Source organism: Pinus tabuliformis, chromosome Q (genome assembly GCF_031772625.1).
Source record: "Pinus tabuliformis cultivar Carrire ecotype Pingquan chromosome Q, CPIR1, whole genome shotgun sequence".
Classification (NCBI taxonomy): domain Eukaryota; kingdom Viridiplantae; phylum Streptophyta; class Pinopsida; order Pinales; family Pinaceae; genus Pinus; species Pinus tabuliformis.
In genome coordinates, this window is record NC_142296.1 from 550,019,890 (window position 1) to 550,091,978 (window position 72,089).

The following is a 72,089-nucleotide window of genomic DNA, read 5'->3' on the forward strand; positions in this document are numbered from 1 at the left end:
TCAAGGGCATACAAGAAATATTGAAGTTAAGGGATGCAGACATGGCAGCCTTAAGGAAAAGGTTCAAGATCCCAGCCACTATTCATCCTCAAACAGATGAAGTTGCCCAGCAGAGACATGATCAAGAGGCCACACAATTACTGGTGTCTCTATATAAACAATTGACCCAGACTCAAGAAAAATTGGGAGAGTCAGAGGCTGCACAGGCAGCATTACAAGCATCATTGCAGCAAAGGGAAGAAGGTCAGACATCTCAGCCTCCTCCAGAAATAATCAATCTGGAAGAAGCTCCTAAGACCACTGCCCCTCCTTTACAACAGACAGAGCCAACAGCACCATCTACATCAACAGCTGCACCAACAACAGAGCAGGCTCATAGTCTGGATATGCAGAAACTTCAAAATGAGATTCAGGTCCTGGAAGCTCAAATGTCAGAGCTGAATCAAGCCAAAGAGACTTTGGCTAAGATAAATGAAAAATATGATAAATCCAAACAGAACGTAGCTGAGAAGGAAAGAGAGATAAAGGCTCTCAAAAAGAGGATAAATGAGCTAGAGAAAGAGCTCACACTTGATAAAGTAACAGCTGAGCTCAAGGCAGTCCTATGGGCAAATATTGGCCAGTCCATTACTGACCAGTGGCATTACATTGAGACCATACATGAGCAGTCAGAGCTCATTGCAAAGGCACATAGGGAGATCCAAAGAGCAAGGGCAAATCTTGGCAATATGCCGAATGCTGCCAACAGAATGATCAATGTGCTAAATCACAGGACAAGCTCTCAGCTGGCTACCATTGGAATTACCAACAGAACTGAGACTATCTCAGTAGTCAAAAGGGTCCTGACCTTAAGAACCCTGATTCAAACATTGGAAAGGAGAAGCCAAGATATGCAGACAGAAACCAATAGATTCATGGACAGGTTCTTGGCATTGCAGAACAGAGGTCTCCCCAGCATACTAAGCAGTGCAGGAAAGCTGCTTACCCACGAAAATTATGCAAAGAGAGTCAATGCCTTTGCTGCAAGTCAAATTGCAGAAAAGCCTAGCACTTCAGCAGAATCAGGGCCAGCAACAGGGCAAATTCTCTACAACAGGGTGGAAAACCTGTTTTTCATCATGAATGAAATCAATCATCTGTTCGATGTGCCTCCAAACTTTTATAAATACACAGAGGCAGATGAGACCATGGAGGCAATTTTGAGGCATCAATTGCCCACACTGGAAGTCTGGACCAGGTTGATACAAATAATACTGTCAAACCAAAGCCAATAAATCAAGTTTTTCATTGAAATATGCAAAGCTGTCATATACAAGGAAATTTTGACATATCAGCATACATGGAGAAAGGGGCTGGGCCAACTCAGCGAGCTATTCGGCCACTACAGCAGCAAGTACAGTCACAGGTGGCAGGGCCGAAAACTACAGCACGACAGCCACAAAGCGCACATGTTCCAGAGTGAAAGCAGAACTTTCAGACCGACTCAATGGCCTCCAAAGGTCAAAATATCTTCTGACATACATAAAGAGCATTTATGTTATATTCAATGATGTAATAACTTTCTTATCTATTATCTGGAAAAGTTGGTGAACGCATTCATTTCTCAGATGACTCAATGCCTGAGATATTTTGTATGTAACACTTGTATAAATTCCCCCTCGCATGAGTTTGCAGGGGTTGTTGTTGATTTCTCTTGAAGAAGTTCTTATGCTGTAATCTTTTCAGAGTTTAATAAACAAAGTGATGGAATTTCTCAAAGTTCTGAAGCGTTGAATGTGTTCTGGTGTCTGTTGAAAAACTGCAAGATTCCTGTGTACTTCACAATACAATAAGTTTTCTGTAACTCTCTTTGTTATGTGTTTCAATCTTTTACAATCCATATATGTTTCTAATTTCTGAGTATTTAGCAACAAAGAAAAAGAATAGCCTTCAGGATTTATTCATGCAATACCCTGAGCTCAATCTATGTTGTTAATGAATGTTTTCTTCAGCTGTAATCTTGATAAGTGTAATTCTTAATTGCTGCACTATCAGAATATATCTTTCACAGTGACCTTTGTTTCAGGAATTCAAGTTTGCTCCTGTGCAGCATGTTTCACTTTCACATCACCAGCTTAATGGAGAATTCTTAATTGCTTTCTGTTGGCTGACCATTCATCACCACTTAAGTTTAAAGTTTGTTTGCTTGAGATACCCAATAGGCCCTGCAGTCTGAACATCATCACTCCAGCATTTCAAAACATTTCATAGCTCTAGACTCCATTGCCCAATGTTATACTACTATCTGAACACTACAACTTAAGCACTGAAAGAAGTCCTTCAACCAAAATATAAACCAAAAAACCCTCACTTCATAACTAGCCTAAAATATTCACAGAACAGAGACAAATTATAAAGAGAGAGCCCTCTCTGATTACAGTTTGGCTAGAAACTGTAATCCAAAGATTGGTTAGTGGTTACCCCGGCCGTATTCCCTTGGGAGTCATAGGGAACAACTTGGGTGTTAACATAATTGGCGACTCCACTGGGGACTATTTAGGATTTTCCAACTACTATCTATCTCCCAAAGCTATAGATCAAGCCTGTATATCAGTCAGGAAGCCTTCAAAACTGTTTCTGTGTTACATTAACAGCTTTAGGGAAGAGCTGCTTCAGTCAATCTTCTTAGCTTTGAAACATATATAGCCTTTCCAAAATTTTATCCAGTCCTTGCAGATATAAAAAGTTCCTGCAAAAACCAAAAACAATTAGAAGCTGGCTCCCAAGAAAAATCCACGGCATACTAGGGCAAATCCTGACCCTAATCCACCCATTATTTCTAATAACCCCAACATAATCCCTAAGAACATCAGGAAACAGCAAAGACAGCAAACCCTTGCTGATTCAACTCCTGAAACAGGTCACCCGAACCTTGTTCCAACTCCAATCAAGGTTCTGTTTCGATCTACCCTTGATTCCCCCAGTTCCCCTTCTACATCTCAAAGTCCTCCTTTCACACCTTCATCCACTGCACATACTCCTTTAACCAACATCCTAGTTTCTACCCCTCCCATTAACCCTGTTATACCAGTCATCCCAGTGCCATTCATCCCTGTCAACCCCTTAAATCCTGTGAATATGGCTAACAGATATGCACCCTTGCAAATACCAGCTAATGCTGCAGCTCTACCCCAAGACTACCAAACCAAAATCTCATATTTTGACTCCACTGGCCCTTTGACAGCTGTTCAGCATGCCAAAAGGATGCAAGACCATTTTGAGACCTATGAAATAGATGATGACAGTGTGAGAATGAGGATGTTTGTTCAAAGCCTAACTGGGGATGTAAGAACTTGGTTTAGATCCCTAAATGCAAATTCCATCACAACCCCTGATGAGCTGTATCAAGCCTTTACTAACAGATGGGAGAAAAAGAAGGATCCTCTGCACATACTTGGCGAATATGACACTATCAAAAGAGGTCCTCAAGAGACTGTTTTGGAGTATTGTGCAAGATTCAACAATGTATATAATGCAATACCACAAAATTTAAGACCCCCTCCTGATTTAGCTTTGTACAAATTCCCTGATGGTTTTGACCCTGACATGGCCTATCAGTTAAAGGAAAGAGACCCTCAAACCCTTGCAGAGGCCCAAAGGGTTGCTGTCACAGTGGAAGCTAACCTGATTGCCAAAAGAAACAGAGCAAGGTTGGAAAAGAGAACAGCCTTCAAAGAAGAACCCTCTGCTTTTGATCAAAAGCTGGATGCAATACTCACTGGAATGAAAAGATTGGGTGATAGAGTGGAATCGGTTGAGAGAAAATCATCATGGGAAGCACCACAAAACAACCCTCCTAGGAATCCAAATTTTAGGAGAACTCAAAACCCAAACGTTGGCAAGGCCAGTGCTGACCAAGACATAAGACCTCCTTTCCAAGAAAACTATGCTGAAACTTCCACATCAACTGAACCCAATGAAGATCCTCAGATTAATTTAATGGGTCTAGATGGTGAAAGTCAAGTTTTCTTAACACAAGAAGATCATGAGGATGATGAAATCAAACTATTCCAAACTAAATCAGGTGAATCCTTTGACTTTAAACAAGGCTATGACACTGCTGTTTATGAAGTCCATAAACAATACAAGCTAAGGAGCAGAACTGTGAATGTAAACCAGCCTGAAAGGATAAAGGATAATCAGCAGCCTAAAAGAGTCATAGTCACAGAGCCTAATGACAAAACAAATTCACCTACAGAAGAAGTAATTATTGAAGAGATCACTGAACCATTGTCCTTAAAACAGCAGCCTCTGGCTACTTCATCCTCTCACCCTGATTTAAATGTTATTCCTCAAGAGATGAGTAAAAAAGACAAGCCTCAAAATCAGGACAAGAATCAAGAAGAAGAGTTAGTGAACAAGGAAAGAAATGTTATCCACAGCCAAAAGACCCAATCCGAAAAACCCTTTGACCTAGAAACTGAAATTAGTAAATTGAAGATAGCAATTCCTCTCTCGGAATTGGCCAAACACAGCATCTACAAACAACAAATCAGGAAATCCCTCCAACTTACTAGCAACAAAGATGATGTTAATGTGTTGGATGATACCCCAGAGCTACTTTTTGGCCCAGAGGTGGATGGAAAGACAACAGGTGTAGGCATTTTACCTTTTTATGTCAGTGTACATATTCATGACAAGATATTACACAATGCAATGTTTGACTCAGGTGCCTCTCACAATCTCATGCCAAAAGCAGTCATGGAGAGATTGAATCTAGATATAACAAGACCCTATAAGGACCTGTTTTCCTTTGACTCTAGCCAAGTCAAGTGTTTAGGTCTCATAAAAGATTTATGTGTGTCTCTGGTTCAATACCCAAACAAAACAATTCTAATGGATGTTGTAGTTGCTGATATCCCACCCAAGTATGGTATGCTGTTATCAAGGTCATGGGGGGCTAAACTTCAAGGTTCCCTACAATTAGACATGTCATATGCCACCATCTCTGTTTTTGGGCAACCAAAAAGACTATACAGAGAAACACTAATGAAATACATGGTCAGCAGTGAAGAAAAGCCTCAAAACTTTCCCATATATGCTGTCCATTCAGACATAGACTCATACATTCTCTTCAATGATAGTGCAACTCTCTCAAATAATGATGTTGAAACCAAGATATTCATAAAAGAGGAAGACACTAATGAAAGAACTACCACCCATGAAACAACAGTCAATCAATCACTAGACACTGCTGCTGCTCTAGTTGTCAAGCATATTCAATCAAATGATGAGACTGTCCTAGAAGACAAGCCAGATGAAAAACCAGAACTTCGACTTACATTGCCAGCCCATGAACAGATCACTAAGTCTCCCCTACAACAAAATATTCTATGGTTTCTTGAATTTGATGGCTCAGTTAACAAATTAGGGGCAGGAGCTGGAGTTTGGGTACATAATAAAGAAAACAGTCATGCAGAAGGCAGAGCCTATAGATTAAACTTCAGATGTACTAATAACATGGCAGAATATGAAGCTCTTTTACTAGGCCTCAAGTTAGTAAAGTTCTTGCAAGCTGCCAGGGTTTCAATCATGGGAGATTCAGATTTAGTTATCCAACAAGTGAAGGGAAATTTTGTCACCAATGATAAAAGATTGAGGTCTTATAGGTCTGTTGTTGCTGAAATACTAAACTCCTTCTCTGAATTCCAAATCACCAAAATTTCTAGGACCCATAATCTGCATGCTCATAGTTTGGCCACATTTGCAAGTACTTGCAAATTACCATTGGATCCTAACAATTGTTTCACAGCTGAGATAAAACACAGACCCTCCATTCCAAACAATGTTAAAGATTGGCAAGTATTTGAGGATGATATACAAATAAACAATTTTTTAACTTTGCAACAAGAATTTGCAGGACTAAATATTGACACTGAAAGAGCAAGTCAATCACAAATACTTGATGAAGCAAGTCAATCACAAATACTTGATGGAGCAAGTCAATCACAAATACAGTTTGAACAAACTAACCACCCAATATCACCTAAAACAGCAAAACAAATGCTAAATCCAACCATTTTCAACAAGGAGAACATTCAGCAAATTCAACAAATCAGTTGTGAAGAAGTGGCCAATGCTGAAGCTGAAATCATAGAACTGAAAGACAATTTTCTGCCAACAGGCCTAACTCCACTAGAGGACATCTTTGATTCAAATGATATTCCCAGAAAACCAAAAATGCAGCCCTTAAATGCAGCCATTGAAGAATGCAACATTGGTACCATTGACAAGCCCAAAATAATAAAATTGTCTGCATCATTACCTCCTGATCAAAAACCCAAATACATTGACCTTTTCAAAGAATTTCAAGATGTCTTTGCATGGGGTTATGAGGACCTAAAATCCTATGATACCTCTGTTATACAGCATACAATCCCTCTCAAACCTAATCAAAAGCCATTCAAACAAAAATTGAGAAGGATCAATCCCATGCTCCTTCTTTCAATTGAAAAAGAATTGCAGAAAATGTTTAAAGCTGGCATCATAGCACCAATCAAGTTCTCTGATTGGATTTCAAATTTGGTGCCCACAAGAAAGAAAACTGGTGAAATAAGACTATGTGTTGATCTTAGAAACCTAAACCAAGTGTCTCTCAAAGACAACTATCCCTTACCTAAGATGGATCACATCCTCCAAAGAGTGGTAGGGGCCTCAAGGATTTCATTACTGGACGGATTCTCAGGTTTTAATCAAATCCTAGTGCACCCTGATGACCAAGACAAAACAGCATTCACAACCCCATGGGGAACTTTCAAATATGTGAAAATGCCTTTTGGATTGAAAAATGCAGGGGCAACTTTTCAAAGAGCAATGGATATTGCTTTTGCTAAGGAGATTCATGACTTTTTGGTCATTTACTTAGATGACCTCACACCTTTTTCAAAATCTGACCAAGAACATTTAAAACACTTAAGGCAGATTTTCTTAACATGTAGGAAATATGGAATTTCCTTGAATCCCAAGAAGTCTCTATTTGGTTTGGAAGAAGGTAAGCTGTTAGGACACATCATTTCAAAGGATGGCATAAGAATTGATCCAGATAGGATACAAGCTATCTTACAAATGCCCCACCCAAGAAATATCAAAGAATTGCAAGCATTCTTGGGAAAGATCAACTTTTTGAGAAGGTTTATCCCAAACTTAGCAGAACTAATCAGATTACTAAATAACATGCTAAAGAAAGATTCAAAAGTGAAATGGACAGTTGAAGCAAATCAAGCCTTTGAAGGCATAAAATTGGCTCTTACCCAAACCCCAATCTTAACCAATCCTCAATTTGACAGAGAATTCATCATCTTCTCTTTTGCCTCCCAGCATACTATTGCTGCTGTTTTGTTACAAAAAGATGACCAAGGAAATGAGAAGCCCATTGCCTTCTTTAGCAGAGCTCTTAGGGATGCACCTCTAAAATATCAAATCATGGAAAAGCAAGCTTACGCTTTGGTCAAGGCAATTAAAGACTTTAGGATTTATATCCTTTATTCCCATGTTGTAGCATATGTGCCAAGTCCTATTGTAAAAGACATACTCACTCAAGAAAACCTAGAGGGCAGAAGAGGAAAATGGATAGCTAACATCTTGGAATTTGATATTGAAATAAAACCTACAAAACTGATAAAAGGGCAAGGTTTGGCCAAATTAATGACAGAAGCAAACTTCCAAGCCTTAGACATCAACCAGCTGGACAGTGAACCGGAGCTGGCGACTCCAAAGATCAATGTAGCCTTTGAACAATCCCCCTGGTACTCTGATATATGTTATGTCTTACAAAACCTGTGTGCTCCCCCAGGATTGTCCAGAACTAAGTGTAGGTTTTTAAAAATGAAAACCTCAAGATTTTGTGTGATGGATGGCAATTTGTTTTGGAAAAACCATGAAGGAATATTGCTGCACTGTTTGATTGAAACTGAAACTAACAATATCATGAAAGAATTTCATGCAGGTGACTGTGGTGGACACTTGTATTGGAAGTCCACTGTGGATAAAATACTAAGGGCTGGTTACTATTGGCCCACTGTTTTCTCTGATGTTAAAAAGTTTACCACATCATGTCATAAATGTCAAGTGTTTGAGGGGAAAAGAAAGCTACTGCCTCTTCCCTTAAGGCCTATTGCAACAGAGAGACCTTTTCAACAATGGGGCTTGGACTTCATTGGGGAAATTCATCCTTCATCCTCAGGCCAGCACAGATGGATTCTAACAGCTACAGACTAGTTCACTAAGTGGATTGAAGCTGCTCCATGCAGACAAGCTAATGATTCAATAATCATTCAGTTTTTGGAGAATAACATATTGGCTAGATTTGGCTGTCCTGATAAAATAATAATAGACAATGCTGCTGCTTTCAGATCTAAGAAGATGGTGAATTTCTGCCACAAGTTCCACATTACCTTGGGCCATTCTACTGCATACTATCCCCAAGGAAATGGCCTTGCTGAGTCATCAAACAAAAGCCTAGTAAACATCATAAAGAAGGTGCTGGAAGAAAATAAGAAGAATTGGCATAAGAAGCTAGTAAATGCCTTATGGGCAGATAGACTAACAACCAAGAGATCAATTGGGACCAGCCCATATGAGTTGGTTTATGGATTAGAAGCCAAATTTCCTTCATCACTAGGGGTTCCTGTTATGAAACTTCTTCAAGAGAGCCAAGCTCAACCAAATGATATGCAAAGAAGGATCAATCAAATAATTTGTTTACAGCAAACTAGGGACCAAGTTTTCAGCAGAGTCCAAGTTTTACAAGAGAAATTAAAGAAGGCCTTTGACAGAAGAACTAAGGCAGAGGACTTCAGCATTGGAGACAAAGTCCTCAAGTGGGATGCAAGAAGAGAGGATAAAGGAAAACATGGAAAATTTGATTCCCTTTGGAGAGGACCATTTGCTGTCCAAGCAGTACAAGGAAACAATACTTATTTCCTTAAAAGTCTTAATGAAACTGACTTGGATGAAGGTCCTGTGAATGGCAGGATGCTAAAGCACTATTTTGACTACTACCCATGAGTGCAGCCTGAGGTTCCTTGTACATATTCAGATGTAGATATTACTTTCTGTTAAGATGTAAAAATGCAATTTCTCAAAGTTTTCTTAAACTATCAGGAAAAGGTAAATAGGTTCAGAGATCTACCAAGAAGGAAACTACACAATTTTGGCATTTCAAAGCAGCATACTTCAAGTGTTGGTAAAAGCAGTCAAGGGCCAAGGCATTCTGACCTGCTGTTCTTGGTCTTTCAAATGAAAAACCATCCCCATGTGGAGCCACTGTTATCTACCTATACCAATAGGTTTCATATTTCATGATTGGCAATGAAAAGTTCCAAATATGCTCTGCTTTGGCCATGCAAAGATCCCATATTTCCAAAGAGAACACACTGTGTGTATATAGCTTGATGGGTACTCAATTTTGATGGATGGTCCAACAGCTTAAGCTGGATCATGCCATGTTTTAAATTTTCAGTTGCAGAATAGAGAAAGAAGTCTGTCCAAACTATTTAATCTTCGCAGACAAGTAGCTTAGGTAGAGAAGTAAGGCTCCCAACTGCTTAATCTGGGACCTTGGAAGCAATAAGGGTAGTAGTAGATAGAAAATCAAAAGGAAAAAGCCAGAGAAAAGAAAAGGCAAATAAGGGTCTGCAAGTCTAAGTGCACCCTCCAAGAAGAAACAAAAAATGCTAGGCAAGTAGATGGGTAGGCAGATGGGGTTGCAGAAATATTATTCCGGTCAAATGAGTGTTTGGTAGCATAGCTGTGAAGGAATATCAATGGATTGAGAAGGTCCTCTTCTCCATCAGGTTGCAGCAAAGCAAAGGAGCATGTCTAACTTCCCAGTTTCCCCCTTTCACATTCATTACTAACATCCCCTCATCAGTTGAAATCCATGGAAGAATTTGTGGTTCTATGGTGGTTCTTATTCCTTTATAAGCCACATTTCTTGTCTAAAGTTCTTTTCATTTTGATCTACTCTCTAAGCTAAGTGGTTTTCAAATAAACTTAGTGATATCACTCCTCATTCCCCTTTTCATCCATATTAACCCCTAACTTCTACTATCTAAATCCCCTATGATTACCCTTTCCCTACTATTATAACACCATGGTGTATAAACCCTAAGCATTGTATAAATACCCCTCCCCTTGGCATTATAGCCATATGTTCACAGTCAGGGATTAAATTGGCATCAGGCCAGTCTAAGAGCCCTAAGCCTAATCCCTCTTCCCCCTTCAGAAGTTACCCTAGCCATTTGACCCCTTCATATGCGAAAAACCTTCAAAAAACCCATTTGTCTCCCTAACCCGCTTCATTTTTGCAAAAACACTTAAAAAACCCATTTTTTCCATTTACCCAAAGTCTGAGCGCCATGCGCATTTTCGCAAAAAACATATGAAAAACCCAATTTTTCATATTAACCAAAGTCTGGGCGCTGCATGAGTTTTTATAAAAATATATTGAAAAACCATGGAGATTCGCCATTTGCCAAAGTTCTCCGCCAGGTGCGCATCCCAAAACAAATATTATTTTAACCCCGCCTGCGTCCGTATCGTCCTCCCACTTCAACGATCCGTCGACCGTCCGATCGGGTGCCTTTGATCCGACGGCCCACATGGATATCGGACCGGCCCCGACGTCCAGACGTTACCTTCCGATATCTGTCAGAGGGTGACGTCAGGCCTCGGCCACGCGTCACCCCCACAGCGTATCGGAGGTACCCCTGACATTACCGCTTCCGTATGGAAGGCGGTGCGATATAATACCGCCGCGGTTTCCGGTTTCCGCCAACCCGCCCTGCAAACGTCACTGCCAGCGTCATCACCACGTCAGCGCCGCGTCGGCACGCCCCGCCCGCCATTGTTCCACCTGTCTGCCACCTCATCATCCCCGTGGACCTCTCATATGCTGCCACATCACCATATGACGTCATGCTGACGTCATCCGGCCTTGACTCCACCCGATGACGTCATGCTGACGTCATCCCAAAAAAGCGCCAAAGTCCCAAAAAATCCATATTTTGGCCAATTTTCGCGTTTTTTCACACTTTTTGCCAATTCGCTGTTGCTTTCTCTGCATGCTTTTTCACGTTCAAACCTGCGCCACCTTGCTGGAATCGATCTGGAGACCTCTGGCGTACCATTCCTGCCCACATTCGTGACCGTTGCTCGCTGTTTACCAGGTATTTCTCCTCATTAATCCTCCATGCACCTAATTTGTTAGTGAAATCCTGCAAAAAGATTAAGAGACACTGAAAATTATAATTTTACCGGCAAATTTCCTCTGCCTAGCCCCCATTTGCGACCGTGAGACCGAAAACCATCAGCTGAGCCTTGTTTGCCTGAATTTTCACTGAAATCTGTACTCTGTTCGCGCAATCGCGAACCAGTTACTCAAACTGTGCCTACTGATTATAAAAAGACAGAGTGAGACCAGACAGTGGTCTTACTTACACTTCAAACAGTATTTCAACTGCTGCACCTGATCATTTATCTTTCATCCCTGAACAATTCACTTTTTTCTGTTAAAGAAGACTCCTTTGTGTTAATCTGCATATTAACATCCATTTCTAATCCTAGAAGAAACCATGGATCCACCAGTAGCCCCGATAGCATTGAATGTTGCTCCATTAAATGCCCCCCAGAGAGAAGTGGATTGGAAGCCGTTAGCTGACCTGGATTACCAAATATCAGAAGAAATGTTTATGAGCAGTAAGTTCCACATTCACCTATTGAATGAGTTAAAGGCTAAGCATGAGAGTGGAACAGATGTACTGGGCATATGGGACTCTTTTCTTCCTATTTTTAAGCTCCCTCAAGTCAACCAGTTCCCTGAGCTAATCCACCTGTGTGCTGAATGTTATGATGCCACTCAGAGGGCTGTGATTGACCCTTCTGGTTTAGTTGTTTTCTATGTTACCCCTGAAGCCATCAGAGACATGCTTTGCTTCAAGACTCAGAAGAAGTTGGTCCCTTTGTCACTGATAGACTTGATAAATCAAGGGGCTAAACTGACAGATGCTCAAGTCACTAAACTAAATCAGTTATACGTTGACTCTGACAGTGTGAAGTACCCTCCAATTGTTCATGTATATCTCAACCGGCTGGGCAGAGACCTTGCAGATATGACTAGTCCCATCTTAGGCTATAATTCAATTGAATATATTGATGAAACTGTGTTGGTGATGATGCTTATGTTTGCTCCTGGAAAGTCACCAATCTGCTATGACTATGCCACCTACATATCAGACAAGATTCATGAGCAATTGATGAATTTGGCAAGAGAAAGGGTGTTCAGATACACCTCCTACATCTACCACTTGATCTTGTACCATCAACATGAGAAATTTCATTTTCCTATCAGAAAGGTGGATGCCCATGGCAATCCTAGATCAGTAGTCTATTGGTCCTCAGCTTTCCACATTATATCTGATTCTCCATATACTTACTGTGAGTTCATAGATCTCTTTATCCACCCAGCCATGTCTATGCTGATGAGCTCACCTCCTCCAAGACTCACAGATGATATGCAGAGAATCCTTCAGCTATCCAAATCATACAGCATTGGGGACTGGTACTTCTACCAGAACCACACCGTCATCAGGATATATGGGTGTGAATTGCCTCCCTACAAACTACCCAGATATGTGCCTATGAGGCTATTCGCCCTAGAATACTTCAGGCAGTTTGGCAATGTGGATGTGCTTCACTTTTCTGGCAAAGGCAAGAAAGCACAGTTGAAAGTCAGGAACCAACTTGGCCACTTTATCTATAACAATAGAGAGGAAGGCTGGGTAGAAGCAGATAGAATGCTAGGAGGCCTTGGCTTGAAAACCAGTTTCCTCTGGAAACCTTATGACCCCAAACACTTTGTATCTATGAGAAGGCTCAAGTATAGGCTTTCCGGCTATAATCATGTGAGCTTGCCACATATAGAAAAATATGCAAACCAAGTAAAATGGAGGAGGGGGACCTTAGAGGAACCCATTACACAAGAAGAATTAAATGAAAGAGCACGAAGAAATCTCTTGAAAATGGCTGATCTAGAGCTTTCTGCACAGGTGTTCACCCTTCCAAGTACTCAAGTGGGAACAACTGCATCTTCATCCACAGCAAATCAGCAAGCAGCCAAGGATACTGAGCAAACCTCTGCCAAAGGCAAGGAAAAGGAGATGGAGCCAGAACAGCCACCTCATGAGGAGGTACAGCAGCAGCAACAACAGGTACAACAGCCACAAGAGGGGCAGCAAGAGAAAGAGCAGCCATTACAGCAAGAAAAGGCAGCTGAGGCACCAATTGTTACTGAACAGCAGATACCCGAAATGGTGCCCCCTAGGCAAGAGACAACAGTTGAAACATCAGTCCTCCAAACTCCCCAAAAGGAGGACATAAGGAGAAAAAGGGACAGAGAAACTCCCTTGACTACATCAATAAGTCATGGTGAGAAGAGGCATAGAATGAATCCCCTTTCAGAGGAGGAGATGCCTATTGGGCAATCTTTGGGCATGGGCCCACCTAGTATGGAGGCATCTGCAAGTTCCTTCCAACAGGAACAAGAGAGGATAGTGGGAGGAGAAGTCAGCTCCTCTAGCCAGCAGAGGGAGGGTGAACTGAGCATTAAACAGCAGTTCATTGACATAAAGAAGAGGAATGAGCCCATTAAAATACAGCTGTACAACCATTTATTGAAAATGGCTCCCACTAATCAACAAAGACTCATGTCTGCATATGATGTTCAGGAAGGCAAGATGATCATGAGTCACTTTATGCCAACTACATTGCAGCCACAATCTGCTTCAGACTACTTAAGGACCAATCTTGAGGTCCTGGCCAAAGACATCCACCCAATGGACAAAATTGAATTGCATAAGCAAACGGGTGAGATGGTATATGCTTCCTTGGCAGACAAGACATTGGACAATTACAGGCTAGAGAATAGCCTAAACAATACAACTGCTCAGCTGGAGTTGGAGAGGGCCTCCTCTCAAGCAAAAGATAACAGGATCAGGGCCCTAGAAGATATAATCATAGAGATTGGGCATGACCCCAAGGACATCAAGGGCATACAAGAAATATTGAAGTTAAGGGATGCAGACATGGCAGCCTTAAGGAAAAGGTTCAAGATCCCAGCCACTATTCATCCTCAAACAGATGAAGTTGCCCAGCAGAGACATGATCAAGAGGCCACACAATTACTGGTGTCTCTATATAAACAATTGACCCAGACTCAAGAAAAATTGGGAGAGTCAGAGGCTGCACAGGCAGCATTACAAGCATCATTGCAGCAAAGGGAAGAAGGTCAGACATCTCAGCCTCCTCCAGAAATAATCAATCTGGAAGAAGCTCCTAAGACCACTGCCCCTCCTTTACAACAGACAGAGCCAACAGCACCATCTACATCAACAGCTGCACCAACAACAGAGCAGGCTCATAGTCTGGATATGCAGAAACTTCAAAATGAGATTCAGGTCCTGGAAGCTCAAATGTCAGAGCTAAATCAAGCCAAAGAGACTTTGGCTAAGATAAATGAAAAATATGATAAATCCAAACAGAACGTAGCTGAGAAGGAAAGAGAGATAAAGGCTCTCAAAAAGAGGATAAATGAGCTAGAGAAAGAGCTCACACTTGATAAAGTAACAGCTGAGCTCAAGGCAGTCCTATGGGCAAATATTGGCCAGTCCATTACTGACCAGTGGCATTACATTGAGACCATACATGAGCAGTCAGAGCTCATTGCAAAGGCACATAGGGAGATCCAAAGAGCAAGGGAAAATCTTGGCAATATGTCGGATGCTGCCAACAGAATGATCAATGTGCTAAATCACAGGACAAGCTCTCAGCTGGCTACCATTGGAATTACCAACAGAACTGAGACTATCTCAGTAGTCAAAAGGGTCCTGACCTTAAGAACCCTGATTCAAACATTGGAAAGGAGAAGCCAAGATATGCAGACATAAACCAATAGATTCATGGAAAGGTTCCTGGCATTGCAGAACAGAGGTCTCCCCAGCATACTAAGCAGTGCAGGAAAGCTGCTTACCCATGAAAATTATGCAAAGAGAGTCAATGCCTTTGCTGCAAGTCAAATTGCAGAAAAGCCCAGCACTTCAGCAGAATCAGGGCCAGCAACAGGGCAGATTCTCTACAACAGGGTGGAAAACCTGTTTTTCATCATGAATGAAATCAATCATCTGTTCGATGTGCCTCCAAACTTTTATAAATACACAGAGGCAGATGAGACCATGGAGGCAATTTTGAGGCATCAATTGCCCACACTGGAAGTCTGGACCAGGTTGATACAAATAATATTGTCAAACCAGAGCCAATAAATCAAGTTTTTCATTGAAATATGCAAAGCTGTCATATACAAGGAAATTTTGACATATCAGCATACATGGAGAAAGGGGCTGGGCCAACTCAGCGAGCTATTCGGCCACTACAGCAGCAAGTACAGTCACAGGTGGCAGGGCCGAAAACTACAGCACGACAGCCACAAAGCGCACATGTTCCAGAATGAAAGCAGAACTTTCAGACCGACTCAATGGCCTCCAAAGGTCAAAATATCTTCTGACATACATAAAGAGCATTTATGTTATATTCAATGATGTAATAACTTTCTTATCTATTATCTGGAAAAGTTGGTGAACGCATTCATTTCTCAGATGACTCAATGCCTGAGATATTTTGTATGTAACACTTGTATAAATTCCCCCTCGCATGAGTTTGCAGGGGTTGTTGTTGATTTCTCTTGAAGAAGTTCTTATGCTGTAATCTTTTCAGAGTTTAATAAACAAAGTGATGGAATTTCTCAAAGTTCTGAAGCGTTGAATGCGTTCTGGTGTCTGTTGAAAAACTGCAGGATTCCTGTGTACTTCACAATACAATAAGTTTTCTGTAACTCTCTTTGTTATGTGTTTCAATCTTTTACAATCCATATATGTTTCTAATTTCTGAGTATTTAGCAACAAAGAAAAAGAATAGCCTTCAGGATTTATTCATGCAATACCCTGAGCTCAATCTATGTTGTTAATGAATGTTTTCTTCAGCTGTAATCTTGATAAGTGTAATTCTTAATTGCTGCACTATCAGAATATATCTTTCACAGTGACCTTTGTTTCAGGAATTCAAGTTTGCTCCTGTGCAACATGTTTCACTTTCACATCACCAGCTTAATGGAGAATTCTTAATTGCTTTCTGTTGGCTGACCATTCATCACCACTTAAGTTTAAATTTTGTTTGCTTGAGATACCCAATAGGCCCTGCAGTCTGAACATCATCACTCCAGCATTTCAAAACATTTCACAGCTCTAGACTCCATTGCCCAATATTATCTGAACACTACATCTTAAGCACTGAAAGAAGTCCTTCAACCAAAATATAAACCAAAAAACCCTCACTTCATAACTAGCCTAAAATATTCACAGAACAGAGACAAATTATAAAGAGAGAGCCCTCTCTGATTACAGTTTGGCTAGAAACTGTAATCCAAAGATTGGTTAGTGGTTACCCCGGCCGTATTCCCTTGGGAGTCATAGGGAACAACCTGGGTGTTAACAATGGGGACAATAAGGGCACAATAATAACAATAAAGGATACAATGACAATATTAATGGGGGAATCACTAGTATTATAGGGGCCTAACATGCCCCTCTCCTTCCGAAAAGCATTGTCCTCAATGCTTGAGTAGTTCTAGATGCTTCTGTATAAAATTCTCATCCTCCCATGTGCAATATTCAGTGGATAAGTTCTTCCACTTGATGAGATACTCCGAAATTGATCGATTTCGTAGCTGTCGAGTTCTTGCTTCTGTGACTACTTCCGATTCCAATATGATTTTTCCTTCCTCATCAAGTTCTGGCAATATTGTTTTAACTAGGAGCTTGTCACTTATAACCTTCTTTAAACATGAAACATGGAAAACTGGGTTCACTTAGGAAGTTACAGGAAGCTCCAATTTGTATGTCATAGTACCAATCTTTTGCAACACCTTGTACGAACCATAATACTTTGGTGATAATTTATTATTCTTCTTAGCTTGCTTGAGGGACATTTGTTTATATGGTTGTAGCCATAGGAATACCCAGTCACCTACATCAAAACTTCTTTCACTGCGATGTTGATCTGCCCGTTGTTTCATTCTATTATGTGCCAATGTGAGGTTATCCTTTAAGAGTTGGAGAACTTATTGTTGATGCTCAATGTGATGTTCCGCTGCTTGAACCTTATAATTTTCTCTTAAATATGATGTGATGGATGGTGGATGATATCCATGAAGTGCCATAAATGGGGTCATTTTTGCTGCAGTATGGAAGGAAGTGTTATACCACCATTCAGCCAAAGGCAACCATTTGACCCATTGTGTCTGTTTATCAGATACAAAGCAATGAAGATATCCTTCCAAACATTTGTTTACTATCTCAGTTTTCCCATCATATTGAGGATGATAAGATGAGCTATGAGCTAACTGAGTACTGAGATAAGAAAATAATTCTGTCCAAAATTTTCCAGTGAAAATGGGATCTCTGTTGCTTACAATAATCTTTGGGTTTCAATGTTGCTTTTAAATTGTTTCCATAAATGCAGTAGAAACTATATTGGCTTTAAATGGATGTTATAATGCACAAAAGTGTGCATACTTGGTAAGTCTGTCAACTACCACCATGGTGACACTCTTTCCCTCAGACTTGGGTAAACTTGTGATAAAATCCATTGAAACCTCCTCCCAATGTTGGCTTGGAATGGATAAAGGTTGTAATAGACCTGGGGTCTTAATTGTTTCAACTTTATTTTGTTGGCAAACCAAACATTCCGCCACAAAATTTTGAATATCTGATTTAAGGCCATCCCAAAAAAATTCCTTCTTAACCCTGTGGTAAGTTTTAAAAAATCCTGAGTTCCCTCCAAAGGGAGAAGTGTGCAATTCCATAAGAATATTTTGTTTGAGTTGGGAATTCTTATATAGGTATAAGTGATCTTTGTACCATAACGAATCATTTTTCCAGCTAAATGTATCAAATGTACTGGGATCTTGTTGTAACTTTCCAATGAGTTCCCACACTTCTTCGTCATTCTTCCATTCCTCCCTTACTTCGTTTATCCAATCTAGTTGGATAATAGAAATGGTGCACAACAATGCTTCCACATCTTCATCCTTTATTGAGAGTGCATCTACCACAACATTTTGCTTCCCTTTTTTGTAAATGATTTCAAAGTCATAACCCAACATTTTTGTGACCCATTTTTGTTTCTCTTCAGAGGATAATCTTTGTTCTAAAAAGTATTTAAGGCTATCATGATCTTTTTTTACCTTGAAGTGTCTTCCCATTAGGTAGGGTCGTCATTTCTTAAGTGCATGTAGTAGTGAAAACATTTCCTTCTCACAAATAGTTTTTTGTAAATACTTTCCCTTGATTGGATGACTTTCGAAAGCAATGGGTCTTTCATCTTGCATTAAAATAGCACCAGTTCCATTTCCTGAAGCATCACATTCCACAATAAAGGTTTTTTTGAAGTCTGGCGTAGCTAAGACTGGTGCTTGGCAAATTGCCTCTTTAACATGTTCGAAGGCCTTTCTTGCTTCTGGAGTCCATGAAAATGCATCTTTCTTCAATAATGTTGTTAGAGGTGCTGCTATTCTCCCATAATTCTTAACAAACTTGCGATAATACCTTTTCAACTCGAGAAATCCTCACACATGCTTTATGGATGTGGGGATTTTCCATTCCTTAATGGCTTTAATTTTGCTAGGGTCTACCTTAACACCTTCATGAAATACAATATGACCCAGATATTCCACCTCTTGTACTCCAAAGAAACATTTGGAGATTTTTGCATATAATTGTTTCTCCTCCAATAGTTTGAGCACCCTGCCAACATGTTCAATATGATCCTTCCAAGACCATTTGTAGATTAGTATATCATCAAAAAATACTAACACAAATTTTCTAAGGGTGGGTTTGAAAATGGAATCATCAAACCTTGAAATGTAGAAGGTGCATTGGTAAGGCATAAAGGCATGACCAAAAATTCATAATGACTCTCATGAGTTCTAAATGTTGTTTTCGGAATGTCTTCAGTCTTCACTCTCATCTGATGATATCCTGAACAAGGATCCAACTTAGTTAAGTACATTGATCCATGCAATTCATCCAATAATTCATCAATGACAGGAATGGTAAATTTATCTTTAATAGTGATCTTGTTGAGCTCCCTATAATCTGGACACATGTGCGATGATCCATCCTTCTTGTGCACCAATACCACTGGAGCAGAGAAAGAACTTTGACTAGGTTGAATTATACCAGCCTCTAGCATTTCTGTAACCATACGTTCAATTTCACTCTTTTGGGCATAGGGATATCTGTACGGCCTGATGTTTGGAGGAACACTTCCTGGAATCAAATGAATAGCATGATCATGATCACGAATAGGTGGGAGACCTTTGGGAGTCTCAAATACCTTGGAATGATTGTCCAAGATTTTTTGAAAATATGGAGAAATAGATTATTTCTATGGGAGAACCTCTAGCAAACATAATTGTGCGATTACACCTCATTGTTCCTTCTTTAGAAGCTTTGTCATACCGTTAGAGATAATTATCTTTCCCAGTTTCCCTGTAATACCCCTAATTCAACTTCCTTTCCTTCCACACAAAATTTCATGAAAAGTTCTTGAAAATTAAAAGCTATTGTACCCAAGGATTGTAGCCATTGGACTCCTAGTACAACATCAGCACCACCCATTGGAATGGAAAGAATTGGGTTATTCAATACATATTCTCCCATGCATAGCTTGATATTATGGCACTTTCCAGAGCAATTTATGGTTCCTCCACTTGCATCCATCACTTGACACTCTGGTGCTGGATATAGGAAGCAATTCAATTCCTTTGCTATCTTATAATGAATAAAATTATGGGTACTTTCTGAATCAATCAACACTATTACCTTTTTCTTCTTGATATGTCCTTCTATCTTGATAGTTTGAGGAGTGGTAATTCCAACCAATGCATTACAAGATATGGTCGGATTCATTTCTTCTTTATCCAGGGTTTTTTCTTGGAGTATATCCTCTTCTTTTGACATTTCTTGTTCCTTTTCTTCCTCCTCTTCACAATCTATGTAGAATAATTTCTTCTCAGCACACTTATGACCTTTAGTGTATTTGTTATCACAACTGTAACAAAGCCCTTTTACTCTTTGTTCTTCCAATTTTTGTGGTGTCAACCTTGTAGGTTGTGGAAGGCTAGGGGCAACAACACTTCCATCTTTATAGTTGTGAGTGGTAGGCTTCCTGGTTGCCATAATTTTGCTTTCCATTTTTCTTGCTAACCTGAATGCCTTCTCAAATGAATCAGTTTCCCAAAGGCGAACCTCGTGTTGGATATTATCCTTTAAAGTCCCTATGAACACATCAATCCTACGCTCCTTTGGAATATCTTTTACCCTTATGTTCAATTTTTGGAAGTCCTCAATGTGCTCCATAATTGAACCCTTTTGTTTGAGATTTATCAATTGGCTAAAAAAGGATTTGCTTTTTGTATCCTCATAATGTGCTATCATTTCTTCTGTAAAAATTGCCCAAGTGACAATTTGTTTACGATAGCAAAGCCATCGATACCATACAAACTGATTTGGTTCCAAATATAAAGTTGCAATATGTACCTTTTTTGTGTTTTGTACATTATGGAGGTCGAAAAATTGCTCCATCTATAGTATCCATGTTCCGAGATCCTTTCCATCAAACTTCCTCATATCGATTTTTGGAACATGGTGGGTCTTCAATCCAACATTAGAGTCTATGAAATCATGATTAACATTTCTTTTGTTCTCATCATGAGTTTCCTTTACTACCCTTTCACCATCAGTGACCATTTCTTGTAGCATCTTATTCAAATTTATCTTCAATTCTTCCATCTTATCATCCATGCCATTCATCTTAGCATCCATGCCATCCATATTAGCTTCCACGCCATCCATATTATCTTCCATATTAACTTGCATGCCATTCATATTAGCTTCCACGCCATTCATCTTGGCTTCATTTACCTTTAGTGAGAGTGAAATTTGTTGTACTTGGTCTTGTAATTTTGATATATCATGTTGCATTTCTTCCTCTTCTTCACAAGTCATGCTAGAGCTTTCAGGTTGCTTACTAGGTGTTTCCATTTTCTTTCTTTGAGGCATTAATTAATGCTAATAATTCTTCACTATTCCCTTTGAATTCCTTCAAACTAATTTTTCAAACCAATCTTATGCAAAATTTAAAAAAAACTACACACCTTTTTTTTTTCACTTTGTAAGAGCTCGATATTGAATCTGTTGTATCTTTGTAACTGTGGATCTCAAATATCTGAAATCTCATCCTACAGTAGCCCTTTGAGTCCTCTTTCTAACCCCGCAAGTCTGATCAAGATTGGATTCTCTAATGAAGAGTTATGCCACATCTCCCACAGTGACCTGATTATAAACTAGTCCAGTAGAGAGAACTTGTATGACGTGCCACGTGTCACTGTTTCGACCTTAGTATCTAAAACTGATACAAAAAAAACTACAGGTCGTCCTCTTTCTGCAACTTCTTACAAAATTTCAATCTGATGCACATAATAAAAGTTATGACGATTTTCCCTAGATCACCTGTTTGGAATGTAATTCGAGAGTCTACAAAAACCCTAACTTCCTCAGATCATATCTCCACAAATATAGCGAGACAAGCTCTGAAATTTGGACCCGAAGTTCAGAACTTTTTCGGCTCAAATGTTTTGTTTTTCTAGTTTTTGAAACATTGCAGAAAAAACGTTATAGTGAAAATGCCACGATGACCTGTTTGGAGGAGTGAAACCCTAGAATCCGAAGCTCTCATACCAAATGTTAGGAAACCAGCTCACAAAAAGATAGAAAAGATAGATCAACGCCTTATAATTCAGCCTCTTTGAGGGGGAAACCTCCTTTACATTACACAAATGAACAATTCTTGGATGATACAAATGACTAAACCTCCCTTCTATATATAGAAGTCTAAGGGGTCACAATATAATCAAGCCGACATAACAGTAATAAAATAAGGGCACAAAAATAACAATAGTGGGTTTCTATGCGGCATACTAATAAAAATACGGGGACAATAGGGACACAATAATAACAATAAGGGATACAATGACAATAGTAATAGGGGAATCACTAGTATTATAGGGGCCTAGCACTAGTGAAGGGAAGTCCCAACATATGCTTTGTAGTTAACTAGCTGAGTCCATTTATAGTGAAGCCTAGAAAGCTTCATTGGAATGAAGCAAAGCATGTGCTCAGATACTTCAGAGGCACTACAGATTATGGGTTATGGTACAAGAGGATAGATGATGTGAAGCTCCAAGGTTTCACTGATGCAGATTGGGCAAGGATTCCATCAGATAGAAATAGTATAGGTAGTCCGTTATGATTTTGTAGTACATTCCCATCGAGGAGCAGGATGCAGATATTTTAACAAAGGCATTGTTAAGAGTCAAATTTGAGTTCCATCGGTGACATATAGGAGTGGTGCAAAATCTGTTTCTTGCTAAGAGGGAGTGTTAGAAATTGTAGCAAGAAAGGCTCAATTTAACTTATGCCTTAGTCAAATTGAGTAATTCGATTTTCCATATCGACAAGATGACTGGGATTGTAGTTAGTTTGAGTGACATGGCCTTGTCACTTAGTTATAAAATTTAAGTTTTTAGGCTTGGAGTAGAGTTATGCATGTAATAATTGCTAAAAATTAACAATCTAGTTCAATTGTTTTTAGTTGAACTTAGTTAATTGAGCTCTAGTCACTAATTGAATTAGTTGAAGGTTAATTGACTAGTTATGACTGTTATTAACTCATTGATCTCTCAGTTAACCAGTCAATTAGCCAAAAATAGCCTAGACATGCTTGGAATTAAAATTTCCTACTTGGAGTGGAGGGAAAGGCACATTGTAATAATCAATTGTATACTAGTTGAGTGTACAGGCTTGGCAATTAAGCAAGTGATCGATTCCTTATAATTTGTGCAAGGAAATAGAGAATTCCCTTATTCTTTAGGAGCTCAATTTTTCCAAAATTTCGTAAAGAAATATGAGGCTAGTTGTGGACTTGAATAGGTTAAGTGTTGGCCAGATATAGTCATTCAAGAAGAGAACAATTTTATAGTGTAGGGTGTGCTTCAAAGCTTGAAGTTGACATTGTAATAGTTTCTCATTCTCATCTGATTAATGAAAAGCAGTGGAGGGAATTTTCCCAGTTGGGTTCCCTTGTAAATAATTGTGTTCCTTGTGTTTTGATGATTTTATGTCATTTCATGTGTTTCTATATTGTGATTTTATATTCCACAGATTGTAGAAGAAATTTGTATCTCTTGATTTCAGTTCGAATTCATCAGTGGTAGCAAATTTATTGCCTTTTCTATAGTTCCAATTCTTAATAACATTTACTTTGATGCATTGTGTAATGATTATTGGTTGTAATCAAATAAAAAAATTCATATGCATCCATATTATAAAATAGTCTTTTCTGCATTTATCCAGAAAATTGATGTGTAATAAAGACATCATTCCAATGCTTAATGTAATTTACTCATTGCAAAAAACTAAATAAGGTGTAGAGGGATTTTCAGCTAATATCTATTGTAGTATATTGAAAGGATGTGTAGAAGAGGAATATGTGCGAGAGAACCTTTATTCCTTTAGCTCCATACATTTGCACACATTCCCCCTCCATACACTTCTTTCGCACACTATCGCATTCTGCAGTAACAGTTTGGCAAAATGTTACATAAATTCAACCAAGCTCTCGTGACATAGATTAGAAAATATTAAAAAAATAATTAAGACTTAATCCTACAATTAAAAGTAACTTCCCTGCCAGTAAATCTAATTCTTTTAAACATTTATCTAGTTAATCGACGGATAATCAAGACATTGTTCAACTACTTAATAGAAAATTAAAAAAATAATTAAGGCTTAATCCTATAGTTAGAAAAAGATTGTCTCCTTGTAAACGTAAATCTTTTCGAAATTTATTCAATGAATCGATGTGTAATTAAGATTGTCCTAGTAGATTGTAGAATGTGAGGGGAAACTCTATTCCCCCATTTTCACACCTCTGTGCGCATTCCCCCTCTGCGTGACTTCTTCCATGCACTACCCCATTTTGTGGAACCATTTTGGCGAAATATCACATAAATCAATCAACCTCCCACAATGAGGATTAGCGCATATAAAAAAATAATTAAGGCTTACTAGTTGTAAACAAATCAAGAAATTTTACTAAACTGTTTCAAACAAATAAAAATGGTGCAAAGGGTTCCACAGCTAGTATCAGTCATAACAGATTGTAATATATGTGAGCAAACCTCAATTCCCTCACTTTCACACCTCCACACACATTCCCTCTCCACATACTTCTTCCGCACACTGGACTTCTTCCAATTAACAAAAGCTTCCCTTCCAATAAATAAGATTTTTGGACATTTATTCAGAAAACCAATGCGTAATTAGAACATCATTCAAGTGTTTCATAACATTTGCTTTGAAGCTTTGTGTAATTATTAATAGATGCAAACAAATCAAGATGGTGTAAAGGGCTCCACTGTTAGTATCAATTCTAGCAAATTGCAGAATATGCAGAGGAACCTCTATTCCCTGACTTTCGCACCTTTGCTCACATTTCCCCTCTGCACACTTCTTCCACATACTGCCTTGTTTTGTAGAAATATTAAAATATCAATTAAGGCTTACTAGTTGTAAACAAATCAAGAAGGTTTTAGTAGTTGCAAACAAATCCATCATAGAAAATTGCATAACATGTGGAGGAAGCTTTATTCCCCCATTTTTACACCTCCATGCACATTCCCCCTTTGCACACTTCTTATGTGTCTCCAAGCACATTCCCCCTCTATAGATTACCTCGTTTCGATGCAATGTTTTGGCGAAATTTCACATAAACTCAATTAACGTCCCACAACATGGATTAACGCATATTAAAAAATTAATTAAGGCTTAATAGTTGTAAGCAAATCAACAAGGTTTACTAGTTGCAAACGAATAAAAAAAAGTGTAGAGGGATCTGTAGCTAGTATCCATCCTAGGGTATTGCAGAATGTGTGGAAGAACCTATATTCACCTACTTCTATTCGCACACTGCCCCATATCGAGGAAACATTTTGGCGAAATGTCACATAAACTCAATCAACCTTCTGCAACACGGATTAGAGGATATTAAAAAAATAATTAAGGCTTACTAGTTGTAAACAAATAAAAAAAGTGCAAAAATGGGAGGTGCCCCCATGTACAAAAATATGTTTTCATGAGGACAAGATGCAAACCCTAGTTTTCTCAGCATATTTTTTGCAAATTGGCCAATAAATGCATAATTAGGGCATTGTGTGCTCCACGATGTGTAGCCATCATGACAGATTGAAAAAGAAAGAGATTTAAATTCATTTTCACAAGGATAAGATGTGAACCCCACACTTCCTTAATCACACCAGCGTATTGATAACTCTCAAAAGAAGTAAAAACTTTGCGATTATATAGCTATCACTCTTACTTTAACATAACTAGAATATCTCCCCAAGATCTCTTACTTTAACATAACCAGAATATCTCCCCAAGATGTTTATTATGGTACTAGAATTATATATTTATGTGAGAAATATTTTACATAATATTTACTTTGATTCGCTATTTGGTCACGGTCTATCATTTGTTCTTTTTCATTATTTCCACATAGAGAAAAAAGACATTTTCGACTTTTTGAAAATGTTAACTTAGTTTTTATGAAATAAAAGGAATTAGGGTTTTTACTTATTCCACAAGGAGGAAGGCTATTAAAAAAAATGCAAATGGATAAGGAAAGAGGGCAAATTATTAAAAATATATTAGATAAAAAAGCATCTTTACGTATAAATATTTTGTTTATTTAATCATTTAAAATTATAATTATTACATAAATATTTTATATAAAATAATATTTGGTTTATTTAAGTAATTTAAAAATGTAATTATTATATATCTATATATATATATATTAGTATTAGGTAGTGTTGTGGTAAAACACAAATTTCCCATTTTTTACTTATTCACTTCAAATAATGGAGACTATTTTTATAAAAATTTTGGCTAAATGTTTTTTAGCATTTTTATTAGGTTGATTATCCTATCATTTTCTTAATTTTTCATTTTCTTTAGATTCTAGTTTTGATTGCTTTGTCAAAATCAATTTTTTATAATCTTTCTCTTGATGCTTGTTTTACCTCATTTGGTCAACCAGTTTGTAAATGGCACTCCTTTGAAATTTAATCATATATGTCGCGTGGGTTAAAAATGCGTAAAATGTACAATATTCCATTTTTGTAATTTAGTTAGTTTAAAAATATATTTATTGTATATATTAATCTTTAGTTGAATTTTTTTTTAATTTTTAATTTTTTTTTAACAATCTTGCTAAAATAACCCAACGAAATTGTAGAAAACTTTAAAAACATGTTTTTCGGAATCTCAGTAATTTATTCTAATTTTCTGTTCTAAAACCACTTATAAATCCCGAAATCTCAAGATGGCTAAAGTTCATTCCTTTTTATTACCAAAGTGGCTTTAGTTTATAATAGGAGAATCCCACTTTAAGTAGACCACACTTTGTTTCATCTCCATAATTCCACCAATGCACAACAATCCTGAACCCCAATATATAAAATTTATCGGGTCCATCGCATTGCAAATTTACAAAGAATTTTTTTACAAACCCCCAATCGAAAGTTTCATGCAATGCGATATTGTGACATCACATATCACATATCGCAATTTTAACAAGCTCCTCAACTTAAACATTTTAGGATTTGCGATTAGAAAATGCGATGGGGTAAAAGGTTTTAATAAAAAGTTTTTGATCACCCTATGACTCTTGTACCTCCATCTCACCTCATCCTACCTCACACTCACCTCACCCTCCACTCACTTCCCTCCTCCATCATTTCTCTTCACATGGATGAAATTAATGGATTTTGGATTGATTTCAATGGTTTGTTTAATTGTTTTCGTTTTGGTTGATTCCAATGGTTTGTGGACTAATTTATATATATATTATTATAAAAATTATATTATAATTAGAAGATTTATTATAATTTTAATATAATTTGAATTATAATATTAATTATATTTTAAATTAAGTCTTTCAAATCATTTGTATATTAATTAAATTTTATAACTTATTTAATTTTTAATTAAAAGAGTATTAATTAAAATTAATTGTATATATTAGTTAGTTAATAATTAAATTAGAATTAATTATTAGATAATTAGAGTCTAATTTAGAATTAGATTTTTTAATTAAAATTTTGATTTTTAGCCCAGCAACAAAATTTCTAAAATTATGCCAGATTTAATCTATCAACTTTGGAAGCTCATAGATTGAGTTATACTTGGCCAAATGATTGGAAATGAAATCAAGGAGAACATTTCTGAGGAGATTTCACTAACAGATTTAGTCGTTTATTGGGTCTAAAAACAGACAAAAGATCAAGCTCCGATTTTTTCAACAAAATCAATTTTCTGAGTTTTATTTTCTTCATTTTCATTTGCCCAAGCCTCTTTTAATTGCAAATTCATGTGTCAATAATATCCTTAACCAATTAAAATCATTATATGCAGCTCAGATTTCCTTTTTAATTAATTAAATTTCATTTTATTGGATTTGTTTTAATTCCAGAAATGACATTTTGATTTTATTGTTGTATCTTAATTTATTTTGATTTATTTTTAAAGGAAAGCAGTGGAAGAGATATGGAGAAAATGACCTCAATCAATGAGAATGCTCCATCAATTAAAGATTGGAATTTTGAGCAAATAAAATTGGATTGGGCAGATTTTTCTTCAACAAACTTTTCTCTCAAAAATAGCTTTGAAAATATTATAAATAACAGGTTGCAAAATGTAATAGGGACTTCTCTCCTCTGCAATTCTGGAATTCTAAAAGCACTTCTGTAATAGGGATTTAGAGTTGTAGGGGGGGAGTGGAAATTTCAGATCTGAGGATTATTGAGGTTTTTTTTTTTTAATTCTGTGTTATGTAAAATGAACAGAGTTTGCACTATTGTAGCTTTGTCTTTGAAAGCAGAAGCTCAGGCATTGTAAAGGACTGTTGGAGACCAGAGCTAGAGAATGGATTCAATAAAATTGGCATTTCGAATACTATTATTTTAAATTCTTGTTTCATTTTATGATGACATGAATGTGTCAAGTTACTTTCATATTTATGCACTTTTGTCGATATGGGTAATTTGTCTCAATTTTATGTTATTATGTATTTCTACTCTTATGGATTAAATTCTTATTTGTGAGTAACTATTTACTCAGAAATCTTTCTTATAAAACTGATTTGTTGAATAGTGATATGCTGTGAACTTCTTCCGCATATTATTATTTAATTATTCAAGTTACTGATTAAATGATCAATATCATTTTGTGAACTTCTTCCTGAGTGTTGTTGATTAATTATTTCAGTTAAGAGGTCTCAATAGGATGTATTTGGTATTCATAATGTCAATTAATTGAATTAATTCGTTAGCTTGATATTCATTATAAGCCAGACATTTTTAAATCCCAATACTTTAAATATCTTGCTCTTGGTTGGGTTAGATTTATATCTGCTTAATTGAAATAGGATTAAGATAGTTTCTTTTGATTGCATCTAAGAATAAGTTTTCATTTAGATTAATTTCTACATTCTTTTAAGTCATCTTCTCAAAGAGGAAAACTTTAGTTGTGGCTTGGCTGAGCCCCAAATCAGCTTAAGGATCACTTTCTTCCTTGATCAACAAGAGGGTTGATCTGATGTCTCTTCTCCATTGGTGAATGAAAGTCATATTTTAAAGCCATTGGAGATTGAGAGAAGGTAAATGGACCTAGTTAAACCAGTCGGAACCACCATTCCAAACAGAATTGGAATTGCTTTAATGTCCAGACCGGGCGGTCATCCCCCATATTGTAGCAACGATTTTCGAGGCTTCAACATTTTGGCGCTAGAAAGAGGGCCTGAAACTTGTTGGCTATTGGAGTCTTTTCAATTTTAACATTTTATTTAAATCATGATGGTTCCTCTTAAACTTCCAATTTGGAGTTGTATCCATGAACGTTCATATTCTAATAATCCACCCGAAGTGGTAACACTCTTGTCTTAGGGAAAATTTAACGGTAAGAGGAATTCTTCTGCTTTTAATCATGTCTTTCAATTTATTCAAAATGTTTCAAATTATGATTTTCAAGAAATTGATGAAGACATTCTATGTAGAATTTTTACTGTCACATTCATGGAAAAAGCCAGAAACTGGTGTAGAACTCTTCGGGTTGCCTCAATTCACAACTGGGATCAATTTGTTACAATTTTCATTTGTAAATTTGACGACTATGATTATGAACAGGTATGTGAGGAAATTGAATATCTACGAAAATTTGAAAATGAATCTGTTACAGATTTTAATATTTGATTTCATTTGAATTGTTTAAGATTTAAAGTCGAAGATAAACCTACATAAGAAGAATCACTAGATTGGTTTGAACATATTTGCTCTCTTCCTTCCATTCCCAATCCATATGAAATTAGTTCAAACTTTGTTCCATCCCTTTCCAACATAAATGAGAATTCCAATATGGATGTGCAAATAAATTATGATGAAGTGGTTTCACAAAACTTAGAAAACATTTCTAATCAAATGCAAGAAGACAACAACAACAATTTTAGAGAAAAATCTGACTTGAAATATGGAAGTTACTCTGCAGTGAATTCAAAAAATTAGATTGCAAATCATCAAGTACAAGCAGCAATCGAAGTAAATACTAACATGCAAACTGTTGTACAAATTTCTGAATTCTTTCATGATTGAAAAATGCCAAGTTCAAAGAACCAAAGCACAATTCTTCAAAAAAGCACGAGTAGACAAAGGAATGATCTAGAATCTGAAATTTATAATGAGCATAATGTACAAGAGTTCTCAAACAGAGACATTTTTAAATGCATTATTTCAGATTCACATTTTTCCCCTTATCCTGATATTTTTAATAATGGTAATTTTCCTCTCTTGGTATTAATGATATTTCAAAAAATAAAGAGGATGATCTAAATGAATTACCAATAAGTTTTTATCAAGATAGAGAAACAATTACTGATCATTCTTTTGCCATTAATGAACATGAAATTTTTATTCCTCCTTGTTTTGATATATTGGATGAAAATGGAATTCCAGAGAATATTGTGAAGTCGTTTATGATAATTACTCTGACATTAAGAGTGTTGATTTCTATTCTTATCAAGAGAATCCTCATGATAAAATTCAAATAACATTTGAGAATGAGGAATGTTTCAATTTAGAAATTATTCCCACCAATCCTCATTTTAGAGCAGCAAATTATCTTCATGATTTCACCATTCGAGAAAACATTCCAATTTATGATTCACATCATGATCAAATTATTATTCCTACTCATAACCATAATTCTCTTTCTAATTCACAAGTTGGAATTCGCAATTACTCAAATTCCATAATTCTCGCCAATCCTTGTAAAAAAAAAATTATTTCAAAACAATCTCAAATGTGTTGTAACATTAGTTGTACCAATAGTGATTTCATTTTATTTTTTATTTTTCACTTATTTTGTTTAAATTTAAATTTATTTTCTGATATATTTTCTGACACTTTACGCTGGCATATTGAGCACTTTAATATCAAACACTCAATTAATTCATTGCCCTATTAGAAAATTGAAGTTTCATATTATAACCATGAACATAAAAAACTATTAATATTTCAATTTCAATCGATGTTCATCTCTTATCAAAAGCTTATATCTTCTCAAACGCAATGTCAACAAGAGAATGTATTTTTACAATCTAGCCAGCAATCCAATCCAATTAATAATTTTCTATTTTGTTTGACAGATTTCCATCCATTTTTCATTAGCCTATTTCAAAATTGTTTGGAAAGTTTTCTTTCAAGGAAGATTGTTAATAGCTTAACATTTGTACATAACACTAACAATTTTTTCCAGACCTTTGAATTTAAAATCTCATATCCACAATCTGGCCTGTCATCTCCTCTTTTGAACATTTTCCAATCCTTAATGGAAACCCATCCAGCTTTTTATGATCCAATTGGAATTCAGTGGGAAAAGACATTTCAAAAGAAGGTGATTATAAATAAGTCGCTAACAATAATTGTACATTTTGATTTCATATTTAGCTTTCTTACTTTAATTATATTTGTATTTCTGTTATTAACATTTGAACTGTACATATATGCAGGGATTAAAATGAGAAAGTGGTTACATTGGAAATATGACTATACCTAGCCATTTTCCTACATATGGTTAGAATAGGAGTAGAATTAATGTAGTTAATTTATTTTCAACAGTTCTGCAGATATAAATAAAACAAGCAATCAGCTCTTTTGATATCATATACATGTTTAGAAAGATATTTTCCTCTCGTTAGAAAATTTTTAATTCTTGCTTCCCATTTTTAAATCAAAATTTCTTGCAGCAATACTTCTACCCATAACTACATCTCTGCCTATTCCGAATAATGTCTTGACTGAATTTAATTGAGTTTGCACTTGGCACCCATCACCTCAAAGCCAATTTTATCCATTTCGAGATGTCCTTGCAAGATTTTCTTCTGAAATTTATTTGTTAAAGGTTTTGAGGATATAAAGCTTCATGATCTCATTATCCCATGAAATATATGATTCTCTATTATAAGCTTAATTCCAATTCAATCATTATTATTCAGTCTAACCTTTCGTTGCAATCACATGAAGTTCATATTATTTTCCTTGAAATTTGTTAAAATGACCTTAAGGGTGTCCATTTTGCTGTATGCACACATTCAAATCTGTGTTGAGATTCTTCCACAATTAGTGGCTTTATCCCATTCTAATCTTTAGTTTATTATATGATGCTGCAATACACGTCATATTTATTTACTAAAGGCATTATTAAATAGTCACTATAACAATACAGATTTTTCTCAAAGTAAATTTGGAATGAAGCAGAGGCAATAAATTACTATTGCAATTCAAAGGGAAGCATATTTTCATTTTCATTTCTGGTGAATTTTATGAATTTCAGATTTCCTGAATATGAATAAACAAATTTTATTTAAGCTAATTGCCCACTCTAATTTAGAATAAATAATGAGATGATTTTGAACAAAGTCAAAATTTTGATAAATCCAAGGAAAAATTTGAAGATCCATGAGGTGAAATTTACAGACAATTTCCTTCCATGTATGCATTTACAAGTTCATTTTCATTTAGTTTCTATTTTCTTTAATTTATTTTTTATTCTTGTTCTATTTTATTTGCAAGTTTTCATTTGTTTTCGAAACTTGAAATAAGCAGCAAACCCATTTCAAATTTGCAACAAGTGCAGGGAAATTTTATTTGATGTTCATTAGAATTTGAGAATTATTTAAACTTTTCTTTCATTCATTAGAAATCCCAATAGAAATTTAAAACAGTATCGCAAGATTCATATCAAAAACATTTTAACTTGATCTTCATATTGTTGATACTACAGTGAATATATATTTACAATATTCCCATTCCGCTCATCTTCGTCAATTATTTCATTCCGATATCGCATCATCCATATCACAACCATTTGCATCGTAATATTTCATCAAAAGTAGCTCTTAGCATGTTCTAATAAGAAATTGTAGATGCAAGACCTCCGATGTGTTACCTCACTCATTTTCTCATAAAATGCCATATCGCATTTCGCATATCAGAAGTTTTCAGTTGAATATACTTCCATTATCTTGAATCACCGATCTTCGATAATCGACTTCATCAATATTGCGATGTCAACACAATTCTGGACCTGATATGAAATTTAAATCAAGTTCATAAAAAAATATCGCGTCCATTCAATTGCAATAATGGTATGGGCATAAGTTTAAAAGTACCGATGTCTCGGATCCGATATGATATTAAATTCTCATAATAAATTTATCGGGTCTATTCTTCGTCGCATTTCAGCGTATCAAAAATATTACATCATGTACTTAAGTTTTCCGATCGTCAATTTCTTTTAAGGTCCAAAACCAGTCCCACCTAAAAGCCATGTCATCTATCACATTCTCGCTATCGCAAGAATCATATTGGCATTTCCGACATGACTATTTTCCGATATTCCGATATGCCGATATCGCAATCGCTTCATCACATTTTTATTCATGGTCATTTCACAATTCTGAATCTGTGATCTACGATCTGCGATGTGCGAAGTACAAATCACGATGTGCGAGGTGCGATGTGCAATTTGCGACATGACTATTCTCTGATCTTCGATATGAAACATCTTTAATATTGTGATCGCTCAATCTCATCGCATATATTCTCATCGCATGTTCTCATATCACCAATTTGTCATTGCAACTTCCGATGCGATAGATTCCAACGCATGTCTCTATGCCATTAACATTTAATTAATATAGGGCATATCAACAAAGGTGAAATTTTGCAGATTGAACATTAAACATGATGAAGAAACATGCAATGCGAATCATCCGATAAGGCGTTGTGTTATTTTAAAAGCAATCTTGGGTAACCGCTATGATACTAAAGCAATTGATGACAAATTTGCAGCATAATTAAATCATTTTGATTTCTCATATATTTTAGTTTTAAATATAAAATTCCATAATTGATATGAAATTCAAGACCTTTTTATCTTCACATTTAAATTTTATTATCTTGGATTTAGTCTTAATTCTAGACAATTTATAAAAATCATGGAGTTTATATGAAACTTATAATATTTTGAGAACATTCATTACTGCAAATTCTCATTCTCATTTCTTATGCATTTATTTTAATTTCAATTCCCTTGAACACAAAGCATTCCCTCTTTGCATTCTACTGTTTACTTTAGTTTAAATAAAATAAATAATGATTTTGGGTTATAGGATTTTGGTTTGTTTGACTTCTTTATATTTTTAATGTTAACTAAAATAAGAAGTCGGCTAGTATTGGAGAAACTGATACATTTTAGGTAAAATAAAATGCAATTCTCCAATGGTAAGATCCATGTACCCACTTTCATTAATTTCCATTTTGTTACTTTAGTTTCAGTTTTGTTTTTAAATTCTGTTGATATATAAATCTGTTTTGCAGCTCTTCATAAAAGCTTTCAATCCTCCGCCAGATCATATTTTGAAGTCCTATACTCTTCTTTTAGTTTTATTTCAAGAATCAGTGATAACCTTCGTTGAAACAACTACATTGAAAAGTTTTTGAACCTTTAATATGTTTCTTTAAAGCATTCATTTTATTAGAAAATGATTAAGATGATGCTTTGAAATTGACATCAGAGAGAAAGTTTTCATTGTGGCTAAATTTTATTATCACTGCTATCTAAAAATCCTAAAACATTTCCAACTCTGCAAGGTATAATTTATCTAAATCTTGACATAAGAAGGAATGATTACATGATTATTTTCTTTTACTTCATTTTGTTGAGACATTGGTATAAACATTCTTGTTAGAGTTTATCATTCAAAACTTCTATTTTCCTTTCCACTTTTAAATTTCTTCATTTTTATTTTTGTTTGCTGATTTCTTTTCTCACTTTAGTTTAAGAATTCTTTTCTTTTGGATTTTAATTTTAATTTTGGTGACTCTGCTAGATTTATATAGAAGGCCTTCTTGTTACTTAACAATGGTTGGCATACATAGGAAAAAATTGTTAATAGTCACCTATTAGCTTTTTCTTAAAATCTTCTAATAAAATTTGTTTTTCTTATTATAAAGGTAGACATACTTAAGGAAGAGATTACAAAACAAAAGAAGTTGACAAAGTATCATAAAATTTGAGAAATTTCTTTTTCATTAAAATTGTAATTATTTTGAGATTTCAATATTTTATTAAGATTTTTCAAAATTCTATTATCAGTCAACAAAAGTTACTTTTAACCAAGTAAAGACACTTTACAATAAAGCACCTTTAACTCTGAAATTGTCATTCTTAACTCTTAAGGAGTCAATGATTCTCCCTCTCCAAGAAAAGTCTTATTTTTCTAGAGTGTAATCCAAAAATATATTTAAACTTAAAAAATAAGAGGTCTCATCATGAGCTTGCTTACCATGATCATAGGGGAAAAATAGGCTGACATTACCAACACTGCTAAACAAACCAAGGTAATGGCTTATGATTGCAAATAATTATAAGACAAGAGGTCTCATCATGAGCTAGCTTGTTCAATCCAATTATAACCAGTTAATGACATTGTCAACTATCTGGCTACCAAACTAGGACAATCGCTTTTAAGAATTAAAAAAATAAAAAACAAATACAAAAAAATAAACATATATAAATGGATTTATCTCTAGGTCAATAATTCTTAAAAAGATGGGATTCCGAATCATTGATGATTAAAAGGTAACCCTATCGGGACTATAAATGTTTGCTGACAACAGTGGCTCTACCTGTGACAAATGAGTATATTTTAAAAGCTAAGCTGTAAAGTGACCATTGCTTTATCTCTACAACTAATTAAGGACTGATATAGAGTTTTGAAATATTTTAATTTATGAGGAATTTTGAAAAAATGACAATAAGATGATTATTGTTTTTATTCAGATTAATGACCCTAGTCAAGCAACAAAAAAATATTTTTCTCTTTTTGATTACTTTTAATTTAATTTTAAGAAAATCTCATTCATATCAAACAGAGATAACTGGTTCTTCTGTGTCGCTATTGTTGTGGTAAAACACAACCCCCTCATTTTTGACTTGTTCACTTCAAATAAAGGGGACCCTTTCTATAAAAAATTTGCCTAAACGCCTTTTAGGATTTTTATTATGTTGATTATCCTACCATTTTATTAATTTTTCATTTTCTTTAGATTCTAGTTTTGATTGCTTTGTCAAAATCGATTTTTTATAAGCTTTCCATTGATACTTGTTTTACCTCATTTGGTCAGCTGGTTTGTAAATGGCACTTCTTTAAAATTTAATTATTTATGTCGCATGGGTTAAAAATGCGTAAAATGTACAATATCCCATTTTTGTAATTAAATTAGTTTAAAAATACATTTATTGTATATATTAATCTTTAGTTGAATTTTTATTAATTTTTAATTTTTCTCTAAAAATCTTGCTAAAATAACCCAGCCAAATTATAGAAAACTTTAAAAACGTGTTTTCTGGAATCTCTGTAATTTATTCTAATTTTCTATTCTAAAACAACTTACAAATCCCGAAATCTCAAGATGGTTAAAGTTCATTCCTTTTTATTACCGAAGTGGCTATAGTTTATAATAGGAGAATTCCACTTTAAGTAGACCCCACTTTGTTTCATCTCCATAATTCCACCAATGCACAACAATCCTGGACCCCAATATATAAAATTTATCAGGTCCATCGCATCGCAAATTTACAAAGAAAATATTTTACAAACCCCCGATCGAAAGTTTCATGTGATGCGATATTGCGGCATTGCATATCGCATATCGCAATTTTAACAAGCTTCTCAACTTAAACATTTTAGGATTTGTGATTGGAAAATGCGATGGAGTAAAAGGTTTTAATACAAAGTTTTTGATCACCCTATGACTCTCGTACCTCCACCTCACCTCATCTTACCTCACGGTCACCTCACCCTCCACTCACTTCCCTCCTCCATCATTTCTCTTCAAGTGGATGAAATTAATGGATTTTGGATTGATTTCAATGGTTTGTTTAATTGATTTTGTTTTGGTTGATTCCAATGGTTTGTGGATTAATTTTTTTATATATTTTTTATTATAAAAATTATATTATAATTATAATATTTATTATAATTTTAATATAATTTGAATTATAATATTAATTATATTTTAAATTAACTCTTTCAAATCATTTGTATATTATTTTAATTTTGTAACTTAATTAATTTTTAATTAAATAAGCATTAATTAAAATTGATTGTATATATTAGTTAGTTAATAATTAAATTAGAATTAATTATTAGATAATTAGAGTCTAATTTAAGATTAGATTTTTTAATTAAAATTTTGATTTTTAGCCCAACAACAAAATTTCCAAAATTATGCCAGATTTGATCCATCAACTTTGCAAGTTCATAGATTGAGTTATACTTGGCCAAATGAAGCCAAGGATGGCTCATTGGAAGGATAAAATCAAGGAGAACATTTCTGAGGAGGTTTCACTGACAGATTTAGTCATTTATTGGGTCTAAAAATAAACAGAAGATCAAGCTCTGATGTTTTCAACAAAATCAATTTTCTGAGTTTTATTTTCTTCATTTTCATTTGCTCAAACCTCTTCTAATTGCAGATTCATGCGTCAATAATATCATTGGCCAATTAAAATAACTATATTCAGCTCATATTTCTTTTTTAATTAATTAAATTGCATTTTATTGGATTTGTTTTAATGCCAGAAATGGCATTTTGATTTTATTGTTGCATCTTAATTTATTTTGATTTCTTTTTAAAGGAAAATAGTAGAAGAGATATGAAGAAAATGATCTCAATCAATAAGAATGCTCCAACAATTAAATATTGGAATTTTGAGCAAATAAAATTGGATTGACAGATTTTTCTTCAACAAACTTTTCTCTCAAAAATACCTTTGGAAATATTATAAATAACATATTGCAAAATGTAATAGGGGCTTCTTTCCTCTGCAATTCTGGAATTCTAAAAGCACTTCTGTAATAGGAATTTAAAGCTGTAGGTTGGAGGAGTGGAAATCTCAGATCTGAGGATTATTGAAGTTTTTCTTTTACATTTTGAGTTATGTAAAATTAACAGAGTTTGCACTATTGTAGCTCTGTCTTTGAAAGTAGAAGTTCAGGCATTGTAAAGGACTGTTGGAGACCAAAGCTAGAGAATGGATTCAATAAAATTGGTATTTCAAATACTATTATTTTAAATACTTGTTTCATTTTATGATGACAGGAATGTGTCAAGTTACTTCCATGTTTATGCACTTTAGTCGATATGGGTAATTTGTCTCAATTTTATGTTATTATGTATCTCCACTCTTATGGATTAAATTTTTATTTCTGAGTAACTATTTATAAAACTGATTTCTTGAATAGTGATATGTTGTGAACTTTTTCCGCATATTATTATTTAATTATTCAAGTTACTGATTAAATGATCAATATCATTTTGTGAACTTCTTCCCGAGTGTTGTTGATTAATTATTTCAGTTAAGAGGTCTCAATAGGATGTATTTGGTATTCATAATGTCAGTTAATTGAACTACTTCATTAGCTTGATATTCATTATAAGCCAGACATTTTTAAATCCAAATGCTTTAAATATCTTGCTCTTGGTTGGGTTATATCTATATCTGCCTAATTGAGATAGGATTAAAATAGTTTCTTTTGCTTGCATCTAAGAATAAGTTTGCATTTAGATTAATTTCTACATTCTTTTAATTCATGTTCCCAAAGTGGAAAACTTTATTTGTGGCTTGGCTGAGCTCCAAATCAGCTTAAGGATCACTTTCTTCCCTGATCAGCAAGAGGGTCGATCTGATGTCTCTTCTACATTGGTGAATGAAAGTCATATTTTAAAGCCATTGGAGATTGAGAGAAGGTAACTAGACCTAGTTGAACTAGTTGGAACCAACATTCCAAACGGAAAAGGAACTGCTTTAAGGTCCAGACCAGGTGGTCATTCCCCATGTTGTAGCAATGCTTTTCGAGGCTTCAACAGGTAGATATTAATTCTTAAATTTATGATAAGTAGAAAGATATAATTCTTAAAGAGATCTTTTTTATTAAAATTATCTCTTAAAACATATAATTTAAAACAAATTTGTATTAACTTATTAGGATAATAATATAATTAGAAATTAATATTTTATTAATAATATTATATCTTTGAGAATGCCTCTGTATGTGAAATGATTTATTTTAAAGACCAGTATGATAAGTATAAAATGTGGATTTCCTACTTCACAAAGATATAACTATGTAGTTATCTCTTATTCCAAGTTTTTAATGCCATGTTTACTTAAAATATAAAATATGTATGGATTCATAATGTTTTAGTATTAATTTGGAAGACAAGAGTAACCTCTCATTCCATTTATTTATTTTTTTAGGTCAGTGCAAGATATTCTATTAATCATAACAAAAATTACATTGATAACTGAGAGTCATTGAAGCACTCCAAAAAATTAATCTAGGAGTTGAAAGATTCTATCAAATAATACCACTAAACTTTAAGACTTGATATATACATTAGAGTTTAAACCATAACATCATAACTAGAAGACTATAATTACAAAAACCATTGTCCATAGCGGGAAGCATTTCCACCTCAGTAAAAACAACTATACTTTAAGACCAACAACAAAAATCAGAAGCAACATTAGAAAAATGCTCGCAACTCTGTAGAAATACTAGGGGAAACACGTTTTCCATGGAGACACCTGAGTCTTTATAGAGACCATTTCCAAAATTTAATATCAACAACAACAAGATCACCAAAAAAGGCCAATAGTTTTGTATGAAGCCCAGACTCATGATGCTTTGATAGGAAGAGAAACACCAAAACAATTTGCACAAACCAAACATTTTCATTCCAAGATATCCCATAAGTGTATCAAAAACCATAAGTGCATGATCAAATTCTTCAATGACCAAAGAGATATCACTGATCTGTTGACTATCATCAACCCGAGATAATGATTGGTGATAAAGGTGAAGTATGAGAACAAGGGGAGTTTGGAACTGGTGGGTCATTAATAATGACAGGTATGTTTATTGTTTCATCTAAATATGAGTCCCAGAAGATGTATTTTTCCACCCTTCATAGATGGGAAACAATATCATCTAGGAAGAAACACACATTGCGAAGAAGCCTCTTGATATCCTCTTATCCTGCAAAAAGTTTGTAGTTGTCTACTTATTTGTCACGAAAGACCAAACTAAAGGAGGTGTTCATCTGTTGATGTGTAGCTATAGAATGAAGTAAGTGTAGCCTTTTCTTCCTAAACTTTCATGGGTTTGGAACCTAGTTAAGATTCTTAACACCCACCTGAGAATCCGAGAAGTAGGTTCGAACCCCAAACTCCTTAGATTCTCTTGCATAATATCTCTACGAACTTACACTAGAACAAAATCAAAACAAGTAGCCACAAAATTCCACCCATAAAAACTTTGACGATGAGATGATGAAGTAGTAGCACCACCTCGATGACTTGTCATCCTCTATTGAGGAGGTATAGTGACCAAGAGAAAAAATATTTGCACATAGGATAAGATGAAATTCCTAGATGCATGACCTAGAGTAAGAGAAGACTGACACCACTAATATGAATTTAAGAAGTATGTAGGGTTTACCCAACCAAACAACAAACCATCCCCATAAATACCCTAAGGTAATAGTGGAACTCAAACGAACAACCTTAATCCGTATAAATTATACACTATATATGGACTAACCGAAGATAGAATTGATGAAAACGACATGACAAAAGTATATACAAGGAAACAATAAAGGAACCCTGACAAAACCACAACAAAGATGAAGTAGAGAGAGATACCCTTTTTCCAATAGTACTAATTAAGCACTTTGAGCATCCACCAAACAAAAACTGAGACTAAAGATACAAAACCATCTAATTGACTATCCCAAAAAAACATAATGACCAAGAAGCACTGAAAGAGAGGATATACACCAAAACCAAATTGAGAAGTTACCTGGGTACCAAATGCCACAAACCAAGACTGGACAGTTAAAAGAGATCCTCGCAGTGTTAGTGCCATGAACCATCAATGTGGGTAAGTGCTATAGGGATTAATGCACGGCGTATGCAAGATGAAGAAACCCTCAAGGGACTTCCTGAGACCCTTGGCAGACTATAAGATTATTTGCAGCTGTCACAAAGATACATGAATGTCCATGTTCAACAACTAACTATCAAAGTGAGAAGTATTCATTACCTCGAGTCTTCGTGTGGAGTTGCTAGAGAGTGCAATGCAGCTAAGCGGAAGTCCCATGAGCCAACTCTAGATCAAGTCCTGCACATAGAAAACACAAGCATAATCATAGCATAAAACCTTGATAATCAATGCAATAAACATACAAAATACATCTAGTTGCACATAACTAAGCCACTCATGCTAAAATACATTGAATAAACATATAAATAAATTATAGTACCAACATCACAGAGTGGACAGTACAACTGCAGTCCTATATTAATGTCGAAAGAGTGATTACAATCATTGGTTGCATCAGCCTTCCCTTACCCGTCTAGCTCCTCTCTCTCTCTCCCTTCTTACCAACTTCTTAGGCTTAAGTCTGAGACTCTGCTCGACAATCAAGTAAGCTATCCTTTCAAATGATCTAACCTATTTCACAATAGCCCTAGCTCTGCTTATGTAGCATGTGAGGTTAGGGTTGCCAAGTTTCTCCATGAGTTGCTTTTGAGCTCTTTCCCATTTGCATACTCCATTAGGATTAGTAATCCCCCAAATAGGTCAAATTTGGATTTTTCCTTGCTTTTCTAAGTTGATTTAGGAGAGAATATAAGGATATTTCTTAGTCAAACTGCTCCTTTGACCCTTTGAATCTCATTAGGGTTTACTAACACTATTCTCGAGGTAACAAGTAGAGTTACTTAGGTCACTAACACACCCTTAGGCTTGCTGAGAAGCTTTATAAAGCAAGTTGCTAGTGTATAGGTAGCGTTAGCTTGGAAACAAGGATTGTGAACTTGGTCATTGCTTCAATCATCATGTATTTTCCCTCTGAACTGATGAGGAGGTCATTTTCCTGTATAACAGATGCCCCCTAAAGTGTGAGATCAGAGGCTGCAATGATGGTCGAAATAATTTATACTTAACTGTTCTATCCTTTTTGACAAAAATAGAGAGAGGATTGGAGCTTCGGGCAGTACGGGAAACTTGATACAACACATATATATATATAAAACTAAAATCATGTCCTGAGTCGGGCATTCCCACACTCAATAGCTATGTCAGAGTGATTTTCTCATAAAAGAGATATGACGATATTGCTCGCCGATAAGCACAATGCGGAATCGATGTCATAATAGGATCATTCTGATGAGATGTCTCCAAAAAACAATAACCACAGCTTGGGAGAGGAAATAAGGTTGAGTGATGCAAGCCTCTACCCAAGGTCTTGATTTCCGCTTCACCAAATAACATAGATCAATACATGTGAATATATGCGTTGATGTCGAACATGCACGAAATCGTTTGATTACCAGTCAATAATGCAGACCATTAACAAACGCGAGTAATGCCACCAATAATGGTGATGGTCTCCAAGATGCATAGTACAATCTAGCGAGTGTGAAAAATGTTTTTGTCATCAAACACTCGTAGAATCGTTTAACTAGGAGCCAATAATGAGAACCCCTGATCAAACACAAGGTGACCTGCCACTGATGTCTACAAGTACCAAGGCACTAAAGTGTTTCTAGGTCCTCTTCCTAGATAGAGTGTTGAAGTTGATAGGAAGAGACATGTCGATAGGTAGGAAATAAGGTGTCCTACATCAATCGACATGAAACGAGACAAGAATGATTGTTTTTTGAGGAATCTTTTTGAACATTGGGTCAAAGCGATAGAGGGCATGATGGTAGGATATGCTTGATGGGTTAATGGAGGAAACAGAAGAAAAAAGGGTTTTCCCTTGAACAATAGAAGGCACGACAACAAGTTTTAACCATGCAGCACTAGACTCATGAAAACCAAAGAGTGTTAGGATACAGATATGCAGGAACATCGGGGTATATAGGCTAAACTCATAGGATGGTAAGATTCATATTGAGAGGTCGTCATAAGAAAGGTTTATCTGAGGGAGTGCCATGTTCAAGGGAACGACTACTGCCAAAAAACTCTTTCAAATACTGAACATAGTTGTATTGTCCACTTTCCCCATAAGATTAGTTTAGTGAGTCTAGACGGGTAAACTCATTGATATTTTCATATTTTAAGAGTCTTAAAAGGACTGCAAAAAGAGAAACTCTATGCCTTATCTGATTAGTTTAATGAGTCCAGACAGGCAAACTCGTCAATCTTTTCATGTTTTAAGAGTCTGAAAAGAATTGTAAAAAGAGCGACTCTACTTCACATCTGTGTAATTTAATGATTCCATATGAGATAACTCGATGGTCTTTTCATATTTAGAGAGTTTGAAAAGATCATAAAGAATGACTCCATGGTGGGCTGTTTGTCATAGTTGTTAACCAGGTGCAACAAAGGTTTAATATTATACTCGGATTAGTTACTTTTCTGCGAGTTAATCCATTAAGTTTGGATAAAGAGAAACCTATGCTCAATAGATGTTGACCTAATTTGTTATGAGTACGAGGAGATGGACTAAACTTGATATTCGTCGTGAGTTTTTAATGAGTCACGCGACGAAAAACTCAATACCTTCATCGAATTTTAACGAGTCAAATGAAGAAAACTCAAAGTATCTTTTTCAATTTAGTGAGCAAGGAAAAAGAGGTAAAAGAATTGCTCATTCCTTCTTCGTAGATTTAATGAGCCCGAAGAAGGAAACACTCGGGGATTTTTTCGATTTAAGAGCGAGAAATAGTCCCAAAAAAGCAAGTGCTCATATTGTTGTCGTAGATTTTTAACGAACCCGTTGATAAAAACTCGGGATTTTTCAGTTTAACGATCGAGAAAAGTACCTAAAAGAATGCTCGGATCATCTTCATAAGATTTTAACCAGCTTGAAGAAAAAAACTCGGGGTCTTTTCAGTTTTATGAGCGAGAAAAAAGCGCCTAAAAAGAATGCTCAAATGATCTTTTTCATTTTAATGAGCTAGAAAAAGAGTGAAAAAGAGTTGCTCATACTATCGTTGTAGGTGTTTAACGAGCCCGATGATGAAAAAATCAGGGATTTTTCACTTCAAGAGCAAGAAAAAGTCCCAAAAAAGAACATGCTCATATCTTCTTTGTAGTAGTTTAATGAGCCCAAAGAAGGAGACTCGAGGTTTTTTGGATTAACGAGCAAGAAAAATACCATAAAAAGAATGCTCGATGCTTCTTGATCTCATCCTTGACAGTAGAAGGGTCTACACCATGCATTTCCTCATAAGACCAAGGGAAAACATCGAGGAAATCCTTAAAAGGGTAGGTGAAGCTCGCAATTTCCTCAAGATTGCATTTGGCTCCAATCTGTATATTTTCCCTAATGCTTGTCTTGATTGAAATAGCGATGAGATCGCCCGTGTTCCCATCCGAGTCCAAAGTTTGGATAGTCGTATAAGGTGAGGGAAAAATTTCAGGTGCGTCAAAAGACAGGATTTGAAGAGGCATCATGACCGAATCAGATATCGAAACACGATGGTGCAAGTCCTCCGAAGGTCGCTCTTCTAAACGCATGATCTCTCTAATAGCTTCGTCTGTAGGTAGGACTTGATTGAGGGGATCGAAAGAAGGAGTAGTTATGGGAGGGGCAGTGGTACTGTTGGCCGTAACCAAAGTGACTGGAGACTCAGATGCAGATTGAATGGCTTGTTAGGCCAATTTAGTTGGTGACAACGGCATTTGTTCTCCGTAAGTGTCAATGTCTAAAGGGGCTGGTAGGATCCAAGGATCAGTCAGTTCGTGAGGAATGGATGAAACCATATTGACCATTTGTGGAACCGTGGGTGGAAAAGGAGTGAAACAACCCATCAAGGAAGAACCCTTCAATAGACCAATATTGATACTGACATAAGAGTCAGGTACACCACCCACTAAGGGCACAAAGCTGCTAAGTAACAGGGAGTAATCTAGGGTTAAAAAGGACAGTTGATCCACTGTGACTATCTTTCCATCCAAGGGAAATAGAATGATGCGGAAGACCGAAGACACAATGGAATTCATGGAATAAGTCCAATTGTGGCCCAAAAGCAAATTATAGGCGAGTTTATGATCCACAACTTCAACATCCACCGTTACCGTTTTCCCATACAAGGTGATGGGGTAGCTAGTTAGGTAACCTTTTGGGATGAAAGTGTGGCCGTCGAAAGCCTTAAGGGAATTTGATGGCAGGGATAGGGTTGGAGAACCCAAAGTAAGCCAACATGAAACTGACATTACGCAGGTAGAAGCATCTTCGTCAATGATAGTTCTATGTATACCTTTACCTTTCGAAAAGATTTGCACTTGAAATGCAAGCTGGTGAGAAAGGGGAGGTTTACACTTTTCCATGTCAAAAATTGCAAGCAAGGAATCCTGAGGGTCGATACCACCAATGGCCGAAAGCAGAGCTTTCCTTTGTGCTGGACATGTTTGTAATACTTCGAGCACTAACATAGCCGATGACGCTTGCGCCAAGTCTTCTACAATGTTGCAGTTTTGGGCGGCACATGTAGATGTATTGTGTGTTTTGCATCGAAGTGCCCCTTTAGGGGGGAAAATCACAAGATCAGCAACAGGCCTTTCAATATGAAGATTGTTAGGCGGTGGTGGGTTTTGACTTGAGGAGGGTTCCTCTGCATGAGCGAGTGGAGCTCCATAAGATTTGGCTCTGGTTTATAGATCTACCATTTCAAAGGTGTAAACAGTAGATGGTCCTTCACCAACTGAAGGATGTTGTGAACTGCCATTGCCTTGTTGTGGGGGTTGGGGTTGGTTTGCAATAAGGTGTTGCTGTTGCTGAGTGGGGAAAGGATTATTCAGGACAGCAGGGGTCCTTCCAATATCCTTTTTAGAAATGAAATATGTTCACTCTTGAAGACGCGGGCAGCGATAGGTCATGTGGTATTCGGCATAGATTTTGCAAGGGAATCTAGCGGGTTTATCCTTTCCATCGTCAAAGGGCACATCCACCTTCTGCTTGGGGTTAGACTTCTTTGTTGACTAGTCTTCAGAAGGAGTGGTCTTTTTCTTATTCTTCTTGTTCTTACCACCGGGTTTTTGTGTAGACTGCACAGAGTTGATCGTGGTGGTAGGAAGAGTAGTTGATTTGGTAGAGGGGTCCACTAACATCTGGGCAATGTGGCCGTTGAGTTGTTTTACAGCCACTAATCCCATCAATGTGCTCTCTGGGTTGCTGAGTACCAGAAGCATTGGAGTTGCCAGCGGCATTGGGAATTATGTCATATAGAGTGCCAAACTGCGAATATATCAGATCCAAGTGCTGGGCATGACGAATGGATTGGTCTTTTGTGACCGCACCACCTAAGGTGACATCATTAGCGATTTGGAGGAGCAGAGACTTGTAGAACCAATCCGTTAAGAGATAGTCTGGGAGGGGAGCTTTGACTAACCTCCACCTACATCTCCATTCATGTATATGATCAGAGATGTGGGTGGTGTATCTTGACGTAATGAAGTGAGGAGTTCCATCCCAGTTTCATAGTGGATGGGTAACTGGAAGTGCTTTAAAAATTCCATTGCTAGAGCTCCAAAGGTATTGATTGACGCACATGGTAACTCTATGTACCACTTGGCTGCATTGCTAGTAAGGGTGCGGGGAAAAAGAGATAACGAGATACTATCATCCATCATGGAGTTAGAAACACACCATAGATGATATGTGGTGATGTGTGTACTTGGATCCTCCCCTTGTTTCCCTTCGAACTTAGGGATGTCTGTTGATATTTTATGCGAGATTGGCCGCCAAAGTAAGTTATGATAGATGGGGTCATTTGTAAGTTTGTACAAGTTGGGGATATCAAGCATTTCCAAGAAAGGCAAAGTGTTTGATGCCCCCGAATCAGACCAAGGCCTATGACATATGACTTAAGGATCCTTGCGGTCCTCCCATCGTGTTGTTCCCAATATTATACATAGGTTGGTATAATAGGTGCCTTGGGGTATGATATTGTAATGCGGATTTCCATAGGGATTGTTAGGTTGGGGGATAGAAGTGCCTCCAGGATAAGCAGTGCCCCCTTGACTCATTTGAGGTTATGAGTAGGGTGCCCCCATGGATTGACTGAGACCTCCTTGAGGATTCCCGCTTGCCACAGAACTAACCATAAGTCCTTGACTAACATAAGGAGTGTTCATGTCAATCAGTGACTGACCATGCATGCCTGAAAACGGAGGGAGAACTGTTACACTTCCGATCGGTATATGCATATTGGGAGTGCCCCCAGATACTTGAATCTGGGGGTTAGAACTATACAATCAAGTATCTAGGGGTGAGAACTATACAATGGATGCCAACCATATTGTTGGTTGAAGGGACCCACACTAACTGTGCTATATTGAGCGTTATAAGGAGTGCTATATGTAAAACTTGTCGAAGGTACAGGGTTTGACACTAAAGGGGCAAAACCGAGAATAAACTGGGTTCCACTCGTGGAGGGTGTCATGATAGGGGTTGAACTTGGGACAAATGGGATAGCGGGGTTCGCCATCAAGGGTGTGGTATTGATTGTCGACTGGGGAAGTGGTGGGGGACCAAAAGTGTCCAAAAAGTCCCACGACCCGTTAGTCATTGACGAGATGGGTGGAAGTGTTCTAACTAAAGACAAAGGAGGTACATATGCAATGGGAACCAAGAGTGGGCCAGCAGATTCGTGATCTAAGGATTGTATGGAGGAAGAAATCCTTCAGTAAAGAAATCCTCCAGTAAGCTTGAATCGTTGGATGTCCAAACTGATTCTAGGTGATATCTCAGAGATTGATTTCTTGAAGACAAGGAATCTAGTTCACTGGAGCTTAGCGGATCCTCCACTGTGAGTGGGGGAAGTCCTAACAATCGTCTAGATTGACGATGAGGGCCAGAAGTAGCCACAGTGGTCGATAATTTTTATCAGTAAAGTTTACAGTGAAGTTTATTAAAGTCTCAATGATAACACTCTGGCACCTAAAAAATAAAAAGTACACTAAGTAAATCAATCAACAAGTAGAGGGAAATGACCCTGTTTGGTAAGCACCAATCACTAGAGATGAAACCTAGTATCACAATGAATAACAAAGAGCTGGCCAAATGTACTGTTACAATTACTCTAGAGCTTCACCCGAACCTCAAATTGAGGGGCCAAGTACTCTCGTGAAGACGAGCACCCTCCCAAAAATTTAAGACATAGTAGGTCCGTCTATGTTAGGTACCAGGGTAGCCTGCCCCAGTCACCTTGTGTTAGTCCCTAAAAGTATGGTCACTAAGGATACCTCAGATCACAGACACTACTGAGGGGGACATAGTCATAGACAATAGTTGTGTGGGTAGGATACCTAAGTCCCTGACTCAGCTCCGATATCCCCAAAGGGATCCTCGATACACAGAATACCCATAGGAGAGCAAGCAAAGGCAGGCTACCTTCACTTACAGTCCGATGTTGTCTCATATTTAACTCTGCTTTTACTAGAGTGGTCTCGGTAGTATGAGTGCAGAAGGATTTCTCTCTTTAATGACACTAGTTTTGGTGTATGATCTTGGGCAGTGTACTCACACTGCCTAACCCAAGATCCTAGCCTAAACTAATATGTGTTTACTCTAGAAAGAGTTGCTGATTGATTTTATTATGTAGATTTTAAGTGTAATTTATTACAGTCTTTGGTAGGGGTGTTGATGTATGAGATTTTATGGGACTCTAACTCAAGTCATGCAAAAACAATGCTTGTAAATTTTCAGTTTTGATGAATAAGTTGCTTCTACAAAGGGAGAGTCATTCATACATCAATATTCATTCCATGCATCCTATTCAGTACAACACTAGCAAAACCGACTGAACTTTTCAATGCTCACTAACAACTACTGAAACCAAATAATGCAGATCTAACAAACTAAGCAGAAAACAATAGAAAATTTTGATTTTTTCTTTTATGAAAATAAAAACTTTAAGAAGCAAAGTTATTTTCTTAAAAAAAAATTGTTTAGGACATAGATCAGTCAAAGAAACACAGCTACTGATCCCTTATCAGTCCAAAAGCAAGTTTCCTAACCCTTTGAGGTCACAGACACTGTTGTTTATTAAAAAATGGGTGACTAATACTCTGTGCTAAAGCCCACAGAGAGTTACTGGTGGCACTAACGCTCTGTTTGTGAAGCCACAGTGCTTTATAAAGCTCTGTTTACATTGGTAACCTGCGTTAGTGAGGAAAAACACTTCAAAAAAGGGTTGTGGGGATCAGATCCAGGGCTGAGGAATGAAAGAAGAGTGCTGCAAGGTCCTGAGTGGTCAAAAAAGGAATGAAGAAGTATAGGAAGGTCTAGAAGAAGGAGAGACCTAGGAACTTTCTGGGAAAACTGGGAACTAAAGTGTAGTCCCCAGTGGAGTCGTCAATTTTGCTATAGGGATTAATGCACAGTGTATGGAAGATGAAGGAACCCTCAAGGGTCTTCCTGGGACCCTTGGTAGACTGTAAGATTATCTGTAGTTGTCACAAAGATACATGCATGTCCATGTTCAACAACTAACTATCAAATCAAGAAGGATTAATTACCTAGAGTCTTCGTGTGGAGTTGTTGGAGAGCGCAATGCAGCTAGGCAAAAGTCCCCTGAGCCGGCTCTAGATCAAGTCCTACACATAGAAAATACAAGTGTAATCACAACATAAAACCTTGATAATCAATGCATAAACATACAAAATACATTTAGTTGCACATAACTAAGCCACTCATGCTAAAATACATTGAATAAACATATAAATGAATTATAGTACCAACATCATGGAGTGGACAATACAACTGCAGTTCTACATTAATGTCGAAAGAGTGATTACAACCATTGGTTACATCAGCCTTCCCTTACCCCTCCAGCTCCTCTCTCTCTCTCTCCCTTCTTACCAACTTCTTATGCTTAAGTTTGAGACTTTTCTCGACAATCAAGTAAGTTATCCTTTCAAATAATCTGAACTCTTTCATAATAGCCCTAGCTCTGCTTATGTAGCATGTGAGGTTAGGGTTGCCAAGTTTCTCCATGAGTTTCTTTAGGTAAAAGCAATGATGTTGCCATTCTTTTGAGCTCTTTCCCATTTTCATACTCCATTAGGATTAGTAATCTCCCAAATAGGTCGAACTTGGATGTTTCCTTACTTTTCTGAGTTGATTTAGGAGAGAATATAGGGATATTTCTTAGTCAATCCGCTCCTTTGACCCTTAGAATCTCATTAGGGTTTACTAACGTTGTTCCCAAGGTAACAAGTAGAGTTACTTAGGTCACTAATGCACCCTTAGGCTTTTTGAGAAGCTTTATAAAGAAGGTTGCTAGTGTATAGTCAGCGCTAGCTTGGAAACAAGGCTTGTGAACTTGGTCATTGCTTCAGTCATCATGTCTTTGCCCTCTAAAATGATGAGGAGGTCATTTTACTATATAACAATAAGACCACAACCAACTCAAACACAAATCATCCCCATAAATCCCCCAAGGTATCAATGGAACTCAAATGAACAACCTTAATCCCTATAACTTATACACTATATATGGACTAACTAAAGATAGAATTGATGAAAATGACATGACAAAAGTATGTACAGGGAAACAATAAAGGAACCCTGACAAAACCACAAAAAAGATGAAGTAGAGAGAGATACCCTTTTTTCAATAGTACTAATTAAGCACTTTGAGCGTCCACCAGACAAAAACTGAGACTAGAGATAAAAACCATCTAATTGACTATCCCAAAAAAATATAATGACCGAGAAGTAGTGAAAGAGAGGATATACCCTAGAACCAAATTGAGAAGTTACCTGGGTACCAAATGCCACAAACCAAGACTGGATAGTTAAAAGAGATCCTCGTTGTGTTAGTGCCTTGAAGCATCAATGTGGGTAAGACCACAACCAACTCAAACACTGGTCCCGACACAGTGTTGTGGAGGAATAGGATAAAAAACATCAATCATGTGGAGAAACACACACAAGTATATGATTGGGTATAATTAATTATGGGTCACCCTTTGAACTCCAAGAACAGTCAGAATTACCAATGCAAAAATTACAAACACCCTCAATTTTCCAATGTATGAGAGAGTATAGAGAGAAAAGTGAAGATTCCTTCTCCCCACCAACCCCAACTATAACGTAGCACCACCATTGTGAGATCAGGTCCATCCATTTATAACTAGCTTATTGAAGAGAATGATGCAAGAGATGCCAACAATTTCCATTCCACTATGGGACCTAGACAGGACAGATGTATATCGTGGCACACATCTTGAGACCAACATTGTTCCTCTAATACACCATTCCATCAATGAGGTCCCTACAAACACAACCACCATAACCCGACGCGAGAAAGACTCAATCCCTACACTTCGTCATTGTGCATCTTCGCAGACTAATGAACTCTCTTCATAATAGTAATAACCCTGAAACTTCACAAAATTTCTCCTCTGTGCTTGCATTTAAGACGATTAGACCTTTGTGGCATTTAAGACAACTAGACCTTAGTGGTATTGTGCTAGATGAGCATGAAATTACTTGACACATTGAAACCAGGCACAAACAAGTGGTAAATTTAGTGATCATTTCAAAGCTGATGTTAAAACTAGATTTACACCCCCATCCGAGAACCTATCATTTCAATTAAAAAAAATCACTTCATAATTTAAATGAGGGTAAAATTTACACTGTACAACTACATTAAAATTTTCCATAATTTTTTCTTTCTTTAGTCCATCAAAATTTTCATTTTTGAGATTGTCTAACTCATATATTTTGTTGAAAGAGGAAAAGATAAAATACTGACATTTTCCAAAGTTTTTCACTCTATCAATTGATTCAAGATTATTTTTCACCCGCAAATAATAATTATCCCTTTCATTAGGTAGGTGTTGAATCTTACACTAAGGTGAGAGTTGCAGTGATAAAAGTGCGAACTGTGACTGTTAGAGGGAAATATAAGGGTTTTACAATCCAGGAATCTCATAGAAGGTAAAATATTATGTCAGAAGGTTCTTTTGGTCACATTATATCATGCATTTACTCTCATGAATAAACTCATGCATAGAGAAAAGAATAAGGCACTAGTTCCCAGGTATTTGTGTTGCATTTTCATTATGTATAACCGATAACATTAAAGAAGTGACTTTGCATAAAATCTTGAATTACAACCAGAATGTCATAGATTTTGTGATTAATCCATAAATATTCATAAATGGTCAACATGAAATTGAAAATTTTCATGTTTAGGGAAAACATTTATAAATTGTGTAATTAAATTGTAATTTTTCACATTTAGAATATTTGTAGTCTAATTTTGGTCAATTTTACTTAAAATTCAGTACAATTTTTTAAAAATTATGATTTTAAGTTGTTTAATTTGAAAATATCAAAGAGTTTCTCATGAGATAATCCAAATTCTTACTCAAAAACCATTTTTAAATCCTTGCCCTTAGAATATAATGTTCAAATATTATATTTTAATTTAGAATATATAGTTTAAATATTATATTTTAATTATAATTTCATAAAAATAAATATGAACATTTTATAACTTAACTTAAAAATTGAAATAAATATTCAAGTATTTTTACCAAAGATTGTGTAACCATAATAAATAGCATTGATTTATTATTTATAAGGTTTTCTTCTATTTCCTGATAACAAAGAAAAATTTGATCAGCTAGCTCCCACTCTACATTTTTGAAGTGAAAAATGCATGCCTTCTGGCTCCCGAGGTCCCCTACTCCAGGTGGGCTCGGCCTTAGCCCTCTACCTCCGATGGTCCCTCTGGAGCCTCCTCTAGATGGTGACTCCCTCCATAGTCCTTCTCAATTGACTCAACAAGATGAAAATGTAGTGGCTATCGCTTCCCTTCTATCTTCCATTAAAACTCCTCAAACCAGACCCTCAGTCTCCAAGTTCATTTAAAAAATAGAAGACATTCCTGAATCATATTACCTCCCTCTCTCCCTCGTCGTGCTTCTCTCTCTCTCTCTCTCTCTCTCTCTCTCTCTCTCTCTCTATCTATCTCTATCTCTCTCTCTCTCTCCGAGTGTGGTCTAGTTGGACAGTTCACAGGTCTATGGCCTTCCCCCCACTCTATCCAGAAGTGGGTATAATGGAATTGGTCCTCCTCTATCAGCAGAAAAATCTTGATCACATTCTCTGGAAGAGGCTATTATACATTCCATTTTTAACAAAAGAAGACAAAGACCTAATATTTAGTAATGGTTCATATTTCATGGACACTATGGGTCTCTATCTAAACAGGTGAACTCTAGACTTCAATTCAGAGTTGGATGTGCCAAATGTTGTGCTAGTCTGGGTGTGACTCCCTCACCTCCCCCTCCATTTTTGGGGAGATGAATCAGTTGAAGCAATAGGAAATGCAGTGGGTAAATATATCAACAGAAGCGAGCTGAAGGAGAATATGCATGCATGTGCAATAATATGTGTTGAAGTCGACCTAGGAAAAGGACTCCCGAAAGTAGTAAATATCAAATTCGACAACTGGATGCACATTTAGTAGCTGGACTATGAACAAATCCCATTCAAATGAAAGGTATGCCATGAATATGGCCATTTTTCTAATAGATGTCTGAAAAAAAAAAAAATAAAGAAGTAGAAGTTCAGGATCCAAAATGGGAACAAGTTAAAAATAAAAAGACTGTAAATAAACCATTTTCTCAGCCCTCTTCATATTCTCAAAATACATCTCATAATTCCTCTCTCTCAACCCCTATTCTCTCAGCTCCCCTTCCATCCCCCTCTTCTCCTTTGCCCCCTCTCATTCCTCCCCCTCCCTCCTCCAACCTTCTGGTATCTAATCCCTTCGGTCCACTTGAAGATCCAATCATTCCCTCCTCTCCCCCCATCTCCTCCTCTCTCCTCCCCTTCCCTCCCTTTCCCAACCGTTCTTCCTCATCCTCTTCCTTAGCCCCGCCCACCCCTCCCCCCTCCTTCTTTTGATCGAATCATTACAAGGAATCAGTCCAAAGATTCTCTTTCTTCCCTTGATCATCATAAAAAACCTGGAAGAAGATAAAATAAATATCTAAGAGATGAAGTTGTTGCAAAGGAGATGTTTATGGGTACTCAACAGCCTATGGATTCCTTTTTAGAAAATAACAAAGAGAAAACCCCCCATCCTTCCAAAGGGAAAGGCCCCTCTGCCCCCAATCAAAATAAATAATGAATCTGGTCTCTTGGAACTGTCGAGGAATGGGAAGCCCACTAAAACTCAATGCAATTAAAGATTTAATAGCAATGGAAAATCTAGACATCCTCATGGTCCAAGAGACCAAAATAAATGAACAAGACTCAGGGAAAATGATCCAAAAAATAAGGAACTATGAAGGCATAGCTCTCCAAGCATCAGGGGCATCGAGAGGCATTTGCACTCTTTGGAGGAAAGGGAAATTGGAGTTAGTTCATTAAATAAAAGATCAGAATTGGATGAAAACAGATTTAAGAAACAAAATCTCGGAAGAGAAATATTGCATAATAAATGTCTATGTGCCAAATCATTATAGAGAGAAGGAAGTCTATTGGAATTCCCTGAAATTTTTTCTTCCCCATGTTCAAAACAACAACATTATAGTTGGAGGAGACTTCAACTTAGTCTTGAATGTTGATGAGAAGTTTGGAGGATCTTACCATGTTGATCTATCAAGGGATTCCATTGATCTCATTATGGATTCCTACAACCTTTTGGATTTTCCTCCCAACAACGGAAAATACACATGGAGTAATAAAAGAATAGGAAAAAGCAACATCAAAGAAAGGTTAGATCACATCCTAGTTTAGGAAAAAATATCCAACAACTTCAGCTCAATCATATAAAGAATTATCCATACCTCATAATTTTATCACAAGCCAGTGGCTATCACTCTTGGGTCTCTAGGGAACGTAGGTCCAACTCCATTTCGATATATCCCATTATGGAACAACAGGGAGGACGTAAAAAAATAACAATAGAGGTCTGGTCTCAAAATATTATAGGCTCTCCAAACTTTGTTTGGGAATCCAAACTAAAAACATTGAGGAAGGAAATGAAAATTTGGGGCAAGAACAACCATAAAGAAACACAAAAAAGGAAGGCAGAGTTAATTAAAAAAATGGAGACAACCTAAGAAACAAAATAACAACAGGAAGAAACAAAAGAAAGCCAACTCCAGAAGCAAATTTATTGGGAAATATATAAAGAAAGTAGAGTTGAGGAAGAGGAATGGAGATTAAAATCTCGCAACCTCTCGCTAAAGGCAAGAGATAAAAATGCAGCCTTCTTTCATAACTCAACAAATATGCAGAGGATTATTAATCAAATAGACATCATAAAGGTTGATGAAGTCAGAGAAATAAGAGGACAAGAGGAGTTGAAAAAGGAAGTGCACAATCATTTCAAAAATATCCTAACAACAAACTCAACAAATCTTGATTATGAGACCTTCACTGATTTGAGTTGGAGCAGATTAGTAATGTTGTGCTAATTACCCATTCTAAAATAAACCGAATATGCTTATCATTTTCTTTTTCAAGTGCTTAAGGATTCAGAACTTTTGAATAATTAACAGATTCCCATGAGATTTTCCTATGTAAATGTTATGAACAATTTAACATAAAAACATATGTTTAACATCAGCAATATAATAGTAATGAATATCAAAATACAACACTCAACAAGCATATGATAAAGGAGTTCACCCCTCCTGTGCTATATCTCCTTGGTCCAGCTTCCAATGGCTTGGGTCTCTCTATTATGCTCAAATTACATCAAAAGTGTGTTTACAATGCTCAGATGCCTATGAAACCTGTCTCAATGAGTTCAAAATGCTCAAAACTGCTAGAATTGACTCTTTTGCATCAAATTTGGATAAGAACTGAATGAGTTATGACTTCTCCCAGTTCTCCCACTATTTGTTCCTTCAAATCTCCAAAACCGACAAAAAACTACAAATTAGCCCCAAAATTTGCTAATCAGGCAAGAATTTCGAAGCACCGCAGGCCATATCCTATCGGCCTTATCGCAAATCATAATCAGCGATGTCTGGCAGTGATAAACTACGAAACTATTTCATCTTATGTGATTGCAATATCCGATTGCGGTTTACTACATCGCAATTGGGGTCGATATTGCATCACAACCCAACCCTTGTTGGGGCTAATTCTTATTGCCTCTGCGATTGCAATATGTGATCACATCGCATCGCAACTCCCAACCTTGTTGATACCGAGGCCGATATCTGTTTGTCGATTCACATCGCATCGTAACTCCCAACCTTGTTGGTACCGAGGCTGATATCTGTTTGTCGATCCTTTCCTGCGATTGTGATATACAATATCGCAAATCACAATTGGCTCTGCTTGGGGGGCGATTCTTAACCCAAACTACTTATTGCTGTGATATGTGATTTGTGAGGGCCAATCATAGTGGGATGCCACTTGGTGCCTCCTTATTCGCTGAAGACCTTGCCACATCATCCTAATCCTACCATGTAGGCAAGTCAAATTTGAACTTTGACTTGCTGTAACTTTTGCATACGAACTCAGATTTGAGTGTCGTTCACACCATTGGATTCATAATGACCCTTCAATTTAAAGCTGAGTTTGACAAGATTCTGAAACTTTGATGTTTGAACATAATTCTGAGCACCTAATCGCTCCTTCCCACTAGAAGCCTTTTGGACCCCAAAAGGATCACTTTCAGTTATTGAACGGATGAGGGTACTATTCCCTCACTTTCCTCACTTCAATCCATTTAGCCTTTAATGGATGTGTATCTTTGAGACCCACCCAAAGATAATCAATATTTCATCTTTTTGTTGTCCTTGTCCTTTTGTCAAGTATAGTGTCTTGCTGAAGCACATCAAGGTATTCTAGAGAAAAGTATTCAATAGATGGAACTTGAACATTCTCTCCTTGATCTTCAATCAAAGGAGGTTCATATAATCTCAAATTTTCAACATTAACAATGGAATAGGTTTGCATATATGAAGGCAAATCAAGCTTGAAAGCATTATTACCAATCTTTTCTAGAATTTTAAATGGAGCATAATGAATTGGTTTCAACTTTTTACCTTCACCTTGAAGCCTTTCCTTGCTAATGTATAGCCAAACTTCATCACCTACTTGAAATTGATGATCCACATGATGCTTATCATGCCCTTTTTTATACTTTCCTTAACTCTTTTCTAGTTGTTCTTGAACTCTTTGGTGAATCAACTAAATTTTCTCAATGAATTTCTTTTCTTTGTCTATGTCACTATGTTCATCTACAACTACATCTTTCTTGAAGATGAAATCCAAAGGGGATTTAGGAAAATAACCAAGACATGCCTCAAAAGGTGAAGTTAGAGTAGAAGAGTGTTTTTCTCGGTTGTAAGCATGCTAAATATAATGCAACTATTCATCCCACAACTTAGGATGTTTGTTGCAATATCCTCTTAGCAAATGAATGACTATCCTGTTAACCGCTTCAGTTTGACCATCTGTTTGTGGATAAAAGGTTGTACTTTTCTTCAATTTGGTGTCCATCAAGTTCAATAAACTTGATCGAAAATTCTTAACAAATCGAGAATCAAAATCACTTACAATAGAAGTAGGCAATCCCAAATGAACCCATACATTTTGAAAGAAAATTTGAGTTGTTTGTTCAGCTGTAATTTTCTTTTTACAAGGCATTAACATGGACATATTGTTGAACCTATCCACAATTACATACAAATAATCATGACCTTTCCTTGACAAAGGAATACCTCCTACAAAATCCATAGAAACACTTTCCCAAGGTCTTGAAGGCACTGTAAGTGGTGTGTACAATCCTAGTTTCCTTTTACTAGGCTAACTAACTACACACAATGAACAAACTCTTATAAAACATGACACACTTTCAAGCATACAGACCAATAAAAATACCTCTGAAGGTTTGCCATTGTTTTACTTACACCAAAATGTCCAGCAATAAGAGAAGTGTGCACTTCCCTTGTGACATTTACTCTCTCTGCTTGTGGAACACAAAGTTTTCCCAAATGATACAAAAATTTATCATGTACATGGTAGTCTAATTCCTCAACTTGGTGGCCTTGACTCAAGTTTAAATACACCTCTTGAAATTCATTGTCCTGTGCATATTGTTCAACATAACTTTCAGGCAAAACAAAATTATTCTTGAGTAAAATGGCTACATTTACAACCTGTCTAGAAAGAATATCAACAACTTTGTTATATATTCCTTTCTTGTACCTGATTACCAAGTGCAATTGCCGTAAAAATCCCATCCAACAAAAGTGCCTTGACTTCTGCAATTTGGTTTGAGATTGTAGACATTGCAGAGGCTGATGATCGATGTGAATAATGGTTTCTTTTCCCATCAAATAATGCTTCCATTTCTTCACACTTTGTACCAATGCATAAACCTCTTTGTCATACATAGGGTAATTAATAACAACACCATTAAAAATTTCAAGATGAAATGAAATGGGCTTACCATGCTGTATAGGAACTGCACCCATGGTGTAGTCACTTGCATCTATTTGTATTTAAAATGGTTGTTTCAAATCTGACAATGAAAAAACTAGGGTTGAACTAATATTTTGTTTCAAAGCATCAAATTATTTTTTTTGTTTGCCTCCCCACTGGAAGACAACCTTCATGCTGGTCAATGCATGTAGTGAAGCTGCTATGGAGGAGAAATTGGCAATGAACTTCCTCCAGTACTGCGCTGCTCGTAAAAAACTCCTTACTTATGTGACTGCTTTGGGTATTTGCCTATTCACAATGACCGAAACTTTAGAGGGATCAATCTTCAGCTCACCTCCTCCAACTATGTGGCCCAAATACACTAAGGAAGTTTTCTCGAATTCACATTTAGACATATTTAGAAATAGTTGTTCTTTTCTTATGATATCCAAAACTTTCCTAACATGCTTGACATGCTCTTCTCGTGATTTGTTGAATATCGAAATATCATATAATAGACAATTACAAACACATCAAGAAATGATCTTAAAACATCATTCATAACTCTCATGAATGTAGCTGGAGAATTACAAAGACCAAAAGGCATAACCATCCACTCAAAAAATCTCTGTTTTGTTTTGAAAGCAGTATTCCATATGTCCTCCTCAACTATTATAACTTGATGATATGCACTTCTTAAGTCTCATTTAGTGAAACACTTTGCATTTTTCAACTGATCTAGCAAATAATCTATTCTAGGCAGTGGGCATCGATTCTTTATTGTAATCTTATTCAAAGCTTGATAATCTACACACATGCCGAAAGTTTCATCTTTCTTGGGTACTAATACAATTGGTGAACCACATGGTGATGTAGAAGGATGAATTACTCCTTTATCTAACAATTCCTGGACTTTTTTCTTAGTTTCTAAGCTTTCCAGAATTGACATTCAATACATACCGATGTTTGGGAGCGGATAGTCCTGTGCTAGCTGAATTTCATGCTGAATTCCTCTTTTAGGTGTCAATCCTTTTGGTTCTTGAAACATGTCTCCATATTGATTGACCATATCAACCAATTTAGCTTTCAGCTTCACATCACAGCCTGCAAAGGATTCCTCCTCTATGTCATTCTTTAGCTTGATCATAAGGAGCACAACACTCTTGCTGGAATTGAGCAGTGTCTTCATTTCACCTGTGCTTGCTAAAGAAAGACTAAGCTTTCTGCAATGGTCTCTCACAATGTACTCCACTCTATTTTTTAACAAATGATATTTGTTATCAAATCTGTGGAAAATGGCCTTCCCGTCATACAAATACGGGCTTCCCAATACAATCCCTGAGATATCCAATGGCACAACATCTAATTTGAATTCGTCAATGAAATTAGCGGTGATTGCAAACCTGAAAACACATTTCTGGGTGACTTTCAAATTGGCATCCTTGGTTATCCAACCCAATGAATGCAGTTTATGATGGGGCACGGTTTCCAGTTTCATTTTCTTAACCAAATCCACAGAAATTAAGTTGGCATGAGATCCACTGTCAAACAGTGTATCGATCTTTGTATGTTTGGAAATAACTCAAATATGGAACAACTCGGTTCGATTTTCCTCATTTGAAATGTTGTGGGAGTTATTTGTTGCATTGGTGCTTGCTGCAGATTTCTCTGTGCTTGATTTTGCCACAAATTTTCCCTTGGTGACTGTGGCTGCGATTTTTGTTTTATCTCCTGAGTCTGAACCCAAGTCTTATTGTGCAACAACATTTGTCCTCTCTTTCCCTTTATTGTTAGATTTCTTCGGTCGTACTTCTGGATGAAGCTTCCAACAATGTGCTTCATCATGTCCTTTCTTGGAACAATTCTTGCACACAGGTTTCTCCTCTTCTTTCCTAATAGAAGCATTTTTCTTCTACTTTCCTTTAAACTTCTTCCTTTTTTCACCACTATGAAATGGCTTCTTCTTACCTTCTTCCAGTACATTTTTCCCTCTTGCTTTGAGGTGTGTAGCTTGAACAAAAACCTCATCAAGAATCGTGGGACTAAACATAAGAATGGTATGTCGAAGATAGCTATGAAACCCTCCTATGTATTTTAGCAAGGTATCTTGTGACTGTAAGTCTACTCCTAGCATAAGAGCTCTTTTCCTAAACTCGAGTATACTCTTGCACATTTTTTCCTTTCAGCTGTCTAAAATTTTTCCATTTCATAATGGCTTTCTGCATATGAGCTAAAGGGTAGAACTATCTTTTTATAGTAGCAATGAAATCAGAGCAAGAAATAGAGATCTTACCATGTTTTTTGATCTCGTCTTGAGTCCTCACTTCCCACCATACAAGTGTTTCACCCTCCATTCTCAACGAAGCCAACTAAATTTTGATATCATCCTCTTGAAGGTTCTGAATTCTACAATACAACTCCAACTGATGAATCCAGTTATCTAGCTTCTCTGCATTCACTTCACCATTTTACATAGGCAACCCGAATTTAACATCAAGATTTAGAAAAGGTGATTTACCAACCTATTGGCTTGTTGGGGCCTGACCCAGGTTCAGAGTTAGTTATCCAAACAAATCCTGGTACTACTGGCCCTTTAGGCAACAGTCCGTGGAGCGCGGACTGAGGTCTTACCCGAAGTAATATGGGAGGGTGCTAGAACTAGGTTTCCGCATCTTGGAGATGTCTGATGAGTTCAACTGGTCTGCGGTTTCTCCTTGTGCACAGGTTGCTTCACACACCTTCCCATTCCTCGCGACCTAATACACCGCCTTCGTGCAACCCTATCCAAGGGTTGTGTTGTGTTTTGCACTATTACCCAAGACCTTGCTTAAATGTTATTTAATTTTGTCTACTTGAGTGCTTTTAGTTATACTTAACAACATAAAACATCATACAGGTCAGTAAATAAGCAAGTTATATCAATCATGCATTAACCCAGGAACAAATACACAGAATTATAACCAACCTTTTCTTTATTGATTCTTTCCGTGGTTACATAATCAACTCGCCCTATGCACTCAGCTTCAGGGGTCCGCGCACTTAGTTGCAGACTACTAGGACTTTGCACACTCAGCTGCAGAGCCTTCTCCTACTCTACGACCCAAAGACACACTTCACACTGCCACTCAATCACTTAGACTTCTCATGCTCTATTCTCCTTTTTTCCTTTATTGTCTCTCTCCTTTACACTTAGAGCCTCACTCTATTGATACAATCCCATGGTCCATGAACCATGGTTAGGTCTATCCAGTCGATATTACATTACAAAACTAGGTCAGACAACCCTGTGACTCTATCATACTTTTGTGCCACGCGCCCACAATTCGCAGAGCTTTACAACAAGATTCGGTCAAAACTTGGGCTTTGAGCCCCAAAACATGATTGGGGGGATTCCATGCCCAACATGCCCCCAACATAAACATCATGACTCGCCCTTGAGTCACTCTGTCGGTGTGGTGATCTTTGCATGGAGTCCCTCCAATTGTTCTCGAACTGCGCGGAGGTCAGCAGCACACTTAGCTGCTGCTTGCTGGATTTGCTACATATGATGTTCCGAGACTTTTGTGTTGGGAGTGCTTCTCTACATCAATGTGTGCATCCCCTACATGTGTGTGATTTTGCCTTCGATTTCTGTCGTGATGGTGAAGGCCTTGTCGATCCAAGGTTGAATTCACGCCTTCAGGACTGCTTCCTTATGTCATGCCGCATCCACCTGCTCCTTTAGTGCTTTAGCCTACTGTATCCGTGCAAGCCTCTAATTAAGGACCACCATCTCTGCAGTTCCTCAGACACTATCATATTGTTGTTGGAGTTCTCACACCTCTGTCTCTAATCGCTAGATGTTGGGGTCCTCCTGCAGATTTGAGACGACCTCAAGTGATTCTTCCAACATACTGGTGTAGTCTCGCACTGCACCTCCAATTTCCTCCAACCCCATTATGATAGTGCTAGCGTGCTATTCTCTGACTTCCGGGGAGTGGATGGTTGCACCTTTAACTGCAACTCGGCGATCTGAAGATTCAGCTCCAGCTGAACCGTTTTTATTTCCACCCTAGCCTCGCGGACCCCTACTGCTAACTTGTGGATCTGCGCCTCCGCTAGTATGTATGTTGGGATGGCTAGCTCCAGGATGCTTTGCCAGCATCGTCTATCACCTATACCAGCTGTTGATTTTACGACACCAATTCATCACACTGCAATTTTAGTTGTTCCATATTTATTTTCTACTCAATAACGACTTGGAGCGTGCAACTCTCCCTAGCTCACAGCTCTCCAGTTATCCCATCCTGCAACACATATAAGGTCTCGCGCGAGAGTGCAGCTAGATTAATACTAAGACCTTTCAGTGCGCTAACCGAAGGCCTATGGCCTCATTTGATGTCACTAGTGCCCCTTCCGGTAGTACTATGGTGTTCATCATCTGCATGCGCAACATCTACTCTGCTGCCATGGATTCAACTACAAGGTTGGTTGAAAGGGTACCAACTTGAGAGGGCCACGCCTATAATTTCTGCAACTGTGCTTTGATGTCCCCCAACACAATTTGGTTTTCCTGTATGAAATCTTAGAGAGCCTCAGAGGTGACATCGTGCACCGTTTCGCCAATTTCATGCAGATTACCCTTGGTTAAGGTGATCGGGTCAATGGACAACTTTGATGCCTTGACCTTCTTACGTGACCCTGCCTACTTTGTTGGGTGATAGTGCTTTAGCTAGGTCGACGCGGTTCGTGGGTCCACGCCTCCTTCTTTTGTCTCTACTCCCTCTGATTCCTTCCCCTATGTCGTGTGGCCCTCGCCCACCTTCGTGACTGCCTCCTATGCTGCTGCAGCCTTTTCCTGCTAAGTGGCTTTCTGTGCCGTGTCCCGCACTGCCTGTACTTCTGCTGTGGTGGCTTCCTTCCTTCGTTTTTTGGCTAGCTATGCGATGCGTAGCTTGGCCTCATCTTTCTTCTTTTACACCGCCAACTTCTCGATCTCTGCGATGTCTTGGGATTGCCACTCCAATGGCCATGCCTCCAGTACATTGAAAATGACATCGTCGGTGGCTACAAAGGGTAGCTTTGTCCACTATTTAGTCGATTCCTTGCGCGCCCTGATATAAATGTTATGCATGTCCGCTTTAAATTCTGCAAAACTCTGCAAACTATTGTAAATAGTAGGTGACAACCACAGCTTGTGGTTGATACCCATTCTAAGGTTCATCTCCATGAACACCCAGAATATTTTGCTATCACATATCCTCTTAGCATCCTTTGTGGCCTAGAGCAAAGCGTACTTCGCGACCTCCGATAAATCCCTGTCAATTATGGGGAATTGACTGTCCTCTGGTAATTCCCCAGCCACAAGTACCATGGACAGCAACAACCATGCATAGTGGAATGTTTTGCCTTGTTCCTGGGCTTCACGGAAATTTTCTAAAAAATCCTTGCAGAGGAATTTGGACCAATTAAACTAGACCCCCTTTGTGCACTGATCAACTAGTGCTACCACTGGCGTAGGTACTTCGTCTGCACGGCACTTGCGCATGGCCTTTCCTACCAAGAATTGGGTCATCACACACATTTCTTTCTCCTTGATGCTGGAGATGGCGTAGCCCCTTTTCTCCTTTTCCAGCTTGTATGTTTTCTTCATGGCCTCCACGATAGCCAAGTCACTGCCCTTCCCTTCCAATATGTCTGTGGGGTCCTCTCCCTTGCATGGAAGCTGGGAGATGTGGTGAATCAGATCTGTCATAATGGGGATGGGCTCCTCTAGCTACAAACACCCATCATGCGCCAGGCAGAGCAGCTGCCTGATGATGAAAATGGTTATTGGTGCGCGATGGAAGTGCGACAACCAAAGAAAATTCAGTAGTCCAGCCTTCTCCACTTCACGCAACCACTTCTGCAGCTCTAGCTCTATAACCCCTGCCGCGGTGTTCTACTTGGGCTTCATGAGGTTCCTTATCTCTAGGTGGGGGAAATTCTCATGGTTAGCGAGGTCCCAATCTTCAAATTTTAGGATCGACACACATCCCACGTGCGTGCCTTCAAACATAATATTATCTAGGAGGAGCGGGGTCTGGGGCGAGCTCTTGGTCTCATCTAGGTCCTTGAGCACTTTCGCCTTCCCTTTTCAAGGGCGAACATAGACGGGCACTTTTTTCACATGGTCCATATGCTGAGTGTTCTCCTCCATGCCTTCATCCTCTTCCTCCATGATTATAAGATCCTCCAGATCTTCTTCTTCTTCATTTGTCTCTATGGTGACGGCTTTCCCCTTCTCCTCCATTGACAGTTTGGTGCACAGCAGGTTCTGCGGGGACACACGTACAGGGACCATTGCTTGTTTTTCCTTCTTGGGTCTTGGCGTGCATGGTGATTTTGGGATTTCTACCACAATCCCAGTGCCTTCTGGAACATCCCCCATAGTTAGGGCCTACGCGGCCTCCTCGACAATCATTTCTGTTACGTCCATAACATCATGAGCAGTTGCCATCATACTCGTCCAGAAATATAGCACTCACGAACTCAAGGGCTCAGTCAATGCTTGGCTCATAACACTCAGGGCTCTGCTCAATCACTCAATTCACAAATGACCAAGTGTTATTTGCTAGGCATCCCTTTTTATGTTATAGCACTTTTTCAATTTGAATTCGACCTTTCCCGCCAATTCTAGTTCATTAATGCTTTCTTGGCAGCAAATTTTCCCAAATCTTGCCCATAAATCGCGTTTTAAATGCCCGCTACCTGCTCCATTTGGCCTCAAGTCGAGCATCCCATCATGAATAGTGACCTCAACAGTCACTTTCCGACCAACCCGTGTGGCAACACAGCCCCCCGTACGCGGTCGCGAACCTTGTGACTTTTTGTTTCTGCGCACAGCTCCAACCCTGCGTAGCTTCCGAACAGAGTAGTTTATAGTCCCGTTTTTTCTTTCAACTGCTTGGAGTGCTAAGACTGTGTTTCCTTGGGCTAGTCAAGTGTCCATACCACCCGTGTAAAGTTCCATCTGGTCCTCCATCATGGTTCCTGGAGAATCCCCACCTTTTATTATTACGGTCGGCATCACGCATTTCACCATTTGCAACATGCTACCCTGGTCACTATGCTTAGCAATATGCCGTCCAAGCCAAGGCATCAGACTGATCAATTCACGGCGATAGTGCTCAAACATGTTAGCATGATCGTACGCACCCTGCCTTACCATCCTAGTTTTTTAGGCGAGAAAATCTTCCTTTATCTCGTCCTCCAGCTTCTTGACTTCCGCGTTCACCAGGGCGCTTTTCTTCCTTAACCGTACCCTGTTGGATTTCTGCTTCCAGGGTTCCATGAACCATCGTCCCTACCAGTGCTAGATTAGGGTTTTCAAGTACTAGAGGGCTTACAACATTTGTCTCATATTCCAGCGTTGGCGGTACTTGCGTGGTCAGGTTCCTGCACGTGGTCCTATATGCCCATAGAATCGCTGGTACACGCAGGTCCCAATCAATCTTTTTCACATTGTGGACCCTGTTCAGTACTTCGCACGCTTTGTCAAAGGCTTCCACATAGATAACCTTATGCGCGCTTGGTCCTACCATACCTCCTAGTCCCAAACGGAGGGGTTGTTCGCGCCATTGTCTTGCCCGCTCCTGCTTACCGATCGTGTTTCTTACCACGCGAACAGTGTGCTTTTGTGCAGGTTGCGCACCATATGCCTGTATCCATCAAGGAAGGTGGGCGCGTAGGCTGTTCTGTCTGTCATACTTGTCTTCTAACCTCAGCTAAGGCTTCCCAAATCATAGGTGCATCATCCTTCTGCATTCACGCCAGTCCTCAAAATTCTGCTGGTGCGTACCCCACCATGTTGTGGGCGTAGCGGGAAGTACCCATTTCAGAGTGTCAAAATGCTATTGTTCCGGCACTTCTTTTTCAAATTTGTTCAGGAACTCCTCCACATCGCTTAACCCTTCATACGTAGGCAGGACTCTTGTCTTTGTTGCTACACAGCATAGTGACCTTATCATCATGTTACAGTTGAGCGTGGTTACCTCGTGTAACTAGTTCTGCCATCATTCTATCTCTTCGTTAGAATTTGATGTGCAGGAGCTTTTGTGCTCCCAAGAGATTCGGCCATCTACAGTGGGATTTACCAAGTCTTTCTCCCACATGGTTATCTTGTAAATGCAGTCCAGATCGTCGTCGCTATCAATGTCGCGCATTGGTTCTATGTAGTGTGATCCTTCTGCAGGGTCTAAAGGTACCACTACGTGTAGTGCCTTTTTCTCAAAAATCATTTTGCGCTTCTTTAGATTTATCACTCCATTCATGTCAGTGGCCCAATCTATTCCTAGTAATGTGGGATAAGGATTGTTTTCATAAACAATCTCTATCACTTCAAAATCTGCTAGCACACTCGCTCCTTTGATGTCTACTGTAATTCCCTTGCAATCTTCCTATTAGAGCCTAGGTCGACCTCAGGCTGAAGGGAGGCAATCCTAGGGTAACTACAAACCATGCTTAACCTGGTCGCTAGCCCTACTAGGTCGGGAGAGGGCTCTCTCCTTGTCAATCTCAGGGAGGATGGTTGCAATTATGTCTTGAGATGACTGAAATGAATGCTGATTTTAGGCTAGGTATAGTATATTAGCGTTTGTGATTTGATTTTTAGGTTTTGGTTGCTGGATCAATTGGAGAAGGCAGATTGGGTCCAGGAAATCAACTCAGGGATACGGTCATGTTCTTTGGGGCAAGGTAGACAAGGGTTTATGTACTAGAAATGGATTGAGATGGTAGTTTAAGATAGCTGAGGAGTTGAGGAGGGCATAAAGAAACTATGATTCCTCTTCAAACAGTTGAAAACATTGAAAACCAAATGCATTCCCAAGACAAAGCACAACACTGTATTTTTCCGATTCACCTTGATTCATTTAGTTTTAGAAGAGAAAGATAGATTTGGATACATATAAAACATTAAAAAAAACTCATTACAAAGAAGAAATAATACATAAACTCACTGTCACAAGAATCCCACAAAAAAAGCTGTGAAACCTGGTTTTATTCCTTGCCAAACTGCTGTAGAGATATACAATAGAGTTCAAAGCTTCCACAAGAGTCCAACCTCTATAAATGAATCAAAAAGTACATGATATAGGCAAGGAAACTACTCAAGCTAGCTATCAGGGGTCGAAACCATGAGAAGAGGAGTGGTTTAAACCATATCTAAACTAGGAACACACAAGTAGACAGTGGAACAGCTTGCCTCTAAAACTTAGGAAGCCAATTCATTCATCATCAAAACCATTTGAAACTTGACATATCTACCCTATGAGGTATTTTCATCCATATTTACATCAAATTCATCATTTACCATGCATACATTTACCAAGAAATGAGGAAAAAATTCAATTTCCATGAAAACTAGGAAAAAATTGGAAATTTAGGCGAAACTGGCAAAATCAATTTAATGCACAGAGCCAAAATTTTAAAGCGTAGCGCCTTTTCAAGGCCAGTTTTGGAGGCCTTCGCGGTGTCCAAATCAAGTGCAAGTTGGCTTGTTGGAAATCTCTGCCTGTCCAGTTTCGGGAACAGTTTGATTTTTCTGATTTGGAGCTCATTTACCCCTCCAAAAGTTGACTCTCCCAAGACTGCTTCCTGTGTGGCAAAAAAGTGGTAGAGAGGGCAATTTTTGGGTGTTTTTTTCCCTTTTGGTGACCAAGACCTTGTCCAAAATTTCTCAATATTTCTAAGTTGACTTATTTTTCCATGTTGATTCCAAATATGTAAGCCATTTTACAAGAGGATGTCCCCATCAAAAGCGCAGCGCTAGTGGCGCTGCGTACCTATTGGAAAAACCTGTTTTTTTAAATTCAAAAACTTAAAAATGACAAAAATTGCTCAAAATTTCTTGAAATTTGGCATGAGGGATCCTTGTTAGGTTCTTTTTTGGGCCAATGATGCTTCAGCAAAGATTTTGAGTTTATCTTGCTCTTTCTTCGTCTTAAAAACTCTTCTTAGTTTGGCCTTTAGCCTTTTTGTCCTTGCATTGCAAATCTTGTTCCGAGTTAAGTAGTGGTAGGCCATGTAGCGAAGCATATTTTTCTCTTTGTTTGCCTTCTCAAGCAACTTCTCCAAGTGCATATTCACCTTCTCCATCAAATATTCCTGGTCATTCTCTTGTTCAATGGATGTCAACTTTCCCTTTGCCCTCTTGGACCTTCACCGATTTTCTTTGATGATTTGCAGCTCCATGAGATCTTATTTGTCGATAAGCTACTTGTTTTCTTGCTCAAGGTATTTAATGATCCATTTAGCTCTCTTAAGGTTAACTAATAAGGCTTGTATTTCAGGCTCCTCCTCTTTGATGATCATATCCTTGATTCTTGAGCCTTGAGAGCCCAAGTCAATGTCATCCTCCTCCATCAAAATAAATCCTTGTCTTTCCCTTTAGTAGGGTTCTCCTCATGAATCTTTTGTTTCTCTTTGTCTCTACTCTTTGACTATTGGCCAACCTGTATAGCTAGAGAAGAAGGAAAAGCCCCTTCCACCCCTGGTGGAGATAGCATTTGCCTATAATCTGGTGAAGAAGGCAAGACCCCTTCCACCCCTGGTGGAGATAGTACTCGCTTGGCAGCAACAAAAATACTCCTTGTGCCTCGCTCATAAGTAACAAATATTTGCACACCTGTAGTCTTGGTTTCATGGACATCTGGTTGTCCTGATGGTCCTCCTTCCTCCTGAGGCACTGATGAATCTTGAGGGCCTTTGAACATCTCATGGGCAATAAAGGTCTCCCATGGTATGTTCGACAAGTTTAACTAGTGCAAAACAACAATCTTAATCAATGAGAAGTGGTAAATGTTGCTGAGGTTCTGAGGAAAGGTTTTCTTTGAACGTAGTGGGCCATCTTCTCAATGTTCCTGTATATAAAGTAAGGGAGGTTCATCATCCTCACCCTAGTAAAATGCATCAACAACCTGATATGATATGCATACAAGCGGGAAAACCTTCCTTCACAAGTGAAATATTTGATAATAAGCTTCATGAGAGGGACAAAATTGTTCTCTAAGTATTTGAAGGGAAATACTCTGCTAATTTTGCTGTGATATCCAGCCTTAATGTAAGGCTCATAATGTTCTTTGTCCACATACTATCCTTTATTCCATTGCTCACCTACATTGGGGAAGCCTGTTGCTTCTGAAATAGTGGTAGGTGACAAGGTGAAGGAGATACCAACAAGATTCACTTGGCCATTATGTAGATGGGTGACAAACAACCAAGCAAGCTCATGATGAAACTTTACCCTCTCCACCATTTCACAAAACTCATAGCAAGACTAATGTCTGAAACTAGATATAGCAAGAGGACAAGCAAGTAATTCTGTGAGACTGATAGGTTCCTCCCGGATGATTTTTCCCCCTTTATGGGGTTTTCTTGGCACATGTGCTTCTCTGGAAGTGTCACTGAAATTTTCTTCCTCCCTCTCAAGTCTATGCCTCCCTCCATGTATTTTTGATAATGTGATAGGTGATGTAAAATGAAGAGTTATGGTGGGACCAAGATGAGTATCAAGAGATTTTAAAATATAAGGTAAGGGAGATGTATGGGAATGTGAATGCTTGAGGGAATGTTGGGGTTTTAGGGAATGAGGGGAATGAAGGGAATGGGTAGGGTTTTATAATGTGGAATAAGGGTTTGGTAATGAAGTGGGTGTAGTGGGATGGCTTGATTTGGGAGTTAGGGTTTGGGAATAGTGTAATAGGGCTAGGGTTTTGTAAATGAGAGTGGGATTTTGGGGATTGAACTTTGATGATTGGGGGATAGGGAATGTGACTTTGAAAACTCAATGTGAATGGAGTAAGAGAGAACAAAAACTACCTTTGATAACTTATGAGAGGCAGTTTAGTAATTAATTAGGGTTTTGTGTTTGACAATTAGTTAGGGTTTGCTCTAAAGGAATCCAAACACAACCCTAGCAACCAAACATTACTCTTCAAAGCAAGGAAGAATGATATACTTACTTGGGACAGGCATCAAATGATTTTTTAGGAAATTTGGAGGTGATTTGAGGCAATTCAGGCTTCTCCAACAAGTGCGCAGTGCTCATTAACAGGTGCGCAGCACCATTTTAATGCATAGCGCCAGAACAAATTTACATTGTCAAACTGCAATAGGTGCGCAACGCACTTTTAATGTGTAGCGCCAGGGAAATAATGTGCACGCCAGCAAATCTTTGCCAAATTTCCTTTGTTTTCCTTCCTTGGCTCAAAAGCGCGTTTTCAATTCTCCTTAGCTCTCCAATTCAACAAGGAATGAATAAAACATATGAATTGGCCTTTCATACTTTTCTTCTTTTGATTTTTCATAAACCAAAACCCACTTTTCTATAGTTTTGATAGCTTTTTCAAAATGCTCTGTTTTGCTAATATCTGACTTTTTTGCCTTTTTTCAGGTGGACTGATCTTCATCATATTGAATTTTTGCAGTGGCAGGAGCTGGCATTGTTGCCAGGTCACTAGGAACAGCTTATGAAGAATTATTACATATAAGAACTATAAAATTACATAATTTACATGAAATGAAACCATTAAGTACAAATTCTCTGTTTCACTTCAAAACAGAGTTTTGAGGAGCTTTATTTCATCATATTAGAAGTAAACTCATGACTATATGAATCTTGTTATCCTTCTCATGTGCCTGTTTTTATTCATTTCTGAATGACCATAATGACAAACCCTAAGACCTAGTGAAACTAAACCCTAAGACTGGTTTTTATAAATGAAATGAACTGAAATGACTATGAATGACTGAAAAGAGGTTTGAACAAGCTAGCAGGTATATGACATGAGGGAAACTGAAATGAAACCACTACCATCAATTGATCCATGACCTAATGGAGTGCAGCTGATTGAATGAGACACCTAACATGCATGCAAAAAAAAAAACAATTTTGATCGTTGATGGCAGTGTGAAGATACTGACACTAACATTGGCTCTAATGGGGATGGTAGCACCTTGGAGGTTCCAAGAAACACAAATCTTTGGAAAAGCAAACAAGTGCCTCATCCATTTGGCAATATGGAGTCAATAACTTCAGAACCCCCAAAACCGACACTATGAAACTTTGACTCAAGACTCATAGTTGAATTGACTAATGACTAAGACTAACTCCAACAACTGACACTAGACACTCAAACATTTAAACAAGACATTTAGCCTTATAGCCTTCACTTCAGGCCCCAAGCTAAATTAATGGCGACAGTACAAACTTTGGCAATGAAATGAATAAAATGGTATGTACAATGATGAATGTGATAATAGAAATCTCCTTAGAAATAGAACCGTTCAGAAGTCGACCATTTACTGGTCCTCCTGGACAATCTTCCCCATCCATTTCTTTGAGTAGAAAAGCATTCTGCCCCCTATATGCATCAATTCTGTATGGTCCCTTCCATAGGTTCTCGAACTTGTCATGCTTTCCTTTATCCTCGTTTCTTCCCACCATAACACTATGTCTTCAATCTGAAATTTGTCCGCCTTAGCCTTCCGATCATAAATATTTTTAATTCTCTCCTGTAGCCTAAAGGTATTCTGCAACACTTCCTCTCTCATCTGCTGTAAATGGATCATTTGACTTATTCTCCGCTGAAAATGATCTTCCTCACTGCCAGCTTCCTGTAAAAGTTTTACAACCAGGACTGCAAGAGATGTCAGGAATACTGTATCAATACCGTATAAAATCTCAAACAAAGACATTCCTATTGACTTCTTTTGGCTCACCCTGTCCGCCCATAATGCATTA

General features: G+C 37.5%; 1 protein-coding gene across 1 annotated transcript; it reads right to left on the reverse strand.

The window, feature by feature from the left end:
• Window positions 1–11,066: 11,066 nt before the first annotated feature.
• Window positions 11,067–59,825, reverse strand: LOC149220628 (uncharacterized). The gene is made up of 3 exons (XM_089387148.1): window positions 59,288–59,825; window positions 11,587–11,699; window positions 11,067–11,255 (listed from the first exon to the last, which is right to left on the reverse strand). The coding sequence occupies exons 1-3, from the start codon at window positions 59,823–59,825 to the stop codon at window positions 11,067–11,069; spliced, it is 840 nt and encodes a 279-aa protein (XP_089243274.1).
• Window positions 59,826–72,089: the final 12,264 nt, after the last annotated feature.

What these genes read in the sequence shown, in the direction of transcription:
- LOC149220628 (XM_089387148.1), bottom strand. Translation starts at nt 59,825, where the DNA reads ATGAAACTGGAAACCGTGCCCCATCATAAACTGCATTCATTGGGTTGG. An exon ending in CTATCCGCTCCCAAACATCG is followed by an intron (nt 11,700 to 59,287) that starts GTATGTATTGAA and finishes TTGGTAATCCAG; the next exon opens with GTCAGCTAACGGCTTCCAAT. An exon ending in TTCTAGGATTAGAAATGGAT is followed by an intron (nt 11,256 to 11,586) that starts GTTAATATGCAG and finishes ATCTTTTTGCAG; the next exon opens with GATTTCACTAACAAATTAGG.